We start from the raw sequence: 72,089 nt of genomic DNA, 5'->3' as shown, positions 1-72,089 counted from the left end.
TTTCAGCTAATAGTGTAGCAGGTAGGATTATCTGAAGGCTTACTCGGAGCCAGGCAGGGCCTGGAGAGGCACCAGGTGCAAAATGCAAGGAGGCATTCCTCTCCGGTTTGGGCAGGGGCCGAATCTGCACTTGGGAATGAGCGTCCCCTCCTCCAGCCCTGGATTTTGCCTTCAGGGGCCTTGTTTGCTTCACCCTAGTCCAGCCCTGGGGTGAGGAACGTTACTTGCATTGTCTCTGTTTTTCCTTACTGCACCCCATGATTCCCCCCACTACACAGATAAAGAAACTGAGGCTCAGGGATGCATTCCTCTCACCTCTAGAATGCAAACCCCATGAGGACAGGTGCCTTGCTTGTTTAATGGATGTTGGTGATTAAATACATAATGGATGTTGGTGATTAAGTACGTAAAGAAGAGTAACTTCCGTCCCCCCCAGATCAGAGAGCTCTAAAGAGGCAGAGCTGGGGTCGAACCTGGCTCCAGTGACTCAGGCTGTCACATCCTTAACTATTCCCAGTGCTATGCAGCGGTGAGAGGAGCTGCCAACAGCGCAACAATCAGCAAATGTGTCACTCTAGCAGGACGGATGAGCCCGCGTGGAGCGGAGTCCTCGACCCCCTGCGCCTGTTCCATCTCTCTGTGCGAGCATCTGCTGTCGTGGGAAACCAGCCAGGATGGGTCCAGACGGGCTGCTTGCTCTCCAAAAGCACATGCCTTCTTGGTAGAAAGACAACCAACTGTTCCTGAGTTTCAGAAATCTTGGGAAGAAAGAATCCTCCATGACTGGGGACTTGGGCTTGTTCTCCTCGCTCCCCCTTAAAATAGAAGTAACTTTAGCGCACTCCTCTCTTGGCTTATTTTGCCGGCAAAGCAGGACAGGTACACCCCAGGCCTGAAGCCGGTGGTGTCCCAGCAAGCCCCCCGCAGATGGTGGGGTGAATTGGGCGCTCGCCCCTGGTGCAAAATTAAGGGGATGCCTGAAAACTCAAGCCTTTGAGACGAAGAATGTATTTTAACACGGCATTTAAAAAAAAAAAACACAGTGATGCTGTTACCGACCCTATCTTTACTTAACCTGCTATTTTGTACATCGTGGAAGTTTTGGCATTATTTTTACATTTTTAAATATTGCTTTAAAATATAATTTATCTTGGGGCGCCTGGGTGGCTCAGTCCGTTAAGCATCTATTTATTGATTTCGGCTCAGGTCATGGTCTCAGCGTTGTGAGATGGAGCCCTGTGTCGGGTTTCACGCTGGGCGTGGTACCTGCTAAAGATTGTCTCTCTCCCTCTCCTTTTGCCCCTACCCCCCATATATATATAGTTTATCTTAATTTTACAGAAGAGGAAATGAAGCTCAGAGAGGTGAAGCAACCCACCCAGGGGCCCCCAGCCAGCCCGTGGCCTCTGGCCCCAGGGCACCCACCCTCTAATCACCTTGACGCTTCAAGGCAGTAAGGAGTTTCAGAGGGCAATGCCGACTTCTGGAGTCCTGCAGCTGGGATTTGAACCCAGCACCTACCTCGAAGGATGGTTTTGAATGTTAAATAAGACAATTTATGTAAACAACCAGATTCACACAAGGAATCCTTCTCCCTGTCTCCTCCATGTCCTTAGACCATGCCCCTTGGCACAGACTCAAAGTCAGCTTTCCTATGGGGGATTCTAGTCCTGACAGTGGTCCCCAAATCACTTAGCATACCCCTTTGTCTGGTGATTTTTTACCCCAAGTCTTACACTCGAAATGGCTCTCAATGTTCCCATGCAAATTGGAGCTATTTCTGTTGCTTCGTACCTGACACCGCCTACATGGTCACGTAATCCTTCTATGACCCATTTAGGTAAGGCTATCTTTGGATCCATTTCACAGACGGTGAAACTGAGGCTCACACACACCCAAGGCCACACAGTGAATCAGTGGCAGAGCTGGGGTCGAACTCAATCCTCTGATGCCCAGTGTCTATATTTCACTGCCTGCCACAAACAACAAGCCTAATCTGGAAGTCCTTACCTGTCGAGCCCCTGGTGGGAGTGTCTTCAGTCCCCTGGAGTCACCTGGAGCTGCTCCTGCTCAGGGTGCCTTGTCTCCAGCTGGTGCTGCCCAGTGCTAGGCAGTCAACTGAGCCCGGCTTCCTGCCCTTTGCTTCCTCATCCGGAGCCTGCTGGCTGAATACACAGAGCAGGGCAAACACCAGTCTGGGTGGGGCCCTCCTCTCTGACATCGTCCTATAGAAGCAGGTTCTCTTCCTGGATGTGGGGGCTGTTCTCACCTCTCCAATCAAAACCGAGCACCTGATTTCTCTCGCACTAATGCCTCCCTGGAACTCCAAGCATCTGCTCACCCACTGCATCTGCTCAGGTTGACCTGGGTCACTGATTCCCTTCTCCAGTAACCACGGGCCATGGTCAGAGCCGGGAGAACACGTTCTGTAGGGTTTTGCAGTTCTGCCTGCCTTTCACCTTCATTTATTCTAGAACACCTCCACCACCGCCTAGCCACCTAACTGGAAGGAACTAGCTTGTCACCCACTGCACTGCCCCCAGTCACAGAAACATCACTCCCAAAGGGCTTTGGACCCCAGAAAGCAGGTAATCTAAGGGTGGCTTATTGCTCTGAAGATGGAGGATGGCTTTGGAAGGGCATTCTTTTCCTCTGCAGGCTAGAAATTCAAGACAGCCTGCTGAATTTACTTAATTTCAGCAGGGATATTTATTGAAGTGTCTCACAAGGACAGACGTAATACAAGATGGGAGCGTCCATTAAAAATAGCAAAGGGAGATAGAGAAATAAGAGTGGGTGCATCAGTGTGTGCCTTCAGGATCAGAGATAAATACGCATGTGGATTTACTGGCTTGCTGTGATGGCTTCACAGATACGGCTTTGAGCTCCCTAACAGCCCACGCAAAAAGAGAAACATGGCAAATACTATATTCAGTGTTCTTGAGAAAACATGCCGGAGAAATGCAAACTGCTAATTATTGTGGCTTGATTCATTAATGTGCTCACTCAAGCGCCCATCATGAATACTTGCTGAGCACCAGGCTATATATAGCCCTGGGCTTAGAATGGGGAGGAACAGAAGCCCTGTCCCTGCACCCCCCTCCCCGGGCTCATTGGAATTGAACATAGAGTCCTACAAATAAACATAGAGTTACAGAGTGCGATCCTCGTCATGAAGCAAAGCCAAGGCTGCTCAGAGAGAGAAACAGGGAGAGCCAGAGAAAGCCCCTTTCAGAAAGCAACGTTTCAGGGACAGACATACTATTTAAGCAGATAGTGAATTCACAATCGCACATCCCACAATGTGGGCTGTAAACTCAATTCTAGCAAGGCGCTCTATCTTTAACTCTGGAATGTAATAAAACCAATTATTACATTATTAAGCATCTGCCATGCACACATACTGTGCCAACATAATCACAGAGGCAGTCTGGCCCGGAGGCTCAAGAGCTTGGGCTCCAGGCCTGGGTTCGGATTGCGACTCTGACCGGCGGGCTGTGTGGTGGTTAACTTAGTAACAGTGGATGCAGAGCCCCTTGTTCTAAAAGCGGGGGAAAGTACTATTCGAGGTGCTAAAATGGGGCTCAGTCAGTTGAGCGCCTGCCTTCGGCTCAGGTCATGATCCCCGGGTCCTGGGATCGAGCCCCGTGTCAGGCTCCCTGCTCAGTGGGAAGCCTGCTTCACCCTCTCCTTCTGCTGCTCCCCCCGCTTGTGCTTGCTCTCTGTCAGATAAATAAATAAAATCTAAAAAAATAGAGAGAGAGCATTTCCTTTTCTCCATAGTCTCTCTCTCTCTTGGCTTCTTAGGTATTTCATTTGCTATTCAAAGTTGTTCTAAGTAAGGAAAAAATAAAATGTTTAATTATTCACGTGAATTTTACCATTCATCCACATACCGTGCAGTGCTGGTGTTAAATGCAATGCATTCACAGGCAGAATCCCGGGAATCACACAACTCGTATTTTGTAGCTTGTATGAGCATATGTATTTCGTTCTTACTAAAAGCAAATGGCACACATAGTCAGTGATGTTTATTTCACTTCTAGGTACTCGCACATTTGACCAACACCCTCCACCTTGAGTTTGTTGATGAGTAAGGAAGGGTTAAAAGGAAAAGCCATGGATTGCCCCATCTCTCCCTTTCTGTGACATCATTTTCGGCCCATTGGCTGTTACAGGGAGGTGACATGAGGAAGGAAGGATAGAACAGAGTTCTTTTGTTGTTCATGTTTTCAAGAATGTGTTGCTTTCTTTGTGCATCTGAAATGATCTCCAATTTGGATAGAAAGCATGACTTCTCAGGGCTGTCAGCGTCCTTACACTCACCTATTTTGTACTTGCGTGCGTCGAGGCTGGCTAGTCACCCACCCACCGTGGGTCCTCTAGGATTCTCTGCCTGTGGGGCATCATGAATGCTATGTGTGAATGGGATGCAATGGACAGTGGGCATGTGCATCGCGCATGTCTTCTCTGCTCACAGATATGCCTCAGGGACCGTCAACTTTTTAAAAAGACTTTCCTTTTTTCAGAGCACTCATACCCCTCCCATGCACAGCCTCTGCCATTGTCAACATTCCCCACCAGAGTGGGGCATCTGTTACAACTGATGAACCTACGTGGACACATCATAATCACCCCCAAGTCCGTAGTTTACATTAGAGTTCACTCTGGGTATTATGCATTCTGTGGGACTGGGCAAATATATAATGACACGGATCTTCTCTTGTATCCTACAGAATAACACCACTGCCCGAAAGATCCTCTGTACTCTGCTTATGCATCCCTCCTCTCCCTGACCCCTGGAAACCATTAATTTTTTTTAACGTCCCATCCTTTTGCCTGTTTCAGTGTCATATAATTGGGCCCATACAAGATGGAGCCTTTTCAGACTGGCTTCCCTCACTTAGTAATCTACATTTAAGTTTCCTCCATGGCTTTTCATGGCTTGATAGCTTGTTTCTTCTTAGAGCTGATTAATATAATAATAGTATTCACCTGCTAAGGATGTCTTGATTATTCTCAAGTGTTGGCAATTGTGAACAAAGCTGCTATAAACATCCATGTGCAGGTGTTTTGTAGACATACATTTTCAACTCCTTTGGGCAAACACCAAGGAGCACAAATGCTGCACCCTCTGGTCAGAGCGTGTTTTGTTTTATAAGAAGTCACCAAGTTGTCTTGCAGAGTGTCTGCACCATTTTGCTTTCCCACCAGGAGTGAGCGAGCGAGGGAGTGAGCATTCCTATTACTCCATATCCTTGTCGGCATGGGGCATCACTAGGGTGCTGGGTCTGGCTGTTCTAATAGGTCATCCCATCAGATTTTGTTTCCCCAACACAAGTTCAAAGATAAAATCATTCAGAATTTCAAAATGATGACCCCAGAGCATTCAACCAAGCTCAGGGCCCTGACGGAGGGAGGTAGCAACGAGTCCTCAGAAGTACGAACGTTTTGGTGAAAGAATTCACTTCCTAGTGTCCACCCCACAGGTGCTCACTAAGAAAAGCGTTTTTCTCAGCCATACGTACGTTAGGTGGTGTTCAGAACATCAACATCTCCTGACTCGGTTTGCATCTTAATCTTCTTGCTTTACAATCTCCACCCCTCTTCAAATATTGACAAACTCACCAAGTACTGCTTTCCCAGAATCTGGATTGCAGTCGGTCGCTCTGTCACAAGGGGTCCCCTGGAAATCTGAATCCTCTCCAGCGTCCTTCCTGGGTCTCTCCCCAGCCAGCCTTGCCAAAACTCCCTCCTCCTATGTGCAGCCCTCTCTGTCCTGCTCAGCCAACTTCAGCCATGTTTTTGATCACTGAGCCAGAGGTCCTGCATGCCCACCCTGCTTTGGCTGAGACAGAAAATCTAATAAGCACCTTTGTTTTTTTGCGTCCACCCATCACTGGGTATTTTTCAGATCACTTTCTTATACATTATCCAGTGTGTTTCTTATAATCCTCACACAACCAGTATCTATTTGGGGAAGGAGGAAACAGAGGCTCAGAGAAGAATAATGTCTCAGAGTCTAAGCCATGGGAGGGACAGCACAGCCTGGAGGGGCCACCGAGAAAGTGCATGAATCTTCACAAACTGGCAAGGAAATCAAACCGTGTCAGACCCCCACAATTTCAGGCATTGGGTTCTTTCCTTTCACCATGAAAATGAATGGCTTCCATGCTAAATTGTGTTCTTGGGGGTGGCAAGAGGAGAGGAATCTCTTTTCTGCCATTTTTCTAGCTTGTTCCAAGTCTTCCTTACTGTGAACCTAGGATAAAATAAAACTGCAGATCCTGCAAGGTTGCTGATGTGCTCTGCTGCAGAGAGACTTTGGTCAGAAAGCTGTTTTAAATTAGAAGCATCTGTAAATACTCCTGCAAAGGGAGTTAGAAATATGGGATGATGAGGTGCTAATAATTTTCCCTCATCATGTGGACTCTCAGGAGGTTTTCCTTCTTGCAGTGAATGAAATAAGAGGTGGTAAATACAGACAGGAGGGCAGGCAGGGTCTGTTTTGTTTTCTCTTCCTGCTTTCAGGAAAGTGGGTGGGAATTCCTGAGCAGCCCTGTCAGTAAACATCCTTGGTTTTTCCTCACCACATTAGAGCAAACAGGAGCTACAAGACGGAAGCCGACTGGAGATTTCTTTATGTGGGGCTTCAAGAATGGAGAGAAGAAGGTTCCTGTGCGAGAGAGACCCAGGCAGCTACTGTGCTCACTATGGCTCTGTGGGTGTCAGGGTCATTTGAGACCCCAGGAGCTGTGACCCCCTCCACCCCGGTCTTGAATGATGGGTGTGGATTTCTATGTCAAATATTTTACTTTATTAATATTAACACTACAGATTCAAGATGATCTTCTCAAGGCAGAGTTTCTACATTTTCCTCTCCCCTTCCTGATCCATTAGCTTAGTCCCATCACCAGAGTGAATGGGAGCACATTTTCAGGGAAAGTCCTCCACTAACCCAGAATACACCGCTTGAGAGCCCAGAGCGAACTGCACAGGAGCCTGATTTTCATATTTGCATATGACAGGTGGACGAGATTCTCACAGCGAGGGGAGCAGAGAGCTGAATGCCAGCTATATTCATGCAGGACTGAGTGGGGTGCAGACCCTGTCCTTTGGTCCTGTGGCCGTTCACTTAGGATCAGCCTGGTGTCATCGTCATCGACAGTGTGTGGATGAATAGAGCCCACACCAGATGAAGCAACCTTTCAGAGGGTCTCTTTACAGAGGCTCAGGAGGCAAACAGAGGGACGGGGTTCTAATCCCAACTCTGGCATTGACAAACATGTGGCTGAGGTGCCCTGCCCAGACCACCCCTCCAGGACCAACTGCTCATTCCCAGCTTCTGGAAGAGTTGGCTGTAGATGGCTCTTTCTCCTTCTGGAACTTGCCCTCTCCCCAGACCATGTTCCTCCCTGGGGCAGTCAGCCTCCAAGGCTTGGTATAGAGAGGAAGACCTGGTCCGCCTGCTTCAGTGGGGGGCAGCTGTCAAGGGTTGACTTAGCCGGGAGCTCCCCATCTGATTGAGGGCATGGGGAGACCATACCCCAGTGTCCACCTCCTCCAGTTGCCCAATCCTGCTTCCTTCTCTCCTTCTCGGGGTGACTCACAACAGCACACCTGGATGCACTCCCTGCGGGCAAATCCCCATCTCAGAATCTGCTGCCCGTGGGATCAGTCTATGATGATGGCCCTAGGAAAATTGATTTTTTTTTTACATTGAAATGCACATGGGAAAAATAGAATAATTCAAAAGGTCATCTAAAAAATGCAAACAAACAACAACAAAAGAAATGGAGCTAGCTGTCCTAGGCCACTTCCCTAGAGCGACCCACTTTGCTTGTGTATGATTTAGATGGTGATTCTCAAAGTGTGGTCCAGGAATCCATGGCTATCCTTGACCCTCTCAGGGAGCCCCTGAAGTCATACAATCTTCCTTGTAATACTGACTGGCTATTTGTCTTTTCCACTCTCATCCCCTCACAAGTGTAGAGAGAACAAAAATTTCATTGATAAGATTTCAGGTTTCACACAGCAACTGACTTTCAGAAGCTATCACTTGTCAAGTGTAGGATCATGGCACACTTTATTATTTGAAAAGATTATTAAAATTCTTCTTCCTCTTCCAAGTACAGAACTGTATGGGGCTGGATTTTCTTCATGTACTTGAACCCAAACAACTTATGGAAACATACTGAACGCAGAAACAGATATGAGAATCTAGCTGTCTTCCATTAGGGCAGAAGTTAAAGAGATTTGCAAAAATGTAAAACCATACCATGTTTTTTGCTTTTTTCCCCCCTGTTTTGGAACAAACCAAATAGTTGGAAACTATTGGAAAAAATAGTTATTTTTCATCAAAATGTTATTTTTGTTAACACGGAATGGGTTTATTATTATTTTTAAATGAAATAATATTTTAAAATTCTTAGCTTTAATTTCTTATATGGTTAACATTGATAGCTCTAACCAAAATGAATAAAAGTATATTGGGGTCCTCAAGAATTTTTAACAGTGTGAAGAGTTCTAAAGATCAAAACTTAAAAATCTGCTCCTTCCCCTCCCCTCATTACAGAAGGAATAGATGTTCCTTATTAAAGATACAGGGAGCAATATATAAAAGAAATAATAATCTATAATCCTCTCACTGAGAAATATTCTCTCTTTTAGTATTTCTCTTCTTCCATATCGATATCACACATATATTAGTGATTCTGAAAGACTGTTTTAAAGCCAACATCTTATTTGCTTGTTTACCATCCTATACAATGCCAAATACATCGTTTAAAATAGGGTCAGGTGTCCCTTTGAGTGACTATGCCCTGGATGAATTAATCACCTGGCCATGTTGGACATTTAAGTGTTTGACACATGACATGTTCTGTTGTTATAAACACGGCAGAGAGATGAACAACTTTGCAGCAATATTAATGCAGCTATGTTCTGGAATTTTCTCTTAGAAGCATTTCCCAGACGTTTAAATGTTGGATCAAAGGGTAGTCATGTTTTAAAGGCATCTGATATGTGTGTGTGTGTGTGTGTGTGTGTGTGTGTGTGTGTGTGTGTGTGTGTATCCAAATTCCTCTCCAACTAAATGATCTCCTGTGAGCCGGGGGCTGGGTCTCTATCACTCAAATCTGTATTTCCACAGACAGACAGATGGATGAATGAATACATCAATGTGTAAGCAGGACTGTTTCTTTGTGTACAGCTTAAAATCGGGCATTCGCATTAAAAAAATTATTTTGTATTTGCTTAGTAAAAAGCGATGGTCTTTCATCAGTGTTCTGTCTTGTAAGTTTTCCCCTTGGTTGCACGAAGTTGAAAATGTCATTATGTGCTTACAGGACATTTGTATTTATTCTTTGTCAGCTGCCAACACAACTGAATCCTGACACCCAACTTCTTTCTTCGGCCAGCGCTCAAGCTCTGCACTGATCAGGTTTCATAACTCCTCCAAGTTAGATTACAAATAAATTGGATGAGGGTCATGATCTCAGTGACTAATTCTCCATGATGTTGCAGAGGAAAGAGTGCTTTTTTTTTTTTTTTGATGTAGTGTTCCATGATTCACTGTTTGTGCATAATATCCAGTGCTCCATGCAGAACGTGCCCTCTTTAATACCTACCACCAGGCTAACCCATCCCCCCACACCCCTCCCCTCTAGAACCCTCAGTTTGTTTTTCGGAGTCCATCGTCTCTCATGGTTCGTCTCCCCCTCCGATTTCCCCCCTTTCATTCTTCCCCTCCTGCTATCTTCTTCTTCTTTTTTTTTTCCTAACATATATTGCATTATTTATTTCAGAAGTACAGATCTGTGATTCAACAGTCTTGCACAATTCACAGCGCTCACCATAGCACATACCCTCCTCAATGTCTATCACCCAGCCACCCCATCCCTCCCACCCCCCACCACTCCAGCAACCCTCAGTTTGTTTCCGGGGATTAAGAATTCCTCATATAGTGAGGTCATATGATACATGTCTTTCTCTGATTGACTTATTTCACTCAGCATAACACCCTCCAGATCCATCCACGTCGTTGCAAATGGCAAGATCTCATTCCTTTTGATGGCTGCATAATATTCCATTGTGTATATATATCACATCTTCTTTATCCATTCGTCTGTCGATGGACATCTTGGCTCTTTCCACAGTTTGGCTATTGTGGACATTGCTGCTATAAACATTGGGGTGCACGTACCCCTTCGGATCCCTACATTTGTATCTTTGGGGTAAATACCCAGTAGTGCAATTGCTGGATCGTAGGGTAGCTCTATTTTCAACTGTTTGAGGAAACTCCATACTGTTTTCCAGAGTGGTTGCACCAGCTTGCATTCCCACCAACAGTGTAGGAGGGTTCCCCTTTCTCCACATCCCCGCCAGCATCTGTCATTTCCTGACTTGTTAATTTTAGCCATTCTGACGGGTGTGAGGTGGTATCTCATGGAGGTTTTGATTTGGATTTCCCTGATGCCGAGCGATGTTGAGCACTTTTTCATGCGTCTGTTGGCCATTTGGATGTCTTCTTTGGAAAAATGTCTGTTCATGTTTTCTGCCCATTTCTTGACTGGATTATTTGTTCTTTGGGTGTTGAGTTTAAGAAGTTCTTTATAGATTTTGGATACTAGCCCTTTATCTGAGATGTCATTTGCAAATATTTTCTCCCATTCTGTCGGTTGTCTTTTGGTTTTGTGGACAGTTTCTTTTGCTGTGCAAAAGCTTTTTATCTTGATGGAATCCCAATAGTTCATTTTTGCCCTTGCTTCCCTTGCCTTTGGCGATGTTTCTAGGAAGAAGTTGTTGAGGCTGAGGTCGAAGAGGTTGCTACCTGTGTTCTCCTTTAGGATTTTGATGGACTTCCTGTCTCACATCTAGGTCTTTCAAACATTTGGAGTCTATTTTTGTGTGTGGTGTGAAGAAATGGTCCAGTTTCATTCTTCTGCATGGGGCTGTCCAATTTTCCCAACACCATTTGTTGAAGAGACTGTCTTTTTGCCATTGGACATTCTTTCCTGCTTTGTCAAAGATGAGTTGACCATAGAGTTGGGGGTCCATTTCTGGGCTCTCGATTCTGTTCCACTGATCTATGTGTCTGTTTTTGTGCCAGTACCATACTGTCTTGATGATGACAGCTTTGTAATAGAGCTGGAAGTCCGGAATTGTGATGCCGCCAGCTTTGCTTTTCTTTTTCAACATTCCTCTGGCTATTCGGGGTCTCTTCTGGTTCCATACAAATTTTAGGATTATTTGTTCTATTTCTTTGAAAAAGGTGGATGGTATTTTGATGGGGATTGCATTGAATGTGTAGATGGCTCTAGGTAGCATTGACATCTTCACAATATTTGTTCTTCCAATCCATGAGCATGGAACATTTTTCCATTTCTTTGTGTCTTGAGGAAAGAATGCTTTTTAGTTTTTTAATTTTTTATTTATTTTTATTTTTAAAAAAATATTTATTTATTTATTTGAAGGAGAGAGAGAGAGCACAGTGGGAGGGACAGAGGGAGGGAGAGTCTTATGCAGACTCTGCACTGAGGTGGATGGAGCCTGACGTGGGGCTCTATCTCATGGCCCAAACCAAAACCAAGAGTTAGATGCTTAACTGACTTCACCACCCAGGCACCCCAGGAAAGAGTGTTTTTTAAAATAAATTAACTGCCAACATTTAATAAGCAGGGAGTTGCATATAAAAATTCACAGTTTTAATTTCTTATTGAAAAATACAAGGGCTTGGCAATATTCTGTAATCACAACTGATCGGGACTGAATGTTAGCTGTGCTTTCTAAAGGGACATGTGCTCTCTAGTTTACCTGGGTCCCCACGACTTCCTCTCTCTCTCTCTGTCTGGCCCCGAGTCCCAGCATCATTTGCCATTTATCCTCACCACTGAGCTGCCACAAGTTATGTAATCTAATATATAATACATTATATTTATATGTGTAGAAATATGATTGTATACACTTGACATGCAAAATGTGTCTGTATTTAAAACTGCAAGGATGCTTTTTTTCATGTACTAGTTGTGAGAATTTAGCTAACCTCCCTGAACCTGACTTCGCTTATCTATAAAATGGGAAGTTGTAATGATTGAAAAGTAGTATGAAAGAATAGCTCAAAGTCTTGTGTCGGATTAAAAAAAAAATAGCACAGTGTAGTAATTGTTCAGCCAACAATAGGTTGACATAGTAGCTGGGAGGTGAAAGCAACTGAAATAGTAATACAAATATTCCCACTTCATAACTATTATATTTTTTAAAAACACACAAACTCTGAAAAAATGCCCTGGCATCAAGTTCTTTTTCAGGTGGAAAGTTTATACCAAAGTGTGTATCGTGTGCCCTGGGTCTTTTTGACCCCAGTAGACACTTGAGTCTGTGAGTCCTGACCAGGCAGGCTGTCAAGTGATGTCCATACATTTTCCTGTTGCACTTGAGAAGATCACCTAAGGGGAGTTTTGTGAGTGTTTTTCCTTCCCTTGGAAGAAGGAGATTTCCCAACTGTCCCCACCACGGTGGGGGATGTTTGGGGAGCCATACCATTCAGTACTTGGACAGATTTAAACAGAAACCTAGAAAAAAAGATGGCAAGTTTTTCACAGGTGGGTGGGAATATTCTCAGCATAACCAGATTTGCATTTTCTTCCTCCTTGTTCAGGGTTTTCCACATGTGAGTTATTCACCGCTGGTTCTGCCATAACTCCATGCCACCTAAACTCTTATGTATATATTTTCTTTAAACTGACTCAAATCTTCCTTAATGTGTTTAAAAAGGAACATGGATGTGGCCACCACGAAAGGAAAACCAGTACTATTTCCCACAAATAAAAGGTACCATTAAAAAAATAATGCAACAACCTTAAAGAAAGATCTGACATTCTAGCTAGATTCCTTTGCCTGCCCAAGATCCGCACCCGAGTCCTACTCATGTTATTAAAAGATGTTAAAGAAATTCTGGCATCAAACCAGGACTTTCTCCTTGACGCAATGAGAAGCACTAAATCATAACTGAAATCAAGTTGCACAGGGAATAACGTTCTCACTTTCTTAGTGATTTAATGTTATTTAAAGCTCACTTTATATACCATGTAAGTTTGTCTTCTCTATCATCACTGGCATGTAGTCCGTAACTTGTGAAATGCTCTCCTAGTGAACTAATAATAATTTATTAATTGAAGTGAGAATATTTGTATTACTATTTCAGTTGCTTTCACCTCCCAGCTACTATGTCAACCTATTGTTGGCTGAACAATTACTACAGTGTGTTATTTTTTTTTTTTTAATCCGGACACAAGTCTTTGAGCTATTCTTTCATACCACTTTTCAATCATTACAACTTCCCATTTTATAGATAAGGGAAGTCGGGCTTAGGGAGGTTAAGAGACTTAGCTAAATTCTCACAACTAGTAAGTGAATAGAGTTGAAATTCAAATGCAGACCTGATATTACTTATAATATGTTGATGTTATTTACCCTATAGACCAGCTACCAACTTCACTACGGTTTTGCTCCTCAAGCCCCCACATCCTCCATTAAGAAACCGGTGGTGTTCCAGTAGCTTTCCCCTGCAGAGAACTAGGCTAGTAAACTCCCTCCAAGTGTTATTCTTCTTAGGAACGAGTGCAGGTGAGGTTTCGACTCTTGGGACCAATCACAGATGTGATCCACACTGACCTTTATTTTTATCCAAGTGAAATCTGCTTAAAAAGAGAAAAAACAACCAGACCATCTTGAAAGAGAATAGAAGTCCAAAAATGACACAACGTACATTCTGAGAAAAGGAAAGTATGGCCTGTGCGTTCTTCCGCAGGAATGGATTTACAGAATTTTATGGACCAATTATAGTTGAGAAGACTTCATTTCTTTGAATCCCAGAAGATGGAAAATCCTGTCATTCCTTCCTCAGCTGCCTCTAAGAGGCATCTATGTGTTTGTTCATTCACGGTTCCATTCAACCATCTACTCAATCGTCCATCCACCCACCTACCCGCCCATCCATCCGAGTACCCAACTGTTTATTTATCCACCCATCCACCCATCCATCCAGTCATCATCTATCCAGCTGGCCAGCCATTCATCTCTTCTTCCATCCATTCATCCATCCACCCATCCATCCACCCATCCATCCATCCATCCATCCATCCATCCATCCATCCATCCACCCATTCTTTTTGCTTTCAACATTTATCAAGTACTTAGGTACCAGTGTCTGTACTACATGTTGAGATTATAAAAGGACACAAAGATGAAAATAGTATTGTCACTGTCTGGGCCACAGAATAACAGGGAGAAACATATGTGTATAATCTGGAAAAAAATGTTCAAACAGCAGTCAGCAAAGGGGAAATATGAAGCTGAGGATGAGATGCCCTATCTAAGCCTAGGGTGGGGGAAAAAGCCTTCCTGAAGGGAAAATCCTATACATGAGAGCTGAATAAGAAGTGACATTGGTGACATTCACCCACAGGGGACTGGCAGGGTAGAGAAAGTTGTTTCTAGCGCCGAGAGTTGCATATGCAAAGGCCCTGCACACATAGCACTTCTCGTAGTATAATGTTGGTTTATGAGGGGCGTATGTGGCCCTTGAGGTTTTGAGACTTGCCTCCGCCTTGGTTGATCTTCCTGGATATTCAGATTCTTGCCTGGACTCCCTCTGCTTAAGGACTTGGATTTTCATTTGTGTTTGCCTTCTGATGTTGGCTGAATCTTGGTCAATATTGTCTCAGTTCATTTGGCACCAGGATTAAATGCCACAGTATTACTCAGAGCAATTAACCTTTAGTGTTCAGCCCAGCAAATCCACTGTATCCCTGTCAAAAAAGAGACTGGGCTTTTCTCCAGCTCATTTCTCTTGGCCTAAGAATGCCTGTTGGTAGACATTTGGTGTAGAATTCTTTTGCCTGAAGACAAATGTTGTGGAGGTTCTCCCGGACAACTGAGGTTAAACCAGTACAGGATCTGCTCTTTGGATTGCCTTGGCATCCTCATGAGACTATGATCCACCCCCACTTGTTTTATGGTAAGCCTGAGAATTGAAAACCAATATGTGTCCTTCACTCTTTTGCAAAGGACACAACTTTATAGCATTGAGGTACACATCAATAAGTCGGCAGACAACTCAAACCTAGCACTCTCAAAATACTATAGTGCCTGACATTGACTTCATTTGAAAATTGAGAAAAAGTGGGCTTGGAATTGAAAAGTCTGTGTGATCTTGGGCAAGTTACTTAACTTCTCTGGGCTTCAATTTTCTCCACTTGTAAAAAGGAGATGATACTAGTGCCCACTTCATGAAGTTTTTATGAAAACTAAAAAAGTTAATATTTGTAGTGTTCAGAACAGTTCCTAACATAGAGTAAGCACTGAAAGGTTTGTTAAATGCAATAAAAATAGGTACAGGGTATGAGGTAGAGGTTAAGAGCAAATGTGCAGGAGCTAGGCAGATTTGGGTTCTTATGTGAGCTCTGCCACCTCTTAGCTGGGCAAGTTACTGAATCTCCCTAGTACTCAGTTTATTCACTACCCCACATGGGCAGAAGAACACTTTCTTCCTCTTAGGACTATATGGGGTTGATGGGAGATGGTGCACACAAAGCTCTTAGTAGAATGTTAGAAACATAAAATAAATGGTGGTTGTTTTGTTCAGGGTTATTATTATTCCTCAGTTGAAGTCCCAGCTAAGTTGGCCAAATAACGAGTTATGAGATCAGATGTGCGACAGCAAAGCAAACTCCACACCCTTGCAATTTCGAACTCCTGCCCTTCTGCATGTCCTTGAGGGTCTACTATGCAGGGACCTCTGTAGGGGGTAGAGAGGACCTTGATTCATCTTGACCACAGTCCTGGGACACAAGTAGTATTAGCCTTCTTTTATAAATGTGGATTCTGAGTCTTGGTTGCCAAGAGTCATTTCACTTCCTTCTGCTTCAAATTCTTCATCTGTAAAATACGAAGAATAAAGTAGCTACTCTTAGAGCATGGGTGAAGACCAGGGGAGACAGGGCATAGAAAGCATGCAATGATTGTCCTTCACACACAGTAAGTGCTCAATGTTTGTAATGAGTAATTTACTGCAACTTTTACTTCTCTAATGATTCAGCCCACTTTTAACACTACTCTAAACTCCAGAGAGGGAAGAGGATTTTGAAAACCAGGGGCCACAGCTTCCTCTCCTTTTCGTGCTATCAGGAGGACACATTTATTGCTACCAATTTCCCAGGAATCATACTTTCTTTTGTCTAAGTTATAGTGTGTAAACTTTCATAAAAGGACACTGCCTTGTTTGAAAGCCAAGAACAGCTGTTCATAGACCATGTGTTATGAGGAGTTTCTCAAACAATCCCCCACCCTTGCCGCCAAGTTTGTTTTCCGAAGGGCAGTTCTGCATTCTTGACCATATCTCCTCTAAAAGGAAAGAATTTCAGCGACTGGACCTTCCCCCATTGGTTTTCTCCTCCTGTGACTATGGACTCATGTCAGTGGCCAGAACCCAAGAGAGCCACCCACCAGTGCCACAGTGAGAGTCAAAAGGAAACAGATGACACACTCAAATGAGAACAATTCAAGGAAGATTTGTCTCCTGAGAGACCGATTACGGAGGTGTGGGCATGGCTTGGCAAAGGACAAAGACGGCATGAAAACCCAAAGGGTAGCACTGAAGGACCCAGCAAGAAAGAGAATAGGATAAAGCTGGTTGCTTTAGGAGCAGTGACTTTTCACGGGAAGACACAGCCAGCCTTTCATGGAGGGACACAGAGTCACCTCACTCTCCTTTCTTCCTCTAATTTCCTGCCTGGTATCCTCATTGGCCAAACCCAAACGGAAGCCCAAGGGCACAGCACTACATCAACCGTGTGTTGACATAGTCCATCAGCCTGGCCTGGGGAGGCAGAGAGCTGATGGAGAGGGGTCAGAGGTGGGCAGAGAGGGCCAAATAGAAGAAATGCTCCTGGAGAGGCATGGCTAATGGGCCATGTGGATTTGAAGACATTGGAGAAGCTGGTCCTGTGAGACTAATGGCGTTGTTGATTGACCATTGAGATTGCAACGCAAGATACCAATGAAAGTTGGGCAAATCTTTGAAAAACAAGAATATCACACTGCATTCCAACCCAAGAACTACCCTGTCTTTCTTGGGGGAGCATATTGGAAAGCCCAGATAACAGAACGTTTGACTGAAGGAAAATAGATATTATTATTCGCCTCTGGATTAGCTTTTTCTCCACTTCCTCTGCCAACACATGATTCTTCTGTTTGCACACACAGCCCGTCAAACGCTCTGAGGATGCTTCCAGCAGCCGACAGCATGTGGGAGTTGGTTTTGCTCTGCTCTGGGCACCCTCTGTTCCCACCTGTTGGATTTTATACTCCCCGGGAGCCAGTTGTGTTTGTGCTCATACCCACTTACGCCAGTCATACCTGTTAGTGGTCATTGAAATGAATAATAAACAATTCAGTAAACTATAAGGATCAAAATAAAGGAAATTGTCGATTCAGTAAAAAAAATCAGTTAAGTTCCTTGGGGGCAAAAACTCAGCAAAGGCCAACTTCAAAAAAAAAAAAAAATTGCTGTCAAACCGGCTACGAACAAGGCAACAGTGGATGATGGGGGAAACCGTAAGAATCTAGAAAGACCTATTTATAAGTTATGGTTGTTAGGCACGTATTTTCCCCTCATCCCCAATTCAAGCCAATATCCAGGCTTTAGAAATTCTTGCCTTGAGGGATTTTTTTCAAGAAGGACAGAAAGAAACTTCTACTGAAATCACTTCAGCTAAAACCTTGGTAATTTCCCAGAATCTCTGACATCATTTTCCTCATCCCCAAACTTTTCTCATGCCCCTTCCTCTCTTGTACTTCAGAGACACCTGGAAACATTTCCTCATTGGTCTTCTAACTTTACCAGGGATGGGATGTGCTCTTCACTTCGGACTTTGCTTTATAGCAAAATTCCCCAAGGGAGCTGAGAATGTTTTGAGTAAAAGCGTCCCTTCTTTCTGCTCTCTTGGCATCTTCTTCACTGTCTCTCCACTGGATGGCAAGCCCACAAGGACTGGACATGTGTCTCAGGTGTCTTGGTCCCCTCACTGCCCAGCATCTTCTGGAACATTCTAAGTGGTCAGTAAAGGCTTGTGGAATTATCTGAGAAGTTTTTGAAGAGTATTGTCAGAGACACAAAGGGACCCAAAGATTTTGTATTTATAGGTAATAAAATATTCTGCAAACTCTTTAAACTTGAAGGAGTTTCGGGGGTTCAGCTTGCTAACAATCACTCTGAATAAGTAAGCAAAGGCAGAAATGATCAAGACACTGTTAGGTCAAGGAAATTGGTCCCCCAAGTTTGTTCAGATTTTTCTTTCTAATGACATATTTCTCCTCTTTGCCTGAAAGATCCATGTATCTGTAGGGAGTATACTTGGCTACAAGTAGCAGAATGCCCCCAAAGCTGTGGTTTGAACCATAAGTACATTTATTTATAACTTAACAAGTCCACAGAATTGCAGCCCTAGGGATGATACTATGGCTTAATAATGTCCTTGATAAGGAAAGTAAAACTTACAGTCATTCCACTGAACTCTCCTCAGAACATTGACCTTTGTCCTTGGGTTTATTAGCTTATGGTTGTTCTGATCTAAATATCATACTCTGGCATGGCAGCATCCAAAGCAAGAAGGGGTGTCTTATCTTCTTTGTGTGGCTCTCTCTGATGGGAGGAAAATATTTCCAAGAACTTCTAACAGAGTTTCCCCTCCCTCATTGGTCAGACCTGAGCCAAATGGGCCAGAGGTCCATTTCATCGGCAGACAAATCATCGGCAAATTGTAACATGTTGCCATGAGTGGCTATTGGCTTGAAGCAAGTGTGGCTCATCCCCCAGGGTTGGATGCATCACTGTCTGGAATAATGGACCCGGTTCTGTTTGCAAAGAGATGGAGAATCAACCATGCCTGCTGCAAGGTTTTTGTTCCCATGGCATATCTCAAATATTGAGGTATTTACTTTTAAGGTAGGAGTTTTGAAGTCATGAGCGGTCCCCTAAGAAATGAACCAAACTATCTGTTCAGTGTTTGTACTTCCCTGAGATGTAGCATTTGTGTCTCAAGATCAAAGAGAAAGGTCTTTACACGTTCAAAGGACAGCATTTAGGTTTTTCTTGGGCAATGGAGGTACAGGGAAGGTCAGAGAAGGGAAGCGGGGGCTGGTGGTTAAGAAAGCGGAAGTGTTTCTACCTTGCTGCTCAGTACCAAGAAAGGAACAACACTACTTTGGAGGGGTTGCTGTTTCTGTGAGTGCCAAAGTCCAGCACCACCCTTGCTCTCCTGTTCCCATTGGGGGGCAACTTTGGGATGCCAGTGGAATCCAGCTTATGGAGCGGAGGTTCTAAGAGCGGCAATGAGGGTCTAGACCCTGAACCTGTGGTCAGGGGGAAGACATGCCAAAAGGAGCATCTTTGAGACCACTCGACGCATCTGGGTTCTGCAGGTGGAGGAAGAGCAGGTCAGGAACAGAGGTAATTCACAGAAACTGTGATTGTGACCTCATAGTGAATACTTGGGGACACTGAAGCCCGTTTCCCACCTATAAAATAGGGATTATAATAGTATCTACCTCATAAGTAGGATTAAACAATACAGTATGTTTAAGTGCTTAGCACAGTGCCTGGAACATAATAAAGTTCATAAATAGCAGCTATGATATTATTATTATCATTTTCTAATATTGTATGATTATTAAAAAAAAAAAAGCAGAAACCCCATAACCAGGACTGAGACTGAATTTCTCGGTCATCAAGTTGGTGAAGATTTGCAGCTGGATTCATTTGAGAAAGAAAAAAAGAAGCGATGCGACATTTCTTGACTCTAAATGGAGGAGGAGAGGGGGACAAATTCCCATTCCTTACATCAGGGAATTAACCGAGGGTTCAAGTCCCTTTGGAAATCATGCTCTCTTAGGAATACTGACCTTCCAATTCTACCACTTGTGGTACCACAGTCGAAGTGGTCACACTTTCATCCCACTGTTTCTGTCATCTATACACTGAATTTGGCGTGTTGTGCTTTAGATTGCCTGTCAATCAACCCATCTGTCTACCCATCGACCTACCGAATTTATGTAGTGCTTCATATGTGACATGCCCCACAGCATTATCTCATTTAACCCTCACCAAAACCCTGGAGGTGAGATCAGAAGCTTTCAAACTTTACTGATGGTCACTTACAATCAAGACATACATTTTTGGGGGGGCGTCTGGCTGGCACAGTCCATTGAGCAATGGATTCTTGGTTTCAGCTCAGATTATGATCTCAGGGTTGTGAGATTGAGCCCCAATCGGGCTCTGTGCTCAGCGTGGAGTTGGCTTCAGACTCTCCCTCTGCCCCTCCCCTCTGCACTCCCTCTTTCTCCTTAAAATAAATAAATAAATAAATAAATAAATAAATAAATAAATAAATAAATAAATAAATCTTTTAAAAAAAGACATACATTTTTCATTAGGACCCTGTTCCTAGAAATGTGTGCAGGTGCATACACACACACCTGAAAAAAAATGCTTCTGCTTACTCTGAGTGATACATTTTATTTCAATTATATTCTACTGCATCCGATTCTGGTCTTCTAAAAAAATATTTCTCGTGAGCCACAATATTGATGCTGTAAAACATTAGTAGATTGAGTTCTTGTGCTCGGTTCACAGAACAGAAGTTCGGGGAGAGGTGCAGGCAGTTTCCAGAAGAGGCCTGAAGGCAGGCAGCCAATCAGAGTCGGGCTGGCATTGGACCAAGTCCTGCTCCGATGCCTGATGTTCCCCAGGCAGACCCGCAGCCTCACTCAGCGCATCTCTCTGAGGAGCATGCAAGCTCAGCTTGCTTCATGATGGAGAGCTGCGCTGTCCCTCCCACCTGTCAGCTGGCTCAGGGTTGCTGCACACTGGAGTCACCTGGGCTGCCCTCCCAGGGATTAAGTTTCCAAAGGTCCCAGGCGAACACGGGTGGAGGTACTTTGTATTATTTTAATATGACTCAGCTCATTCAATGTACATCAGGATGAGAATCCCTGTAGGAGGGAGCTGTGTCAGGCTCTCACTTCTTCCTATTTCGGTGGCGGCAGAGAATGCCGCTTTGCCAATTTGCTGGGGCATTTATAACCAGAGATCAATTAATACGTACAAGCAGAAACAGTAAGCATATCATTAAAGCAAACATGTATGCAAAACACAGTGTTCTTTCAATTGCAGTATTGTTCCCCTCTTCCCCCAAGCTGGCTCACAGGCATGTAATTCCACCCCATAACCAGCTGTGGGGAGGAAGAAATGGAGTGTGTTTTTCTGATTTTGTCTGGAACCATTCACTTTCACTCAACCTTCCCTTGAGGAGAGAACAGTACCTCCCATTGAACAGGATTTGTAGCTTGAATCGGAATCTGCTTCAATAATTCTGGCTTTTTCTGTTTGTGTATGATTACTTAAACGCTCTGGGTCATAAGGTCCTCCTCTGCGTTGGAAGCCTGCCTTATTTTTATATCTGTGGCATCAAAAGCCCGAAGAATACAGTCACAATGAATTTTCTCCTCCTGGATAGATTGAAGACTTTCTGAATTCTAAGTGGTTTCTCCATGTGAACAATTTATTCTTGGAGCAGGAGAAGTGTCCTTCATGAATCATGGAGGAAACCGTCCTCACTTAAGTAGAGTCCAGCTCCTTAAGCATTAAGAATTCGTGGTTTGGGGGCACCTGGGTGGCTCAGTCGTTAAGCGTCTGCCTTCGGCTCAGGTCATGATCCCAGGGTCCTGGGATCGAGCCCCATGTCGGGCTCCCTGCTCCGCGGGAAGCCTGCTTCTCCCTCTCCCACTCCCCCTGCTTGTGTTCCCTCTCTCACTGTGTCTCTCTCTGTCAAATAAATAAAATCTAAAAAAAAAAAAAAAAAAGGATTCGTGGTTTGTTTCCTGATACAGAAAAAGTAGGCTCCTCTTTAGTACCATAAACTCCCAACCCAGAAATTTCAAAAATAAATAAGAATGAAGATCTCGTAGTGATTTCAAGACTTGAAAATGCCCATATTCCCACTGAGTTGTACAAAAATTTTAGGGAATTCACAATAAGGACCTTTTCACACCTCTGTGTGTCCAGCTGTTAAATGGGTAACACAGTTCCTTCTTTCAAAATAGATTCTCAAAGAAAATGATGAAGTGCCAGATGTATAGCTAGCCTGGAGATTCATGGATCTTCATTTAAAAAAATACAACGTAACACTTCATAAGAGCAATTATTATTGTTCATTATAATAGCTGACATTGATTGGATCATTGCTATGTCTGGGGCATCTTGTGAAGTTCTGGCTTGGATTATCTCACCTGATCCCAATAATAGCCATATCAGATAGGAAATGATACTAATCCCACTTTTCAGATGATAAAACCAGGGTTCAGTGAGGGTAATGCCCCACTGAGTGTGATGAGTCTTAATGAGTGTGATGTTCCACATCACACGACCTACAGATGTCATTGTCAAGACAGATTCTGGCACATAGCCAGGGCTACCAACGGCCCAGCCGATTCTCCCCAAAACACGGGAGGTTGTCAGTGGTGGAGAGCAAGATGCTTTTAGGCATTACACAAATGAATCCTGTGTGTTTTAAATGAATAAATAAAACAACAAACTTATCAAGTAATGTCATACATATGACTAAGAAATATTATTTAGGACAAGGACACATAAAAACAAAATGAATGGATCACAGGAAAAATATGGAGTAAATAATAATGTAAATATTATGTGTCAAAAATGTTAATAGCTTATTGGAATGACTAGGAAATAATTTTTTAAAAGATTTATTTATTTATTTTGAGAGAGAGCGAGGGAGAGCCTGCGAGCAGGGGGAGGGGAAGAGGGAGAGAGAGAATCTCAAGCAGACTCCCTGCTGAGTGTGGACCCATCCCAAAATCAAAAGTCGGATGCTTAACCAGCTGAGCCACCTCGGTGCCCCTACAGAATAATTTTTTAAATGGTGGAATAGAGACTGTAGTGGGCCCTTGATTATATATTTTTAACGAGTTAAGTCATTATCTCTAGAATCAGAGTATAATATAATCAGAGCCCCTAATTGTCCAGGGGTGGGGCATATTCACAACTCTGCTTTCCCCATGGGGCACAGCCCGGTGCTGGACACCTGGCAATCTACCCTCAGTAAATGCTGCTGAGTGTGTGGGTGGCTCAAGGAGCCCAGTGACCTTGCTGATCTGTCACCATGTTGTTGTGTGATCTTAGGCAAGTTACTTCACCACTCTGTGCCCCATTTTTTTTCTTTATAAAAATAAGGGGATGAAACAGTTTGCATTGAAAGCACATTCTAGTGCTAAATTTCTAGGAGAGGTGAATCAGCTAATCTAAAACATATTTACTAGGCACTTCTTCCAACGATTTTTTGTGAGGGAGCATAGCATGGAGATTCAGAGCCGGTTGGAATTCCGTCTCCATCAATTACTTTAAGCAAGTTCCTTAAGTGCCCTGCACCTCGGTTTTCCATAGGAATCATGAGGGCCGGTAGAGTTCACACCAATTGCCCAAGTGTAGATGCTGGGCATATTGCAAAATTAGTTAATGTTAGCCAACACGTTTACTACCATGGGCCAGGCACCATTTAGGTGAGAATTGGGGGACTATTTTTTAAATACATGAATCATATTTATTTCCTAAAGAAATAAAGGCGAGGAAGGTGGTGGTTCTTGTCTAGTGTCCTATTGCGTTTGCCAAGGTCAATTTACAGAGAGCGATTTTCGCCCAGGACGGCCAGACGCCTGGTGCACGTCCTAAAATGACCAGCAGGTGGTGCGGTTGGATTACATTTCAGGTGGGCGGGGTCTGGCCCTCCCCGCGCTGGGGGTTTTGTGAAACAAGAAATAATTGTCTTTTAAAATTTTCAGCACCTGGAATCATCGCAGCCGGAATAAATAAAGGCTATCTTTATCACTTAATGCTATGAAATAGCAAAGACGAAGTTCTGTTGGATCACGGGTTCTTAAATGGTCAGCATCATTTACATCACCTGGGGCACTTAGAAATGCAAATTATCCAGCCTCACCTCTTCCGGGGCTGAAGGGGCAACTCTGGGGCTGGGCCCAGCGATCAGTGTTTCCCTAAGCCCCGAGGGAGGTTGATGCACTTGGGCCCGAGACCGTCCGTGCGACAGCAGTGCTCAGCAGCAACCGGGTCTCAGTTTTGACTCCAAACGTAAGTAGGTAAAGAAGAGGTGGTTGGTGAGTCCAGGGATCAGCAATTTTGACAGCAATGTGGGGGTTGTTAGAAATGCAGTCTCAGGACCCACCCAGACGCGCTGGACCAGAATTGGCGTTTTAACCAGATCCCAGATTATACAGATTCTGTACAATCTCCTTCTCTCTTCTTTTGCTATCCCCAATTCCCACTTTTCAGCAGCAGTTCTGTGAACCCCAGTAGTGCAGGCTGCTAAAGAGGAAAAGGACCAAAGGAGGGAGGGGGAAAACAAGACCTCTCCAGCTCTTGCCCTGAAATAACTTGCTTGAGAAGGGTGTTCCTCACCTGAAACAACACTAGCTGATTCCACTAGCCAGGAGGGTGCTGGTAATGACGTGAGCAGGCGACCAGCCCTGTCAGCCAGCGCCCAGAGCTGCGCTTCTCTTGCCATGATGCACTCCAGAATCTTCCAGGGAGTTTGTTAAACCCCGTCTTTGCTTCGGCAGGTCTGGAGGGGGCCTGAGCATTTATATTTCTAACAAGTTCCCAGATCCTGGAGTCTGCTGGTCCAGGGACGACACTTCAAAAGCCACTGATACATAGCTTGAGATTCTAAATCATCCTGGCGACGCTGAGTCGGGAGAATAAACTGCCCACAGGTGAAAACGGATGAAGTAAGAAAAGAGGGAGAGGGTGGAGACCCCGGGGTGGGTTTCTAGCTGTTGCTCCACTGCCACTCTCTCTCTGAAGCTTCCGGACAGAGATGGCATACACGGCCGTTCAAGGGGTCATGAAACAACCACAGACTTGCAGCCACAGAACTGTTACCTTCCCGTGGCCAAAGGGATCAGGAAGGTCATCACAGAATTGAGGAGAGTCAGGCAGGGGGAACCCTCTTGAGAGGAGCGAAGTCCACAGCCAGCCTGAGGTCACATTCAAGGAAGATGTCAGGGAAGACGCCCCCTTGCCCCATCACTGTCTCTCTCCCTCCGACCTTCTGCTGGGATCCCCCAGTGGCTGAAACCAGGCGGGGAAGATGGCAACCTTGAAGTCCTTACTGGTAGTCCTTTACTGGTCTACATGGAATGTTTTAGAGCACAGTGTTGATCCGAGGGCTGAATGGAAGCCATCCAGCTCACTGGTCTAGGGATGGGCCGATAACCCATCTGGCCGATGAGATATAAGGGAAAATCTGCTGGGTGTTTCTGAGAAAGATCTTCTTCCCTGACTGCTATGGGAAGAAGGCTCCTCCCCTTCCTTCCTGCTGGGGATGCTGTACTCCTTGAACTTCTGCAACCACCTTGGGACTCTGAGGCAACACCAAGAGAAAGACTTGCAGCAGGTGAGGTGAGCATGGTAGAGAGCAGGTCGGGTAGATGAGGCAAGCCCTTGCTTTCATCCACAAGGGACCGAACTGTCCAGACTCTCTGTTTGCCTGTCCCTGTCTGCCCGACATGGTAGCATTTAGGATGCTGAATCCAATTCACATCTGTCTTCCTCTCTTGATTGTGAATTCCCTCACGATTGTAGAGAAATCTATGTAAAAACCTTGAATTATAATAAAATTATTTTTTTGGTGGCAGATTGTGTTTCTTCTGAGGTGCCTCCTTTCTGGGACTGAACCACATGGGTCACAATTTAACGGGGTTGTACTCTATTGTTTCTTCCTCGCCCTCCTCGTCATCATCATCATCATAGATTGTAGGAACTCAATCCATAATTGACTTTCTCTGATCCTGATTGTGCCACGCGGTCAAAGAGCTTGTGCTTTGTGTCGTGTGGACCTGGGGTTAAATCCTTCCTTACTAGCTGTGTGCTTAGGTACCTTACTTGGCTTTTCTGAGCAAAATTAGGATACTAAGACCCACCCCAATGAACTGTAATACAGCCTAGCCCCAAAACCCATCGATGTCCCCCAGTAAATATTTCCCTTTTCCTCTATGTCATTTCCATTCTCATGAAAGATACAACAAGGCGGAGCAAGGTGGCGGAGGAGTAGGAGACCTGGATTTCTTCTGGTCTCAGGAATTCAGCTGAATTAGGGATCAAACTATTCTGAACACCTACGAACTCAACAGGAGATCGAAGAGGAGAGTAGCAACAACTCTCTGAACAGAGAAGCGACCACTTACTGGAAGGTAGGACGTGCGGAGAAGTGAATCCGAGGCGATATTCGGGAGGAGAGACGGCGGGGGAGGGGGCCTCCGTCGGCCGCTTCTGGCAAGTGCTAGAGCCGCGGAGCACAAAATCGGACCTTTTAGAAGTTGGCTCCGCGGAGGGACGTCGCTCTAGTGGCTAAGTGAGGGGTGGAACCCTCGCGGGACAGTGTGGTCTCAGGATCCTCGGGGTCACAGAAAGACCGGGGGTGCCTGAGTGCAGCAGAGCTCCTGGGTATCAGAGCGGGGAAGCCGGCTGCAGAGACGGAGCCGAGGCGCGGGCCCTCAGCTCGGGGTGGCCATAAACTGTGATCCGCGACCCAGTCGGGCCACTGCTCCTCCAGCAGGGACCCAACAAGCGGCAGAGCCGGGGAGACTCCCCTTCCTCCCCTGGGAGGAGCGGCGCGGGACCGTACCGCAGGGATCGGCTGGGTTTGGAGACTCCACACGGGGTCGGGTGCCAGAGATAGAAACGCTCTGTCACAGGCCGGGTGAGCACGGAGTGCGGCCGGAGACCGGGGACACGGGAGTGACTGCTTTTCTCTGGGGGTGCACTGGGGAGCGGAGCCCTGAGTTCTTGCCTCCTCTGGGGCGGAGATTGGGAGGCCACCATTTTCACCCTGGTCCTCCAAAGCTGTACCGAGAGCTTGCAGGGAACAAAAGCTCCTGAGAGCAAACCGATGCAGCTTCCTTAGCCCGAACTCACAAGGGCGGGGCAATTCCGCCTCCGGCAAAGACATTTAGGAACCACGGCAACAGGCCCCTCCCCCAGAAGATCAGCACGAACAGCCAGCAAGCCAAGACCAAGTTTACCGATCAAGGAGAACGGGAGAACTCCAGCGCTAGGGGAATACTGCACATAGAATTCATGGCTTTTTTTACCATGATTCATTAGATTTTCGAAGTTAATTTTTTTAACTTTTTTTTAATTTCTTTTTCCCTTTTTCAACCAACATCTTAACAATCCCCTTTTTAAAAAAAATTTTTTTTTATTTTTCCTTTTTAGAGTCATACTTTTATCCCTTCATAGTAGTTACCCTTATTTTTGGCATATATATATATAAGTTGTTCTCTCTTTAAAATTTTGAGATACAGTTTCTTCTAACAGATAAAAATATACCCTAAATCACTAGTGTATGGCTTTGTTCTAGTCTCCTGCCTGATCACATTCTCTCCCTTTTTTTTTTAAATCTTCTTCTTTCTTTTTTCAAACAACTTCTTATCGTATCAATTCCTTTTATAAAATCTTTTATAGTTTTCATCTTTACAGTCATCTTCCAGCCCTTCATTGTATCAACCCTTATTTTGTACATATATGTCTTTCTTCCTTTAAAATTTTAGGAGGCACTTTCTTCTAACAGACCAAAATACGCCCAAAATCTAGTGTGTGGCACTGATCTATGCACTAGCCTGATCATATTTGATCATATTCGGGTTTTTTTGTATTGTTCTGTTTTTGTTTTTAATCTTTTTCTTTTTGTTTTTTTTTTCTTCCTTTCTTTTCTCTTTCTTTTTTATTTCTTTCCCTTTCTTTTCCCCTGCTTTCAGGTCTTTTCTGATTTGTATAGAGTATACCTGCTGGGGACATTGTTAACCTGTTAGCATTTTGTTCTCTCATTCATCTATTCTCCTCTGGACAAAATGACAAGATGAAAAAAATCACCTCAGCAAAAAGAACAAGAGGTAGTACCGTCAGCCAGGGACCTACTCAATATGGACATTAGTACGATGTCGGACCTAGAGTTCAGAATCATGACTTTAAAGATACTAGCTGGGCTTGAAAAAAGCGTGGAAGTTATTAGGGAAACCCTTTCTGGAGAAATAAAAGAACTAAAAGCTAACCAAGTCGAAATCAAAAAGGCTATTAATGAGGTGCAATAAAAAATGGGGGCACTAACTGCTAGGATAAATGAGGCAGAAGAGAGAATCAGCGATATAGAAGACCAAATGATGGAAAATAAAGAGGCTGAGAAAAGGAGAGAAACAACTACAGGATCACGAGGGCAGAATTCGAGAGAGAAGCGATACGATAAGACGAAACAACATTAGAATAATTGGGATCTCAGAAGAAGAAGAAAGAGAGAGAGGGGCAGAAGGTATATTGGAGCAAATAATAGCAGAGAACTTCTCTATTGTGAGAAAGAAAACAGGCATCAAAATCCAGGAGGCACAGAGAACCCCTCTCAGAATCAATAAAAATAGGTCAACACCCCGACATCTAATAGTAAAACTTACGAGTCTCAGAGACAAAGAGAAAATCCTGAAAGCAGCTCGGGAGAAGAGATATGTAACCGACAATGGTAGAAATATTAGATTGGCAACAGACCTATCCACAGAGACCTGGCAGGCCAGAAAGGACTGGCATGATATCTTCAGAGCACTAAACGAGAAAAATATGCAGCCAAGAATACTATATCCAGCTAGGCTCTCATTGAAAATTGAAGGAGAGATAAAAAGCTCCCAGGACAAATAAAAACTAAAGGAATTTGCAAACACGAAACCAGCCCTCCAAGAAATATTGAAAGGGGCCTCTAAGCAAAGAGAGAGACAAAAAGCAGCACAGATCAGAAAGGAACAGAGACAATATACAGTAACAGTCACCTTACAGGCAATACAATGGCACTAAATTCATACCTTTCAATAGTTACCCTGAATGTAAATGGGCTCAATGCCCCCATCAAAAGACACAGGCTATCAGATTGGATTAAAACACAAGACCCATCGATATGCTGTCTGCAAGAGACTCATTTTAGACCCAAAGACACCCCCACATTGAAAGTGAGGGGGTGGAAAACCATTTACCGTGCTAATGGACACCAAAAGAAAGCTGGGGTGGCAATCCTTATATCAGACAAATTAGATTTTAAGCCAAAGACTGTAATAAGAGATGAGGAAGGACACTATATCCTACTTAAAGGTTCTATCCAACAAGAAGATCTAACAATTGTAAATATCTATGCCCCGAACATGGGAGGAGCCAATTATATAAGGCAATTAATAACAAAAGCGAAGAAACACATTGACAACAATACAATAATAGTGGGGGACTTGAACACCCCCCTGACTGAAATGGACAGATCACCTAAGCAAAAGAACAACAAGGAAATAAAGACTTTAAATGACACACTGGACCAAATGGACTTCACAGACATATTCAGAACATTCCATCCCAAAGCAATGGAATACACATTCTTCTCTAGTGCCCATGGAACATTCTCCAGAATTGATCACATCCTAGGTCACAAATCAGGTCTCAACCGGTACCAAAAGATTGGGATCATTCCCTGCATATTTTCAGACCACAATGCTTTGAAACTAGAACTCAATCACAAGAGGAAAGTTGGAAAGAACTCAAATACATGGAGGCTAAAGAGCATCCTACTAAAGAATGAATGGGTCAACCAGGAAATTAAAGAAGAATTAAAAAGATTCATGGACACCAATGAAAATGAAAACACAACTGTTCAAAATCTTTGGGATACAGCAAAGGCAGTCCTGAGAGGAAAGTATATAGCAATACAAGCCTTTTTCAAGAAACAAAAAAGGCCTCAAATACACAAGCTAACCCTACACCTAAAGGAGCTGGAGAAAGAACAGCAAATAAAGCCTAAACCCAGCAGGAGAAGAGAAATCATAAAGATCAGAGCAGAAATCAATGAACTAGAAACCAAAAGAACAGTAGAACAGATAAACGAAACTAGGAGCTGGTTCTTTGAAACAATTAACAAGATTGATAAACCCCTGGCCAGACTTATCCAAAAGAAAAGAGAAATGACCCAAATCCACAAAATCATGAATGAAAGAGGAGAGATCACAACCAACACCAAAGAAATACAAACAATTATAAGAACATATTATGAGCAACTCTATGCCAGCAAATTAGATAACCTGGAAGAAATGGGTGCATTCCTAGAGATGTATCAACTACCAAAATTGAACCAGGAAGAAATAGAAAACCTGAACAGACCTATAACCACTAAGGAAATTAAAGCAGTCATCAAAAATCTCCCAACAAACAAAAGCCCAGGGCCAGATGGCTTCCCAGGGGAATTCCATCAGACATTTAAAGAAGAATTAATACCTATTCTCCTGAAACTGTTCCAAAAAATAGAAATGGAAGGAAAACTTCCAAACTCATTTTATGAGGCCACCATTACCTTGATCCCAAAACCAGACAAAGACCCCATCAAAAAGGAGAATTACAGACCAATATCCTTGATGAACATGGATGCAAAAATTCTCACCAAAATACTAGCCAATAGGGTCCAACAGTATATAAAAGGATTATTCACCATGACCAAGTGGGATTTATCCCTGGGCTGCAAGGCTGGTTCAACATCCGCAAATCAATCAACGTGATACAATACATTAACAAAAGAAAGAACAAGAATCATAGGATCCTCTCAATAGATGCAGAAAAAGCATTTGACAAAGGACAGCATCCTTTCTTGATCAAAACTCTTCAGAGTATAGGGATAGAGGGTACATACCTCAATATCATAAAAGCCATCTATGAAAAACCTACAGCCAATATCATTCTCAATGGGGAACAACTGAGAGCTTTCCCCCTAAGGTCAGGAACGCGGCAGGGATGTCCACTCTCACCACTACTATTCAACATAGTATTAGAAGTCCTAGCCACAGCAATCAGACAACAAAAAGAAATCCAAGGCATCCAAATCAGCAAAGAGGAAGTCAAACTCTCACTCTTTGCAGATGATATGATACTGTATGTGGAGAACCCAAAAGACTCCACCCCAAAACTGCTAGAACTCATACAGGAATTCAGTCAAGTAGCAGGCTATAAAATCAATGCACAGAAATCAGTGGCATTCCTATACACCAACAAGACAGAAGAGAGAGAAATCAAGGAGTTGATCCCATTTACAATTGCACCCAAAACCATAAGTTACCTAGGAATAAATTTAACCAAAGAGGCAAAGGATCTGTACTCAGAAATTTATTAAATACTCATGAAAGAAATTGAAGAAGACACCAAGAAATGGAAAAACGTTCCATGCTCTTGGATTGGAAGAACAAACATTGTGAAGATGTCAATGCTACCTAGAGCAATCTACACATTCAATGCAATCCCCATCAAAATACCATCCACTTCTTTCAAAGAAATGGAACAAATAATCCTAAAATTTGTATGGAAACAGAAGAGACCCCGAATAGCCAGAGGAATGTTGAAAAAGAAAAGCAAAGCTGGCGGCATCACAATTCCGGACTTCCAGCTCTATTACAAAGCTGTCATCATCTAGACAGTATGGTACTGGCACAAAAACAGACACATAGATCAGTGGAACAGAATCGAGAGCCCAGAAATGGACCCCCAACTCTATGGTCAACTCATCTTTGACAAAGCAGGGAAGAATGTCCAATGGAAAAAAGACAGTCTCTTCAACAAATGTGTTGGGAAAATTAGACAGCCACGTGCAGAAGAATGAAACTGGACCATTTCCTTACACCACACACAAAAATAGACTCCAAATGGTTGAAAGACCTAAATGTGAGACAGGAGTCCATCAAAATCCTAAAGGAGAACACATGTAGCAACCTCTTCGACCTCAGCCACAGCAACTTCTTCCTAGAAACATCGCCAAAAGCAAGGGAAGCCCGGGCAAAAATGAACTATTGGGATTTCATCAAGATAAAAAGCTTTTGCACAGTGAAAGAAACAGTCCACAAAACCAAAAGACAACCGACAGAATTGGAGAAAATATTTGCAAATGACATCTCAGATAAAGGGCTAGTATCCAAAATCTATAAAGAACTTATCAAACTCGACACCCAAAGAACAAATAATCCAGTCAAGAAATGGGCAGAAGACATGAACAGACATTTTTCCAAAGAAGACATCCAAATGGCCAACAGGCACATGAAAAAGTGCTCAACATCGCTCGGCATCAGGGAAATCCAAATCAAAACCTCCATGAGATACCACCTCACACCCGTCAGAATGGCTAAAATTAACAAGTCAGGAAACGACAGATGTTGGCGGGGATGTGGAGAAACGGGAACCCTCCTACACTGTTGGTGGGAATGCAAGCTGGTGCAGCCACTCTGGAAAATAGTATGGAGGTTCCTCAAACAGTTGAAAATAGAGCTACCATACGATCCAGCAATTGCACTACTGGGTATTTACCCCAAAGATACAAATGTAGGGATCTGAAGGGGTACATGCACCCCAATGTTTATAGCCGCAATGTCCACAATAGCCAAACTGTGGAAAGAGCCAAGATGTCCATTGAGAGATGAATGGATAAAGAAGAAGTGGTATATATACACAATGGAATATTATGCAGCCATCAAAAGGAATGAGATCTTGCCATTTGCAACGACGTGGATGGAACTGGAGGGTGTTATGCTGAGTGAAATAAGTCAATCAGAGAAAGACATGTATCATATGACCTCACTGATATGAGGAATTCTTAATCTCAGGAAACAAACTGAGTGTTGCTGAGTGGTGGGGTGTGGGAGGGATGGAGTGGCTGGGTGAGAGACATTGGGGAGGGTATGTGCTATGGTGAGTGCTGTGAATTGTGCAAGACTGTTGAATCACAGATCTGTACTTCTGAAAGAAATAATGCAAGATATGTTAGGAAAAAAGAAAAAGAAGAAGATAGCAGGAGGGGAAGAATGAAGGGGCGTAATTTGGAGGGGGAGACGAACCATGAGAGACGATGGACTCTGAAAAACAAACTGAGGGTTCTAGAGGGGAGGGGGTGAGGGGATGGGTTAGCCTGGTGATGGGTATTAAGGAGGGCACGTTCTACGTGGAGCACTGGGTGTTATACAGAAACAATGAATCATGGAACACTACACCAAGAACTAATGATGTAATGTATGGTGATTAACATAACAATAAAAAATTAAAAAAAAATAAAGATACAACAAAGCCCCCAGGCAAACCTTGGGGATGACCCAACTAATGAAATGAAAAAACCCGAAGTTGAGTGATGCCTTACCCAAAGACACAGAAGTGACACTCGTGATTGGATTTGTGCCAAGCTTCCAGCTGAGTGAATCAAGAGCAGATGAAACTAGTCAGACATTGTGGCATTCATCTCTTGGATAAGCTTAAAAGATGAGAGCAAGCAGATTTTTTGAAAATTCTGGGCAGGCGACTCACAGAGAAACAGGATCAGCACTTGACAACCGCTGAGCTTTCCTTCGACCTTTGGATGGTAGTTGATAGCCCGTTGTCCTTCTGCAGGTGCAGAGCTGCGGGTCCAGCTAGGATTTTCCGATAACGGATGCCCTCCCGCTGGTGTGGGGCACATCCCCAGGCAGGGTCACTGGAGTTTCTGAGTAATAATGTTTCCCAGGTCACTGGAGTCACTGGGGGCAGAGGTGGTGGAGTGCCCCATACTGGAGTCACTGGGGGCAGAGGTGGTGGAGTGCCCCATCCTGTAGTTGGTCTCATTGACAGTGATGGGGAAACATCCCCATCATCTCACACACACACACACACACACACACACACACACACACACACACGGGGGTACCAGTGGCATCTATGGGGCTGGCAAGCAATAACATGCGGATGATACAATAAGGCAAGAATCACCAGGTATCCAAAAGGAGAAACAACTACCATTTCCTGAAGGCCAACTACATGCCAAGGATTGTGCTAGGTGATCCTCTTGCAGATGTGGAAACTGAGTCTCAAAGAGGTGTCAGAAGTTACCCAAGGGCACGCTGCTAGGACATGGTGGCGACAGGATGCGGGTCTAGACCTAACACCAAACTCAAGGTGCTTCCATTACGTGAGACGAAGGCCTGGCCAAGAGGGTGACAATAATATAGCTTAGATACCCCCTGCCATACTGGAAAAGTAGAATCTTGAACCGGAACCAGATGGTGCCTTTTCCTTTTCTGAAACCGTGGAACTGACTTACTCTCTCTGGACCTTTAGCTCACCTATAAATTTAGATGATGTTCTCTTTGCTTGGCAGAGTAGCTAATAGAAGACTATAAAGTGCTTTGCCTTTTCTGGAGTACGTTGCAAGCCTTCCTAGCCATCACTAATGAACAGGCTCAGTCGGTTTACCACTGTTCATAGAAGGAGCAGGGCTTTCAAAGAGGCAGATGCCAGCTCTGCTAGTTTTCTCATTGAACCTCAATTAGTCCAGCTGTAAAATGGGGACAATAATGTCTAGGTTGTGAGAAAGAAGTGATTTAAGTCATTTAGTTCAGTGCTTAGTAGGTACTCAGTAGATGGTGACTATAATATCACAATGAGGACGAGGAGACAGAAGATAGTTGTCCCCAGTCATGGATGCTGAGTTCTGCAGGAAAATGTGACTTGTTTTCTCTGAGCAGGGGGATGAGGGAGGGTAGGGAGGTAGCTCTTATTTTCCAGAAAGGGCAATCTGTGGGATGATGGAGAAGGCACTAAACTCTGTATCAGAGAACCCTGTCTCCGTCAGGCCCCTTGCCTCTGGGCCTCACTGTTCTCATGGTATGAAGTAGGTTTCTTTAGATCGATGACCCCTCAGGGGAATGAGGTCTGTGGGGTATTGGTTCCCAGGGATGGGCACAGGGGTCTTAATAATTACAGCATGCTTGTGATCTAATTATTCAGGGAAATGAGGTGCTAAGCAAATTAAACAGACGTTTAAATTATGACTATGGGACTTCTCAGAGCCTTTAAGGTGCCTGAGTATGTGGCAGATCTCCAAGAACGGCATGTGGTGGACAGTATTTCCCAAACTTATTTGAAAGACACTTTGGAATCATTTTACTCTACCATCTGTGAAGCTCTTCTAGACCTGAAATTCTGTGATTTTAATATTTGGGCCATGTGGAATATTTGTTTTTTTTGGTTTTTGGGTTTTTTGTTTGTTTATTGAGAAAGAGAGAGAACCTGAATAGGGAGGGGCAGAGGGAGAGAGAGAGTCTCAAGCAGGCCCCACACTCAGAGCAGAGTGGACGCAGGGCTCAATCCCACAACCCTGAGATCATGACCTGAGCTGAAATTGCCCAACCAACTGAGCCACCCAGGCACCCCGAATGGCTGGTTCTTTAGAGGACAGCAACAAAATGTTTCTTGTTATGACTTAAGATTATCGATAAGGCAAAACCTCTTTCTCTTTACCTCTGGAGGCAGATGCAATTATAATTTCAGTTATTTCCCCCTCATTTAAATTGCATAGACACTTCAATTGCATCACTTGCTCCTGTGGATTTCAAAGGATTGAACCTGGTGTTAGAGTCAAGGGGAAAGCGATACTGGTATTTTGAATAACCATGACTATGATGACAAGCCAGCCCCAACATGAGCTCGGTCATGCAGATGAAGAAATATTGAGACGTCAAGCGGTCAGAATTAGCTGAATCAGAGCAGGACAGTTGTGATAACAAATATCTCTCATGTTAGCTTTTCCTTTTAATATTGTCTTGATTTATAATATTCTTAAATGATAGAACTGCTAAGCAGAAACATCATGATGGCTACTAATTACTAAGTGCCTACCGTGTGCTCAGTACTATTCTGTCTACTCGCATCCTAGCAACAGTTCTTTTTTTTTTTTTTTTAAGATTTTATTTATTTATTTGACAGAGAGAGTGAAAGAGCACAAGCAGGGGGAGCAGCAGAGGGAGAGGAAGAAGCAGGCCCCCTTCCAAGCAGGGAGCCTGATGCGGGACTCGATCCCAGGACCCTGGGATCATGACCTGAGCCGAAGGCAGATGCTTAACCATCTGAGCCACCCAGGCACCCCTAGCAACAGTTCTTTATGAGACAGGTCCGATTACTTTCCACCTTTTTGCCAGTGAAGAAATGGAGACAGGGTAACTAAGTCAATTTTCCAAAAGCACACAGCTTATTTGGGAGACAGTCCAAATCCTGAGCTCACCAATTCCTAGCCATGTGGCCCTGGGCAATTAGCTTATCTGCTTTAAGCTCTATTAGCTCCTTTGCAACTTTGGAATCATAATCAGATTTAGATATCAGGGTGATTGCAGAAATTTCCTGACACCATAGTCAATACTCAATATGTTAGTATTTATTTTTAAATCATCATCATTATTATTACTATTTTGACATATGTGTTACAAGGCTGTTATTCTATCTCAGAGGAAGTGCTTTTTATATAAAATGCAAATATAATTAGGTGTACATAGGATAAGGGATAAAAGCTATGCTATTTTAAGTCATAAGTTTATACAGTTTTTTCCCCCATGTATTAAAGTTGTTCATGAAGAGTTTTATGGGGGCTAACAACTTGGAACAAAGTCATATTGAAATGTGCAAGTGTGGGAACACTCAGAGTACCTGTGGGGGCCACAATGTGCAGCAACCACTTTAGAAAGTAAATTTGGCAAGATCTAATAAAGATGAGGATGTGTATCCCTGTGACCCAGAAATCCCACAGTAGCCTGGAGGAGCACCCGCCCCCTCCGCGTGTGCAGGGAGACACCGATGGGAATGTCCACAGCGGGGAGATATGAAATAATAAAATATGGAAACACACAGAAGGTCCAGCAACAAGGTGATGGGTAAATAAATTGGGATAAAGTCATTCCATGAAATATTATAGTGAAGTTAAGATCAATGAATTGGAACTCTAAGTATCAAGGTAAGATCTTAAAAGCATAATGTGGGATAAAAAGCAAATTGCAGAAAGATACGTGCCTAATGAAACCTGCAAACAATGCCATCTATTTATTATGAATATGTTCGTGTATGGCAATCATATGAAAGGTGCTTGGAAATGACGAATGCCAAATTCAGGGATTCAGGGTAGCACTTATTTCTGGGAAAGAAGAGATAAGGCTAGATTTGCTGAAAAGTAATCAGGGCAATTCAGCCAGACCTTTTTCTCTTTGTTTTGTAGTTTCAATGTCTTTAGCACCTAATGCTTTGATGTGCATTTTTTTTTTGGAACAGCCTTTTCTTCCTGCTAGGAGCCTTCTGTAAAAAGGCTTTGGGTTTATAGGTTTCGGTGCCAAGGGTTAGGATTTGTTTTCTGCTGTGTTCTGATGAGAAGTCGTAAGTACAATCGGGGTTGGGGTTGAGTTAATTATTTAGCGCGGCTCTCCCTTGGTGTGTGTGAGCTGGGTGAGCTGTTCTGACAGCCGCCTCCTCCCCCCACCGGGGCTGCGGAGGGGAGAACAAAAGGCTGGCTCCATCACATCCTTGCTGGTCACCTGGCAGTGTCTCTGCTGCTTGCCTCAACCAGTCGACGGTGTGGATCAGACCTACTGAGGGAGCCAGGTGTCTGTGGAGTTCTTACTGACCTCCTAAGGGAGGGTTCAGAGAGGCCAAGGAGGTCTGACCTTCTGGTCAAAGTGTGACTTGGCCCATGAAAGGCGAGGTGGACCGACAGGGCCGGTGAGGCATCGAGTTCACGGATGAGATCAGTGTCAACGGGGACAAATACAACGGGGCAACTCTGTGTGTGTGTGTGTGTGTGTGTGTGTGTGTGTGTGTGTGTGAATAAGTGAAGCAATACATTAAAATACATGCATTTAACCTAATGTAAATAACTTGGTATATAATAGCATATAAATTCCCAACTCAGCCCACTGTGAAATGTGAAATGTCTAACCACGCACTGACAAACACCAAAAGGACTCATCAGAGACAGGAGGGCTTTTGTATCCCTTAAAGAGCTTATATTCCAAGGAAGCCAGGTGGAAACACAAAAGGATTCTCTGTGGGTTGGTTTGTGGTAGGTTGGATGAAGAAAAAAAGAAATTTATTTTTTTTTATGGAGGTCAGAATACTGGGAAATGAGATCTAGCCCCTTAACAGATTTTTAAGCTTGTTAAACGAGATTGTTATCTGTAGGCACGATGCTGTGTGCCGTTTATGTATAGGCCACATGATCTTTATCCATTCGTCCATTTGGTGCTTTCAAAAATGTTTCAACTTTTCCCTTTGAAAATCTTAAGCGACAGAAACATTGGAAGAATAGCACCATAAATGCATTTTTTACCTTTCACCCAGATTCTTCAAATTGTTCAAATTTTGCCATATTTGCTTTCTCCCTCTCTTTATGATATACGCTGTATATCATGTAATAGGGACAATATATAATATAATATAAACATACATTATTTTTTCGCTAAATCATTTGAGAGCAAATTGCAGACATCACACCTTTTTACTCCTAAAAACCTTGGCAAGTATCACCTAAGAGCAAGGGCATTCTCTGTATAGGTACATGCAATTACCACATTCTGAATATTTAATGTTGACACAGTGCTATTATCAGTCTAGTCCACACTCAAATCTCTCAATTGCACCCCACCCCAAATGCTATTTAAAGCACTCAGGTTTCTGATCCCGGATCCATGGTCACATATGGCCCTGTCATGTTCCTTTCGTTCCCTTTATGCTAGAATACTTCTTGGTCCTTCTTTGTCTTCCTGACGTTGACAATTCTGAAGAGAGCAGGCCAGCTGTTGGGCCAAATGACTCTCAGTTTGGGTTTGTTTTTCTGATTGCTTCCTCCTGATTAGATTCGGGCTAAACATTTTGACTGGAACGTTCCGTGAGTGGTGGTGTGTGTGTATCAGGGCATCCGATCAGGAAGCCGTGCTATCAGTTTGTCCCTCAACTGGCGATGTGCATTGTGATCGCTTGGTGAGGTGTGGCTTTGACATTTTTCAGATGTCATTCACTGGAAACAGTCTGTTGCCACGATTTGCTCCCTGGAGCATCCAGGTTGCTGGAGAGGGTGTCTGTCTTCAGGAGGGCCCTTCTTACATCCTACAGAAGAGAGCTGAGTGTTTACCAGCCTCTGCCTAGAACTTAAAAGGCCACCTCCTGCCCCCCGCCGCCCCAGCCCCGGAGCCTAACTTCTGATGGGGAGGGACAGGCAGCAAGCAAATGCCGTGAATAATAAGTCCATTTAAGTTGTGATAAGTGTTGTGAAGTAAATAAAACTAGGCGATGAGACAGAGAGTAAGCCAGGGACAAATTCACTCCAGTTAAAAGAGTCCTTGCCTTCCAGGAGTATCCTTGGCAGTGGGAAGACCAGGGATAAGCAAAGGAGCAGATTCATCGTGAGTCATGAGAAGAATTCAAAAATTCTACTTAGCAGCTGCTAAGTAGAGGGCGTCCTCCTCTTAGCAGCAGAAGCTGCTAAGTAGAGGGCGTCCCGGCAGGGTCTGTATGGGGAACAGAGAGGACCTTGTTCAGGAGGTGACATTTGACAGAGACTGAAATGAGGGGAGGCCCTGGGGGGATGGTCCAGGGCTAGGGGAGGGCGCTTGCGCAGACCTGGAGGTGGGGCCCTGCTGGGTGAGATGGAGGGAAAGCAGGAGGCCCCCCTGGGTGGGGTGTGCGTAGGAGCCCCAGGAAATGGGAACTGAGGGGTGGCCAGGTTGAGACTGGGGAGGGCTTCCAGACGATGGCAAGGATTCAGATGTTATCTTTAGTGCAATGGGAAGCCACTCGGAGGCTGAGAGCCAGGAGTGACGTGATCCGTGTTTTAAAGGTGTCACTTTGGCGATTTTGTAGGGAACCTGATGACGGGTGGTGGGTGGGTGGGGCTGTGCCCAAGGAAGCAGGGAGACCAGTATCCAGATGAAAGAAATGGGCTCCAGGAGAACTATGAGCTCGTTTTCTTCGCCTGTGGCTCCCTGTGCCTAAAGAGGGAAGCTCAATGTTTTCTAAGTGGATGGATGGATGAAACAATACATTTGCTCCTATTATTATTAATTTTCAAATATAGAAACTCATCAGATGGATGGTAGATTTGCATTATGTCAATTAGCTAAGGTAGGACATTCCCCCAAATCTGCTTTCCTGTAGATTTCCAGAAGGGGGTTGCCTGCAAGAGAAATTTGCACATGATTCAGAAGACGGAAATGAAGGAGCAACCATTTCTTTAAGCGCTCTCGTGGTTAGTATGGTGCAGACATTTCTGCAGCCTTTTCAAGCTGTCGCTGATCTATGGGCTCAACTTGTCCATGTGAGGTGGAGTCTCCACCAGCCCCCAGTCTGCCCCTTCTGGCCTGACCAGGCAGGTGTGTAACTCCATAGTGAGAAGGGTCAGCTGCTCCTACAAGTCACACACCTGACGGAGGTCAGAGACAAAGGGAAAAGACAAAGTTCTGGTGTATCTTGGAGGTTCCAGATTGTCTTTGGTGTCCTCTACTTCCTGTCCATCTTCCCAGCTACCAGTTCTGTTGACTTCAGGTCTAGCACCAGAACCAGAGCAATGGCATTTGAGACTCATTTCTTAGTTCCCACAATTGCATAAGGTCTCATCACATAATAAATCCCTTTTCTGTAGCACTCATCATGGCTTTACTCCCCCCAAACAAACACTAAATGACCCAGGTTGATTTTGAGTATTTACCAACCTTGGAGCTTCTTGAACTTTAATGAGTTTTAGAGAAAAAAATATCAAATTTTTTAAGGTCAGTTTATAAATATAAGTGATCAATCTCTTATTTTTTCTGGAATCAACAATGCTTATCTAAGTATACAAAAAAAAAAACCCTTTCACATGGATGAGCATGGTTCTTCTTGGGTTTTATAGATATTTGGTAAGAGAGTTGTTTTTTAATTGTTTGTCTAAGAGGAATGGAAGAACTTGTCTCTGATTCAGTTTTGCAATACGTGAATGGAATGACTCTGCAATGAGTCATGGAGGTGATCAAGTTCAGCTCGCAATCATTGGCAGAACCCTGGCTTCTCTGTTTTGGAGCTGTGACCTTTAAGTTGAGTTCCTGAGATTAAAATTCAGTCCCAATTTCAGGCCAGATCTACGGGATCTTAATTTGCGGGGATTTATGGGGAAAGGAGACACAGAAGAGGAAGAGATGTGTCCACGTGAGATCTGGGCCGTTGGGACAGGGGGAAGAGGTCACTGGGTTTTGTGACAGTTAAGGGCTCAAGCTCTGTGGTCAGCCAGAACCAGATTTGTATCCCAGTGACCCTGTAAAATTGCTGAGTAGCCAAAAGCAATTTACAGTGTGTCTTGGAGGCTCAGTATCTTGTTTTATAAGGTGGGGTGATAATCCCTTTCTCATCGTGTTTGCAAAGGTCAAATGGGACTGTATGTACTCTGTAAGTACTCTGTATGGTGCCTGGCACCCAGGGCAGCAAATAAGAGAATGTCTGACTTAGGTGACCTGGGACAAGTTAATAGACTTTCCTGTGCCTCAGCTTCCTCATCTGTAAAATGGGGCTATTAATAGTGTCCACTTGGTGAAATTTTCATGAACATTAAATGAGTAAATAGCAGTGTGCAGAGGATGGCAAACATTAGATTTAGACTCTGGCTCCCAACACTTAATTACTGTGTGACCTTGGAAAAATTACCTCGCATCTCTGAATCTGTATACTGCCTCTAGTTATTTTTTAAAGAACATATGTGGAGGAATAAGTGAACTGAGCAGCCGATGGCCCCTGGGACCGTTGTTTCTCTCACCGAGTGTATGATGAATGCAGCAGTTTGAGTGCCCGCCCTGTGAGGGTTCAGGTGTTACTCCTAGAACGCATTTGAAAGCCGTAAAAGCCGGAGGTGTGTTGGGGCGGCTGGTTGACCATTCCATCCGCCTCAGGTTTCTCAGGGGAAAAACACAAAACCTGACCCTTTTGTATTCACAAGGCAAGAACTTAATGAATAACTGCTTTTTAATAATAGGGAATAACACAACTGAAGATAGGGGAGCTTCTTCACAGAGGTTTCGATTACAATATACATTGGTGAGGATGCTGGTTGCTAAGAGGTGGGAATATGAACAGGATCTCATGAGGGGAGTGATTTTTCTCTTTGCACTCCTGGTAAGGGAAAGACGAGAAGATGGTGGAGGCAATGGGCTGTGTTGATTCCTGAGGTCAATTATTTCAGGACGTGAAATGTGTTAGATGAGTGGATCCCCTCCAGGAGATATAAATGTCTGCAGACACTTTTGTTTGTCACAGCTGGGGATGTGAGGAGGCACTTCTGGCATCTAAAAGGTAGAGGCCAGGGAGACTCCAAAATGTCCTACACGGCATGGGACAGACCTCCCAGCAGCCGTTAAAATATCCTGATACAAGATGTCAGTAGTGTCCAGGCTGAGAAGCCCCAAGTTAGGTGTCAGGCAGTTGTCACCAAATGCTAACAACAGAGAAGGAGAGAAGCTCTCTCTTGTCTCTTCTTATAGAGCCACTAATCTCATCATGGGGGGCCCACCCTCATGACCTCATTTAATCCTCTTCACTTCTGAAAGGCCCCATCCCCACATACCATCACACCAGGCCTGGGGATGAGGGGTTTCCACTTCAACTTACAAATTTAGTGGGGGCAGCAGGGCAGACACAGACATTCAGTCCATAATGTAAGCAGTAAGATTAAGCACTTACATAGCATTTACTGTTCTAAGTGCTTCACACATAGATGAGCTCGTTTATTCCTCAAATGAGCCTAAAGCGGCAATGATTTTATCCCCACTTCACAGATGAGGAGGGTAAGTAATTTGTCCAAAGTTGAATGGCTTGTAGGTTGCAGAACCTGTCTTCAAACTCGGATGGTTTGGCTCCAGACTCCTGTTCTTAATCTCCATATGAAAAGTTGTCAGCCTATAGCATCCAGGAAACTCAGAAAAACAGTTGCAGCTCTGCTGAACTGGGGGTTGCAAACTGACTTGCTTTCAGCGATCATGATTTTTGCCCACTGTAGGCACTTATGCCTTCATGGGCCACTTCTTCCAATTAAAAAAAATATATATATTTTTTTGGCATAAAGACAAATTCAATCCAGTTTGGATTCATTATCATAGTTATTGTTATTATTGTTATTATTTAAGATTTATTTATTTGAGAGAGAGAGAGCATGAGCAGGGCAAGGGGCAGAGGGAGAGGGAGAAGCAGGCTCCCCGCTGAGCAAGGAGCCCGATTCGGGACTGGATCCCAGGACCCTGCGATCATGACCTGAGCCGAAGGCAGACGCTTAACTGACTGAGCCACCCAGGTGCCCCATCTAACTCCAAATGTTTTTTTGAATCAATTCACTGTTCCTACAAACACTACTCTTGAAGAAAAAAAAAAAGGAAAGAAAGAAAGGGAAAAGAAAAAAAAAGAAAAAAGAATCACAATTTGGTTAAGTAACTGAACTTTGGGGTCAGAGACCTTGGCTGTTCCGCTCACAGGGCACATCCTTTGGACATGGACTCTATTTCTCTGTGCCTCACTTTATCATCTGTAAAATGGAAGTGATGCTAATATCATTCGTGCCTCAGCGGAGTGGGTGTGTAATATAAATTGGATTTGCCTCCTATCCTTAAAGTCCAATGGCATTTGAGATCCAAACAGGAACTTGTAGATCAGATTCCATTGCTTTCTGGGACTGCAAAAGTGGGTAAGTGGGCAAAAGTGCTGGAACGGGCCTCTGGCAGCCTGGAGAGCACAGACCCTTCTCTGGGGCCAGCTGCTGTGCCATCTGGGGGTGTGGGTCCGCATTCCACATACCTTCTGTTTAAAGAGTGGCCAGATATCTGGGTTTTATGCAAAATGTCCCTTTTTGTGTGTGTGAGCAATGGATTACATTTTTTAAAAATACAAAAAGGGGTAAGTGAAACACATCTGCAAAGCTGCCGGGCTTGTAGGTACCCCAGTAGCCTGTGTACAAGGATCCTCGTGCTTTTAGGGATGAGGTCGAGAGATTAATTTGGGGAAGTAGCACATGCCAGCCAAAAAAAGGAGTTTTCAACCAGTTGGTCTGACATCATTGCTGAAACGGTCAGTCTGGGAACCCGAAGCTGTCACTAGGAAGAGAAGGCAGAGCTGTGAGAGGGATCAAGCAGGATCCAGAGGACAGACTGATTTATTTATTTATTTATTTTGGTGGGGGGAAGAATAAAAGAGAATGAAATGAGAGAATAAAGAAAAATCAGACATGCAAATCAAAGCTCTCTAGAGAAATTCCTAAACCCAGAAATCACCAGGAAAATAATGTCGAGTCTCTACCTTCCTCAGTGAGATTTTTCATGAGTGTAGGGGGGTACTTCTCTTACAGAATTTTACAGCTGAACAGAAGTAAAAACTTTACTTTTTTTTTTTTTAAGATTTATTTATTTATTTGTTTTTAGAATGAGAGAATGTGAGGAGGAGCAGAGCGGGAGGGAGAGGGAGAGGGAGACTCTCCAGCAGACGCTTCGCTGAGCACGGAGCCTGACATGGGGCTTGATCTCAGGACCCCAAGATCATGACCTGAGCCAAAATCAAGAATTGGATGCCCATCTGACTGAGCCACCCAGGCACCCCCTAAAAACTTTATTTTTTAGGGCACCTGGGTGGCTCAGTTGGTTAAGCGACTGCCTTCGGCTCAGGTCATGATCCTGAAGTCCCGGGATCGAGTCCCGCATCGGGCTCCCTGCTCAGCGGGGAGTCTGCTTCTCCCTCTGACCCTCCCCCATCTCATGCTCTCTCTCTCTCTATCTCATTCTCTCCCTCAAATAAATAAATAAAATCTTTAAAAATACTTTATTTTTTAAACTTTTCCTTTTTCATTCTGGAGGTAAATAAAATGGAGACTGGAGTGGATAGAGGATTTACCCATGGCCTGTAGCACATGCTAGAAACTCAGATGCATGAGGGAAAGGCAAGAGATTCAAATGAGGGAGACAGACCCAGGGGGAGGCATTAGGGAATGGAGGGGCCTGGGGCAAACTAGAGAGGGCCTACCCTGTCCACAGGGGCTTGTGTTACCCGCTGTGCCAAGCCAGGAGCAGCTCCCCAGCAGATGGTCCTCACTTTTAAAGAGAAGTGCAAATCCCAATTTTGAGGAGGAAATCTGACTTGTAAAAGTTGTCAACTAATTCAAAGTTTAAAACACACCGTGGAAGTCAAACAAAGCATTTCTGAGGTCCACATATGGCTCAAAACCTGGCAGTTTGTGACCTATATTGGAGAATCTTCCAGCACCCCACTTGTTTTCCTGACAATGTACTTCTCACCTCGCTTCCTGTCAGTGTTTTTTCTCCCCCCTCTCAAGAAGGTCAGGAACCCTTGTTTTGATAATTTCCTTAGCTCTCCATTCTGAGTAAGGACCTCAAATAAAGACAATATTTTACTTTTGTTTCCTTCCTACCACCCACTGGGTTGTGCTTGTTCAGCCAGAAATTCAGGACCTGCAAGGAAAAACCAAGAACTGACGAACATTTTAAACTCCCGTCTGAGCTCTATTTTTTATTAAAGAATCGTCTTTTTATAGTAAACTAGAGAGAGGATGTTCAGAGTCCAGGTTCACAAGGTGCAGGGTCGTTTGATCAGCAGAGCCCAAAAATAGAACTGCAAAAATACAATTTGGTCAATCTTTAATGCTCAAATACTACTCCTTCCCTGCACTGAAGCAGTCACTGGAACAAGACACTGACTGAGAGGTGAATTCCACTTTTCATGTACTCCTGATTCTATTCTTTGTTTTATTTTATTTTATTAATTTATTTGAGAGAGAACATGGGCAGGGGGAGGGGCAGGGGTGGAGGGAGGAGGACAAGCAGACTCAATGCTGAACCCACATGGGGCTCCATCCCGGGACCCTGAGATCGTCACCTGAGCCAAAGTCAGACACTTAACCGACGGAGCCACCCAGGTGCCCCTTGATTCTATTTCTTGATTCCTCGTGAGCATCTATAAGACAACAATAAGAAAAACAGCATCTTAACACCTGACTTATTGTAAGTCTTTCTCCTGGATTTCCACGCAACCCCGGAAAATAAGTCAGAGGCGAGTCATAAACCCAAGAACTTCAGTTTCCGGTTATTCCCTTCATTTAACACAAGGAAGTTTCCCCAGGTTATAATTTTTCTTATTTAGTGAGCAAATGTGTTTACTTTAAAATGCCTATCAATAAAGTCACTGAAGAGACATCATCTTTCAAAGAAATGCTAGAATAGTTACCATGCTTCAAACACTTGTATAGAAAAATACATTATAATAAAATAATTGGGGATAGAAATCCACATTTTCACCTATTAAAATGTGGCTTGCAAATTACACACACACACACACACACACACACACGTCCAAGACAGAAGACAGTGAGCAAATATTCGGCGTGACCAGTCACGTCGGCTCATTTCGTGGCTCTGAGCTTCACTATCTGTGAGGTGGGTTCCAATCTTCTTACTCTGTTCCATCCATAAAACATAAGTAGTAATAGCACCTCCCAAAATGTTCAGAAACGCAGATACTGCTAGAGTGTTACTAATATCCACCACTGATGTCCTTACAGGTACCTTGCCTCTAGCCATTAAAAGATGCAGACAGAGCTTTCGAAATCCAGAGCACACACTCCTTTCAGGGCTCATGAGCAGGGTAAACATGACAGAATTTACAACCAGAGACTGCTTACCGCCTCCCAGCAGGAGAGGGAAGCCGAGAATGTTGGGCAATGTTTGTCTCACTGAATGTGAGAGTGTTTGTGCCTATGAACGCCCATTGTAGGGCTCCCTATAAAGCATAGGTTCTCTGTGAAATGACATGATGGCGGGGAGCCCGTCTCTGTCTGGGGACACTGAAGTCCCAAGGGAAGAAACCTAGTTCTGGATGCATCAGATGAGTTTGGCAGGTGGCTGCTACCCATGAGGTCTTACCTAAGCCATGCCTGTAACTCACAGGAAAGTTTGCTAAATAGTGTGATATTTCCTTTTAATTTTTTTTAAGATTTTATTTATTTATTAGAGAGAGAGAGAGAGAGAGAGAGCACAAGCAGGGGGAGGGGCCAGACTCCCCGCTGAGCAGGGAGCCCGATGTGGGACTCGATCCCAGGACCCTGGGATCATGACCTGAGCCGAAGGCAGACGCTCAACTGACTGAGCCACCCAGGTGCCCCAAGAGTGTGGTATTTTAATAAAAAAACCACCCAGATAATTCAGTATTTCTTTGTTAGATCCGGTTTCCCTTCATGGTTTCCCACACAGACCCGGTACAGCTAAAATGGGGATAAATTGGTTTCTTTGACTCGTTTCATTTCCGTGAGGCAGCACGGGTTGGTGGCAAGGGGCAGGAATGCTAGAACCAGGTGCCTACGTCGGATTTCCGGTTGTGCCACTTCTGTTGCTTTGTTAATTTGGGGTTGGTTTGATGAAAATAATGGTGCCAGCTCCTAACCTGGTTGGAGGATTAAATGAAGACTTAGAACAATGCCTGGCCTCATGTACAGATTCAAGAATTATGAGCTCTACCAACTTGGCCATTTCAGAGCACTGACAGATTCTGAACTTTCCAGCCCCCAGCGAGGGACCCCATCCCCAGAAAGGCTCATGCACACACACCCCCAAATTTTGATGGTCTTTCGAGGGTTCACAGATCTCTGCACCCACCTCCTAACTCCCAGGTTCAGGACCTCTGTCTGGAAAACACCTAAAAGACACCTGGAAAAGTGTGTTTCTGTATGTAAGCATCGGGCTAGCTCAATCTTCTCTGAACCATGGCAGCGTAAATAGGAAAACAGGGACTGTTAGAGGGAACGTTTTACTGGCACTTGATAGTTTTATTTTTGTGTTTTAGGAAGGAAAGAACAGGCTCTTTCAAGCTGCTGATTCATCCTCTGGTTCCTTCAAGGGAAGAAGGAGTAACTGAAGAGCATTTGGCCCTGCTGGGGCCTGCTCGGTGCGGCAGGGGGTCAGGAAGGCAGCCCTCTCTGTCCTGAGTAACTCAGCGCCTCTTGTAGGAGCTCCTGAGAGGGACTTTCTGAATCATTTCTGTGTCTAGACACATCAAAAGGCAAACTGCCTGTTTATCGGGTTCGCCAAATCCAGCGAGGAGACATAGCAGGGCAGGTCTCCCGCTGAATCACTCACCAGGTGGAGGGAGTGGAGGTGAACAGGTTCATCGGGCAACATTCCTCACCCTCACTGGGAAGGGAAGTCATGTTGTCTCTTGCCAGAGTCAGGCAAAAAGACCCTGTTGATTCTCTCTCTGTCTCTTGGTGCCAGAGCAGAGCCCAAGAGGGCTTTGAAGGTACAGGTTATGTTAAGTCTTGAAGAGGAATGGACAGTCATTCAGCAGTGTAGGCGCTCCATGAACACCTAGGGCATGAATTCAAGGGAACCACGGCCACCAAACGTGGGCCACTCGATTCAGACAATTAATTAAAAGAAATATTTCAAAAATATGACCAGCAGCAAACAAAATAATCGCTTTGGGTTGCTCTTTGGAAGCCTAATCCAAAATGCAGTTCAGGCTTCAACCCCACGGTGTTTCCACAAATTCCTTTTTCTCGTAAATCTGGATTGTTCTACCACATCTCATGACAGATTTAAACTCACCCACATCCCACACTAAGTCACATGTTTACATATACATACACACGCGTGTATGTACACCCCTGTATGCGTGAGTCTGAGTAACAGTTGATTATTGATGTAGCTTTCTGTTTTGTACATATTTAGCTAAATATCAGTTGCGTGAGATTTTGATGTTTCTTCTTCACACAATTCTTTTCATTTTCGAGGCCCAGCCCTGACCCTAATTCAAACAGTTCTAACATAGCTGAGATGAATGACCTTTAGGGGAATATATGTTTTACGGCCTCATCAATAAATCAACTCATTCCTGAGGTTCCTCTCAGGCTAGACAATGCCCAAGGTTTTCAGTTTATAGACTTGACAAATCCAGGTGGTACCATCCTGGGGCTCGATGATTAGACACCATGCTGTCTTTGACTCATTAAGGGAGGGAATAACTGAATAACCCCCCTTCCCAAAGGGGCAGGAGACACGGAAAGGAGGTCCATGTGTGCACTGAGGTCCTTCATGAAAGAGACATTTTGAACTGAGAGGAATCTGCGCTTTAAACAATTTGAATTTAAGCAAATCAAATGCTCTTAGACATGTCATCTTCAAAAGAAGGCAACATATTGGAGGGTCTCTGTAGGAGAGGTTCTCAATGATCAAAGACCCTCAGCTGTGACTGGAACCACACTACCACGCAAGACACTCGAAGCTCCGTGCACCACCCCCAATTAGGTAATGTCTGATGGAATGTCCTTCTCTTCCCCATTTTGGCCCCATCCCCAACCAGACGGGGAGCTTCATGGCAGCAGGAATGGTGCCTGTTTTTGCTTCCTGTATTATATCCATTGCCAGGCACATAGTAAGTTCTCAATAAATTCTCTTGGACATATTAAAACCCAAAGCAGATGCATGGGTTTCAATTATTGCCAATATCTGCCTTTGGAAAGTCAAAGAATACTCAGAGGAGAAAGGAAAGGAAAAACGCTTCAAAATGGCACCCAACTGAAAGGAATTTAGCAGAGGGTCATGGAGGTAAGTGCTCTGGGGCGCTTTTGGGAAAGGGCTACATCATCCGTGGTTGTTTACAAAGCTGGTAGCTAAGGGGAATGAAGCAATTCAGAGATGTTCATCCCACAGTTCTCATCTTGTGGACCGATCATCTGTAGGTCAAGAATGAATTCCTCTCCCCACACGAATATTACACACTTGCCCAGGTGTGCTGAAGGAGAGAGAGAGAAGGAAAGGGGCAAAGGAATCTTGACGATCTGGGCACCAGACACGATGAACTTATATGGATTTCCTTGGAGGAGCTGGTTTTAGAGGCAGTGCCTTCCTTACTTGAGGTGTTTTGGGGCACTCGCATAATATTCTGTAATTATCCCAATCTGTGTTTAAAAAACAGCACAAGACGCCATGACATTACCCCCACGGTCTCAGTTTACTGCAGTTAATGACTGGCTTTGGCAAGTAGGCCTCAAAGTTTCCTGTGTGCAACAGCGTATCATTAGTCTTTTCTTCAAGAGAAATATTATTACTGTTAAGTCAGAATCTTTGCAAGCCTTTGAATGCTTATTCTGTCTGACACAGAGAAGTCTTCAACCCAGAGAGGTGTGTTTGGTCTTTACAAAGTAGTTACTATATTTCCCTTCACATTTCTCCTGAATTCTTTCCTACTACTTATTTTTGGCCAATTGGCCTTTTTTTTTTTTTTTTTTTTTAAGATTTTACCTATTTATTTGACACACAGAGAGAGACAGTGAGAGAGGGAACACAAGCAGAGGGAGTGGGAGAGGGAGAAGCAGGCTTCCCCCCTGAGCAGGGAGCCCGATGCAGGGCTTGATCCCAGGACCCTGGGATCATGACCTGAGCCAAAGACAGAAAGACAATGACTGAGTCACCCAGGCACCCCCAATTGGCCATTTTTATTGGGTTATTTTTATTAGTCTTCCTCAAAATTACCAGCATAGGATCATAAACTATTTCTAAATCTGGATGCTCTGAACCCCAGCATTCAAATCCAGTATTAGTTGAGGCTGAAGGTAAAGCAGGTAATATATCTATCTTGTGATAAAGCGCTCATAAGAAAGAATTTTGGCCGCATCCCCAAGAGAACATTGTTTTCCTCATTTTGTCTTTTTTTTTTTTTAATGAGTTTCTGATGAGTTCACCTAATAATTTTATCACATCCCTCATGGAGATAGTGATTCTTCTTGGACCATAATTGAACTCAGGGGGTTTGTGGCTGGCCATGGACCACAATGTGTGGGAGGATGTATCTCACAGGGAACCCTAAAGACCCTTGGTTTATGTACATGTCAACAAAATGCTCAGCTGGGGGATTCAAGTCTTTTGGTTTCTCTTTCTAGATTGCTTCTTTTTTTTGGCTTAAGCAATGGGTTAGCATATTGGGCTGCAAATGTGGTTCAGAGGGAGGGACCTAGGGTTCCACATATGCTTCATGGAATAGTGCATCTAGTTGACCCCTTTAAGGTTGGGGTTCTAGTTCACTCCTTCGCTGTGTTTCGAAGTGGGTTTTTTTTTTTCTCATCAAAAATCATTTCTTTTCTCTTAGAGGTCATTTCTAGAAATGGCATTAGGGATTGAAGTCCTTTTGCTTGGAAGAATGCTTTATCTTACTTTAAAAATAAAGGAATTCGTTTGCTGGCATGGCCCTAGTCTGTAAATGATGATGTCATTTACCTTCCACTGTAGAAAAAGGGCATTAATTCTTTTATTTATATATTTTTCCAGTGGGGAATGTGTTCACATTAAGAGTACCTGATGGGATGTACTCTCTGCTGGTTATCAGAAACCAACATTTGTTTCTTTCATTTCTTCCATTCATTTGAGATACTGTTTTGAAACTCTACCTGTGCTGAGGTCTAAGGTTATAGCCTGAAGGGGCAAGTAGAGGAAACACTTCTTGCAGATGCCCAGCGAGAGTTGAATCTGGGGAGGACAGTCCGTCTGGAAGGAGCGATCATCTAGTGGAATGAAGCCAGTGCCGACGTGTGGTCAGAGCGGTGATAGAAGTCATGCCCTGACCTCTCTCACTTCCCATTCTCTGACATCTTGCTCTTGGTTGTCTCCCAGGGGCTAAACCAAATGCAGCAACTGGCAAAGGATCTTGAGTCCAAGTGGTGCATACGATGGAGGTCGGGCTCTCAGGAATAGAGGAGGGCAAAGATGGATCTGAATGGGGAGCCAAACACGTGGACAAGGGGGATATGATCCCAGAGAAGCTCCTCCAACTCAGGCATCCTTTCTCAAAAGCTTTTGCCCCAGCCATAGCTACATGGTTTCTCACCAACAAAGGACTCATGTCCATTGACACATGAAATTCTTTGACTTTGTTTTGCTTCCACCCAGTGAGTCTCCTCTCTGCTTAGCATCTCCTACCCTTCATTTTCTTCTCTACTTTTCTATTCTTCATCTTCTCTCCTGCTCTCTCTCTCCTTCTGCTCAGCATCTCTCTTATTCTTGGAACTTTTCTCAGCCTAACGAAGATCATAAACTTCCACTGAAAACCACCAAGAATCTCTTTTATAAACTCCTTTTTTTCCAGTGAAGCAGGAGGATTCAGTAGGATGGTTCCAATTTTGAAGCTGAAGAAATTGCTCAGGAATTCTCCTTCAGGATATGAGCATTGGTCTTGATTATCAAAAGGAACCAAGACTTTTGGTAGAGTTCTTTCAGATAAATGAGGACTGCTTACATTGTGCAGCAAGAGAATAGAAAATCCCCAAAAGAAAGAAAGGAAATAAACATCATGAACATTGTAAATCTTTTCCCAGAAGAAGACTGTTGCTATTCCCTCATTGCCTTACACAACATTTTTGTGTTTGCTGTTTTCCGTTCCTGTGCCCCTCAGGTGACTCTTGGGACCCATCCCAGAGCTGTGTTTCAGGTTTCGATGAAATGAAGCCACTTCGGTTGCTCCACACAATGTCTGTGGGCTGGTAAAGGTGCCACACAAATCAGCCTCCTAATCAGAATTATTGGTTATTAATCATCCCAGTTCCCAAATAGGAGGATGATTTCATTATTGTTCTGGTAACGGTTTTCAAAACACAAGTTCATGACTTTCCTCAGAATAAGGGAAAACTGTTTCCCTTTCAAAACAGGCATTTATTTTCTGGGTTCAGATATGAAGCCTGTGTTTAACGGTCCTACAATGTGCTGAGGTCTACTCTGAGAGGGTAGTGATTCATGAAGACAAGGAGTTGGATTTCATGCCCTTTGAAGTCTCAAGCTGCCCAACTGTAGACATTGAGCAACAGTGCAGTTGGGCATAAAATCTCAACTATTCCCAGGTTTGTCTTTAAGATTAAAAATGCCCACATGCGATGTGGCAACAGCTTGTAATTTCATAATTAGGGTGAGGCTACCGGGGCTCTAGTTGCCAATAATGTTTAATATCAGGTTCAGGGTGTCCAATTAGGGTGGAACGTCAAACAGTGTGTGGTAGCGAATGAATACAAGATCATTCGTGTTTTGGTGGAATTTTCTTTGAAGCTGCGATGTGTTCTATGAAATTGGAGGAATGGCCTTCCAGATAACACTCAGGTCACCGTGTAGCCATATTCAGAGCACCAAAGAAGTCGTGATGACCTTGGGCACTTCAGAAGCTTCCCAAGATAGGATGAGCCACAGCGTAGGGATGGGGGTTCAACCACACATACGACATTCCTTCCTATCTCTTCCCTGACACATCTGCACCCTTGCTAATGTGGCTAACGTGCCATTTCCACTCAGAAGCTAGGATCTGGTTTCACTGTGCTTGGCTTCGTTCCCCGGGTTGAGTCATGAATAGTGGCTTAGAATCCTCTGAGGCCAAAGTGGTCTTTGTCCAGCTTCTCCATGGCTCCTCTCTCTCAGTTATTGTATAATTGCACTTCCTGGTTGTCTGTACTTTGCACCGTGTGTCTAAGCCAGGATTCAAGCTGTTCTTTCTCTTGGCTTCTTTTTATCCATCCATCCATTCCATAGACTGTTTATTATGATCCCTCTATGGCCAAGGTACTATTCAAGATACCAGGGAACACAGCAGTGAGCAAGACAAAGTCCCTCTTTTCTTATATTCTTGCTGAAGAAATAAATACGTAAACAAGCAAGCAAACAAAGACAAATTTTAGATAAGTGCTAAGAAATCTGAAGGAACTAAAATAAGGTGATGTCATAGAGTAGCTCAGGAGGAGTAGAGGGATGGCAGCATTAGATGAAGTGGTTCTCTCCGAATAAGTGATTTTTATGTGGACACAAAGAATGAGAAGGAGCCAGCCATGTAATGATCTGGAAGAGGAGTGTCCTGGGTAAAAGAATTGTCATTGCAAAAAGTTGTCAGGCAGGAATGAAGTTGGTTCAGTGAAGGAATGATAACAACAGCACTAATGGGTCAGTGTGTGGCTATCCTAGTGAGCTAGAGGCTGAGGGGTAAGAGATTACATCAGAGTGCATCAGGAGCCGGGTTATCTTGACCGGAACGAAGAGCTGGGGTTTTACTGCAAGTATGCATCCATCAACTGTTTTTGCATGCCATATATGCATTTCTTCATTTCCCTACTTATCCATCTCCGGTTCCATGGTTCATCATTATGATCACGCTCTTGAAAACATTTTCCTCTTTTGTATTAGTTATTTATTGCCATGTAACAAATTTCACAAAAAAATTTAGTGGATTAAAAAGAGAGGGATTTTTTTTTTTTAATATTACAGTGTTTATAGATCAAGGGTCCCGGGTGGTTTCCTTGGGCCGTTCCGTCTGAGAGTCTCTCATGAGATTGCCGTCAAGATGTCAGCCAGCACTGTAGTTATCTGAGGGCTTGACTGGGGCATTGGGATCTGCTTCCATGTTGACTCACTCACGTGCCTGGTAAGTTGGTCCTGGATGTTGGCAAGAGGCCATAGTTTCTTGTCACATGGGCGTCTGCATAGGACTTCTTGAGTGTCCTCATGACATGGTGGCCAATGTCCTCACAGAGAGTGACCCAAAAGGGCACAAAGTGAAAGGCGTCCCATCCCTTTTAAATATGAACTCAAATTTATGTGGTATCTACTATTTTGATTTTTTTTTCAGATACTCATTTGAGGACATAAATCATGGTGGTTGTGAACCTATGCTCTGAAGTCATAAAGAATACTAGGTTCAGAAACCAAGTCTACCCCTTATTAGCTCTGTGGCTTGTGGCACATTTCTTAACTTCTCCAAGCTTCTGACCCCTCATCAGTGGAGATAATCCTACCTCACAGCTCATAATCGATAAGAAGGTGAAAGTGAGACAATACTTATAGCACGCAGCCATAATGACTGGCACACGCATTCTCCAGGTATGTTCTCTAGCACTGCCCTGGCTCATATTCCCTTTTTTTATTACTATGGAATGCAGCTACTTTTTGAAGTCTTTCATGAAGTTTGGTAACACATCTGGGAAGCCAAGCATGCAATCAGTTTAGATTGGAGGGATGGTAAATTTGGTGCTCTTGATGAGCCCTGGGGATGCATATTCAGGATGTCAGCAGCTCAGACGTGTAATAAAAAGTTCCCCCTCGATATGGTAGAATTTGGTAGTGTCTCCATTCATCCTCAGCTGTGCTGTGAGTCAAGCATTGGGTCAGTGCCGCGGGAGCATCTAAGTTCAACCCCAATGCAAAAATCTAATCAACTCTCAAAGTTAAAGAATGAGCTGATGATTCAGGTATTTATATCAAAATGTGCTAAAAGATTATTTGGAACATGGCAGAGGATAAAAAACAGAATTTCATACTCATTCCGAATTACATTTTTTGGTGAGTTTTCTAGGAAATGAAGCTGATGAACTTTTTAAAGATCATTCATTTTCTTCGACTAAGGTTTTGAGCACTTACTGTATACCAGATACTCGGCAAGGTTCTGGCAAAGCAGATAAGAATAAACTGCCTGAACCCCAACTTTCATAGTGTTCGAAGATGAAGTCAACAGCCAGACTGAGCACATAACTCTTACTTTATTTGATGGCTTAAGTTTTTACAAGTTGCCAGAAATTGTTAGAAGCTTGAATATACAGGATTACCATCTGTATGTTCAAATGAGTAGCATTAGTGGTAGGCAGGAGGAGGAAAAAAAAAATCCTATTTTTTCCCTATAAAACATTTGTACCCAGTTAATTAGCAGCCTAATTATTCAATAATAGATAAAAATGCATTAACTTGTTGAGACAAAAGTGTTTCCCAAAGCCACTGCCTAGAACTGAATTACCAACAACATGGTTTGAGCAATAATATCATGATTACAAGTCATTTTTCTCAGTTGACTTTGTGAGGGCTGACACAAGATCCATGGGAACTGTTTGTATTGCAAGGCAAATATGTTAGTAATGAATAGATTCCCAAAGCAGTTTCAACACCGGCATGGAACTGTATACATTCCCTAAACTTTCTTCAAAGGCAAATGAAATTCCTTCTGAATTGGGTAAATGGAATGCATTCTGTCAACTGCACCTTTTGTTACAATTAACTCAGTTGCTCCTATGGGTCATACTTTGGTCAGCCTAATCTGGCCCAACAAGCCAATTTTTTGTTCCATTGCTAATCCATAGTGCAGATTGTAATCTCCAACAATTAATACCTCATTCCTACATATCTTGGAAAGTTCACACTGCCAATGTAGGTATTTTTAAAGTTGTGTGTACAGGTCCCGAGGGAAACAATAAATGTTTGTGGAATGAATACATGCTCCTTTTAAAATTCTCATTCTAATGAATGGAATTTGCATCCAACTCTTGAAATTTTGCATTAAAATAGTCTCTTGAGAAAAATTCTAGTGAGAGGGGCGCTGGGGTGGCTCAGTCAGCCGACCATCCCCGACTCTTGATTTCGGCTCAGGTCGTGATCTCAGGATCCTGAGATTGAGCCCCGCTTCAGCCTCCGTATTTGCGGGGAGTCCGCTTGAGGTTCTCTGTCTCCCTCTCTCTCTGCCCCTTCCCTCGCTCACTCTCTCTCAATAAATAAAACCTTTTTAAAAAAAATCTAGTGCGAGAGAGATCTAGAACAGTAGTTCTCAGCCAAGGTGATTTCATGACCACCCCTCACCCCTCAAGGGAATATGTGACAATGTCTGGTGACATCTTTTTGTCACAACTGAGAGAAGGTGCTATTGGCATGCAATAGGTAGGGACCAGGGATACTACTAAATATCCCACAATGCACAGGGCATCACCCCCATGACAGAGTTATTTAGCTGTAAATGTCACTAATGATGAGGCTGAGAAACCCTCATCCACTGGGTTTCTAATTCTGTTTTAAAAAATCATATAAAATGAAGTGATAAAATATAGTTCTTAAGACTTTGGGCTTTCCAATCAAATCTGAGATCCACATCTAGTGTCTCCCTTTCTAGGCAGATGACTGCAGACAAGTTTCTTCATTTACCCAAACCTGTTTATTATTTGTATCCTATTGCTTCTTGGCCTTTTGGCTAAGATCAAGCATAGTATTCATTTGTATCCTGAGGTTAGTGACAGTAATGACTTATTGCTGTATGTTTAACATGAAATAACGTATGCAGATTGCGGAGTAACCTCTTGGCACATAAGAAGCACTTTAATAAAAGATATTATTATTCTTAGCTTTTCTATGTAGACAACAGCGGGAGCAGTCTCCAAGAAGGAATCAGAATCATGTAATTTACAAGGCAGGCTCGATGGACGTCACTTGGTGACTTCCCAGCTTCCTTTTCCTGGTGCTTCCTGTGCAGCTTAGGTCACTCTCCCGAACCAGGGTTTGAATTCCTTAAACTGATCCCCCGAGAAAAAGAAAATCTGAATAAAGCAGTAACCATTAAAGGAATTAATCTCATGGTCAAACATCTCCGTGCCGGGCGCCTGGGTGGCTCAGTTGGTTAAGCGACTGCCTTCGGCTCAGGTCATGATCCTGGAGTCCCGGGATCGAGTCCCGCATTGGGCTCCCTGCTCGGCGGGGAGTCTGCTTCTCCCTCTGACCCTCTTCTCTCTCGTGCTATCTCTCATTCTCTCTCTCTCAAATAAATAAATAAAATCTTTAAAAAAAAACAAAACAAAACATCTCCGTGCCTACATCAGGGCTGGCCCCGAGTGGTTGAGACCTTAGCCAGGCAGGTGCCTGGGATCCCCAACTTACAATGGCCCTGTGCTTGGTTTAATGCTCTGTGAGCCATTATCTTGAAATTCTTATTTTTTTCTTTGACAAGGAGTTCCTCATTTTCATTGTATATTGGACCCTGCAAATTATGTAGCCAGTCCTGTCCATGCCTGCATAGTTTTATAGGTGAGTTTTATAAGAAACCTTTAAGGTACTGATAATACAAAGCTTTTCTGAAGGCAGAAGAAGGCAAGTTATGCAGTTCATTTTAGAAAAGTAGTGTAACTTAGTGAACTTCTGAGATCTCCTGGTCAGTCACTTAGAAATTACAGGATGACATGTGACTTCATCAGATCGGCCAGAACATGAATAACTACCATAGTCATTCATTACCTAAAAAGTTTGATATTGACCTATACAATGGAATTGTCCTTCCCTCAAATGAAGTTGTTTTCTGATTTTTTTTTTTTTTTCTGGTCCCAACAAGGAACATGCAAGACAAGCTTATCCCAAGTTCATTCTGGGCAAGTTGATGAGTTAACTATTTTAAGTTCTTCCGGCACTTGTACACTTTTAAAGCCTTAATATGAATTTTTTTCCAGGTCACTTGCTTGCGAACTTTGGAAAGATTTGGCAAGTTTATTTAATGGTCATCCAAAGTCTGACTCAGCACCTTACTCCAGAAACTCTAACGTAAAAAGATGGAATTAGTCTCAGAAATCCCATTAAGAACAACAATGGCAACATATTTGTTTCTTCTGCTGTTTCTATAGCTCGATTTAGCCAACACCCTAACTTCATAAGGCAGCCATGAAGTAATCTTTGGGGCCTTATGATGTTAGTTGCTTGTTTGAATTAATAATCTGCTTCTGTTTGTTACTTAATGAAAACCAGAACCCATTTCAGGGATGTCTCAAAAACATCAGTGCTTCTTTTCCTACTCACTTTCTCGTGTTTCCTTTCTTGCTTTAATTAATTTATTTCCAATGAAGAGTGAGATAACTCATACGTGGGGCTTTCCCACTTGAAAATTATTTGAGAACAATGATCTCAGACAATTTCCTGCAATGCCGTATTAAAACAGGACTAATAAAGTCAAGCTTGAAAGGTGGGATGCGCTTGTCCCTATGTGAATTACACCGTGGAGAACAGAATTTTAAGGTGGGAATAAGGAACAACTCCTGTAATATGAGAACAGAATTCCATCATCCTTAACAAGTATGCAATTTAGTAGATAAGGATTTAACAGATATTTGTTGGATAAATTAGTGCATGATGCTGGTTCTGATGATTAATTTAGGACTTATTAAGTTCCTTTTTGGATGTTCCTTTTTAATAGGAGGCTGCTTTCAGTTCCTGGCCATGTGGGCCTTCCAACATAGCTGCTTACCTTTCAAAACCATTGAAAGAGAGAGTCTCCTGGGACGAGAGATTATGTTAGAGTCTTCTGTAACACAATCAGGGGAGTGACATCTTGTTGTTGACATATCCCATTGGTTAGAAGCAGGTTACAGGACTCGCCCTTATGTCACAAAGATGTGATTGCCAGGAGGTGGGGAAGCCAGGGCCACCTGAGTTAAACCTCCACAGTCAGATTTCCTGGGTTCAAATCCTGGCCCCATCACACACTAGTTCCGTGGACCTTGAGCATCAGTAATCCCCAGGCCTCAGCTTCCTCAACCATAAAATGAAAAGTCTACTCACTTCTTCATCGCAGGCTTATCAACTTCCAGCAATTCCTAATTTCCAGCTACTCTTATGCCATTTTTGTGATTGTTGCCTGACTCATATGCCTCATGAAATAGTATTTACTATTATCATCTCCTCTTTAAAATTTAAATCAACTCATTTAAAAAGCAAATTTAAAATACTACTAGAAACTTAAAAAGAACTAGTATTACCAGAAGATAATTATAAACATACACATTATTGGTAATGAAAAGTATCTGTCTGCATACCTCCAAAATTCATCCTGCATAACTTGTGAGGGGTATATATGCACCTTTTTTTTTTAAGTTAATTCTTTTGTGAGGCATAAGCATTTTTTTTAAAGATTTTATTTATTTCTTTGAGATAGACAGAGAGAGAGAGCACAAGTGGGAGGAGGGGCAGAGGGAGAAGCAGACTCCCCACTGAGCAGGGAACCTGATGCATGGCTTGATCCCAGGACCTCAAGATCATGACCTGAGCCAAAGGCAAACGCCCAACCCACTGAGCCACCCAGGTGCCCCTAAATGCACCCTTAATAAAAGCACTGGGGGGAAAAAGTCAATGTAATGCACTTAATATAGTGCCAACCACAGAGACAGTGCTTAATAAAGGTTAGCTATTCTTACTACATATCTGTAGGCTTGGTATCCAGAATATATTATATATGGGATGCATAAATATATAGCACAGAGTGTGAATCTCTGTGGGCTAATCACAATTCTCTTCCTGCTGTCTCTGGACTCAACTTTAGAATTGGTGTTGGCACCCCCCCCCCCCGGGGGACATCTACCAGCCTCCAGTGGATGTCCCCTGGTGTCAAGAGGTCTGGGCAAATTATAACTGAAGGAGAATTTGTATATGTGCTGCCAAAATGAGATCATAACTGAAGGAGAATGAACTGGGGGAGGAAATGTCCTTATTTTTAAAAAAGCAAATGGAAATAAAAACAATGACAAGGCATTCATCATTCAAATCGGTGCCGTCAACTCTTGGCTCACTATTAAATTTTGACTGCCAGACTTTTTCTACTCCTTGGCTCACCTTTCTGCTAAACATGTGCAGAAAGTACTTCACACCCCTTTTCGCTAAAGCAAAAACAAATCTGGAGGGAGAGTGTCCACCGTGCAAGTCTTCAGATGAATTCCAAGGCACCGGTTCTTGGGAGTTGATGCTACTTGGAAGGCCCCAGGTGCAAGGCGTCCTGATGATTAAGAGTTCCACAAATATTTTGTTGCTGATAAAGGGAGATTCTGCAGGACAGAACAATCGTGGACGGCGATAAGTGATTATGTCATTTGGATCAACGTCCAAACCAGGAGATTAAGGGAAGTTCAACAAATTAGATTGAACCATAAATGGAGCCTTGACTCTCAACTAATGTTGTTCAACAGGTTTATATTAAATACGTGCTGATTAATTGGCCCATTTACAGGTTCTCTGAGTGTCACCAAATATGGGGGGAATGAGTAAGGCCCATGGAGTCAGAGGGATCAGGGTCTAAGTCCGTTTCCTGCTTACTGTGCTTTCCTGAGCTAGGTATTTGACTTCTGCAAGCCTATTTAAAAAATAGGAAGATTTCCGGCTTCTCGGCGAGGCGTCGGTGAAGAATAAGGTACAGGAAAGGGCCTAAGGATACACTCAGTAAATGTGGTTGTTCTAATCAGGAGTTTGGGCTTTATGGTTTCAGTGAAATCCAGTGATTTTCCCTAAAGACCAAGGGGGAAACGTAGGCGATTCCTAGGACATGCAAAATGGAGTTCCGAAGTGAGGTGTGGCAGGCACTAGGGGTGAGCACAGGCTGGGTGCGGAGAGTGGGGGGGGGGCCCCCGAGACCCACGCCCCGCCTCTGGGGGAGGAGCCATTCTGCTGATTGCCTTTTGCCACTGTAGGCGCTGTGGACCAGGCCTCCTGGGTGTCCATGGAAGCGAGACATCCGAAATCCTTTGTCAAATCTCACAACGGTCCATGTTGGTGCATTTTTTTTTTTAAACAGATTTATTTATTTGCGAGGGAGAGAGAGCTTGAGAATGAGTGGGGGCGGAGGGGGGAGGGGCAGAGGGAGAGGGAGAGAGAATGCCAAGCGGACTCGGGACTGAGCACAGAGCTCGCTGTGAGGCTTGATCCCAGACCCTGAGATCAAAACCTGAGCGGAAATCAAGAGTCCCTCGCCTAACAACTGAGCCACCCAGGCGCCCCTGTTGGTGCATTTTAAAACACCTCCTATTTGTTGAGGACTCAGACGGTGCCAGACATCTTCTAAGAGTTTTAATGTGCGGGTTCAATTTATTGTCTCAGCAGCTCTCCGAGGTACGCTGTGATCATTACCCTTGTTTTATAGATGAGGAAATTAAAGCACAAAGAGGTCAAAATAACTTGCCTAAATATTACACACGTGGCTGGTGGAGGAGCCCAGATTTGAACCAAATCAACTTGCTTCCGGTGCTGGGTTCTGAACCATGCGCTCAACTGCTTCTTGGGTTTTTTTAACTTTTTATTTATTTACTTATTTATTTTTATTTTTTAATATTTTATTTATTTGAGGTAGAGTGAGATAGAGAGAGAGAGCATGAGCAGGGAGGGAGTGGGAGAAGCAGGCTCCGTGCTGAGCAGGGAACCCGACGCGGGACTCTGTGTCTCAGGACCCTGGGATCATGACCTGAGCTGGAGGCAGATACTTAACTCACTGAGCCACCCAGGCTCCCCTAAACTTTGTATTTTGACATAATATCAAATGTAGAAGAGCAGTACAAAGAATTTCCATATACCTTTCACCCAGATCCCTCAAGCATTAGGGTTTCACTACTTCTGCTTTGTTTTTTTTTTTCTCTCTCTCCACACACACACACACACACACTCTCTCTGTCTCCCACACACACAGAGGAACCTATCAGAAAAGGCTCCCACCAGCCAGATCTGGGACAATTTGAACATCAAAATAAATAATGATAGTGAAAAATTACAACTTCTTGAAAAAATTCACAAGCTCACACTTACATACATAAACAAAAAGAAAAATTCTTCTTTATGTTAACTAACTGGAATTTATTTATTTCAAAGATTTTATTTTTTTACTTGACAGAGAGAGAGAGAGAGAGAGCACAGGCAGGGGGAGCAGCAGAGAGAGAGGGGGGAGAAATAGGCTCTCTGCTGAGCAGGGAGCCCAATGTGGGACTCGATCCCAGAACCCTGAGATCATGACCTGAACCAAAGGCAGACCCTTAACCAACTGAGCCACCCTCGTGCTTCTAACTGGAATTTAATAAAAACTTGAAACAAACAAACAAAAATTCTTCCTTGCAGAATGCCAATTAATACAAGTAGAAAGATCAATGGAATTGGAATAATCAATGCTTGGCAGCCGCGTGTGGACCAAATGGAATGTATCAAAGGTAATCTATGGGTTTGTGGTTTCTAGTAGTTAGCACAAAAGCTCCCATGGCTAGACTATTGGTCTGATGGAATAAATGGTATTTTTTTATTTCCCTGGTAATTCTTCATCAGTCTCCTGAAAGCCCTGAACAGAAATAAAAACCATAGACTAATTCCTTCGACTCCCGGTGTCCTGAGTTCTTCTCCCTGAGGAGGCAAAACCGACTGGATTTCTAGATGTTGTTATTATGTCCCATTTTTCCCCAGGTGGGTCCAGAACATTTCACGGGACATGCTCTATAAAGAACACTTATAAGGGAAGCTGTTTCAAGTTTGCCCCTTTGATCCAGAAATATGACTTCGGACACTGCTCCTGCTCTGTGCCGAGCCCTGAGCTAGGCGCACATCAAATTTTCTAACCCTTACAAGAACACTTCTGCATGAGGTATGTTAGCCTCCATTGAATAGCTAAGGCTCAGGGAGGTTAAGTAAATGACCCAAGTCATGCAGCTTGGAGATGGCTCCTCCAGGGTGGAAACCCAAGTGAGGTTAATAACCTTAAGTCCATATTTTTCTTACTGCACCAACATGGAGTTTACAGGACATGGAACTCAGAGGTGTTTCATTAGAGGGGAGGCACATTGGAGATTTAGGTTCTCAGAGCAAGCAAGCAATGCAAAAATTGCCTAGAGTTATCTTCACGTCCCTGCAATCATCTGCAAGCTGCATCGTAGAGACCAAGCGTCCTCTCTTACCCACCTACACAGCTAGCCTCCCCTCTAGTGCCGGAACACGTTTCCACTTCTCCACCTGCGTATAAGGAGTTACTCCATTAATAATTTTCTGCTTTTCTGAGGAGCAGTGCCAGTGTGTGGCATGTCTGCCACAAACGGCGAGGCAGTCTCTCGATCTTTTGATGCTCCCCTTCTTTCCTCCCTGCCTTGGCCTTCTGTCTTTGCTTCCCTCCCACTCTCAAAAAATTACCTGGACACCACAAAGTGAGGGGACTGCCTTCTCCATGTATCATCATGAACTGGTTTCTTATAAATAGCCATTAGACTTTTGCTCAAGTTGAAGAATTGAGTTGGCCTCAAGGGAGACAGAACAGGGACTGGAGAAGACATATGACAAAGGCCACAGGCACTGAATGGCATGTGTTACTGGTGACAAGCATAATAGATCTGAGTAACCTTTACCCTGTGACAAGCACCATACTCCACCCCATCTACCAGGCCTCAGAGAAGAGGTTTTATGACTTGCTAGGAGTCCTATCAACAGGATGAATCTGGGCTTCTGTAAGCCATTCTGTGTGGACCTCACTAAGAGCTAGAGGTACATGGGAGAGTGTGCATCCTCAAGGGGCAGCCTGAAGAGGGTTGTCACAAGGAGAACAAACCAACTCTGCTGTAAGCTACATGCCCAGAGCTCCCCAGGGGATCAGGCTGAGGCTGGAGTGCCCCCCAGATTGCACCTCCTTTGGTTCCTCTCCCTACCCTGATGCCCTCAGTCCCTCAGAGTCTCCTCTGGAATCACTTCCTTAATGAATCCTGATGCCAGGGCCAGCCTCTGGGGCATCTCAGTCATCAAGGAAGACTTCCTCCAGGAAGCTGGAGCTGGGCTCTGACTGGTGCATAGGAGAAGAGCAGGTAAAGAAAGAATGTGCCTCAGCCTGGTGATGGGTATCAAAGAGGGCACATATTGAATGGAGCACTGGGTGTTATATGCAAACAATGAATCATGGAACACTACATCAAAAAAAAAATTAACTAAAAAAATAAAAAAGAAAGAAAATGTGCCAGGAGGGAAGACTGTAGGAGGAAGGACTGCAGGTGCAAAACCTCGTGGGCCGAGAGTGTTGAAGGAATCAAAGAAACTGGCAGAAGCCAGTGTGGCGGGGTCCGAAGGCATCTGGGTGTGGGTGATGTGGGCTGGGGCCTGTGATTCGGTGGGGCCATGTTTTCCAGGACACTGACGTCTGGCTTAAGGAATTGGATCTTTACATAAAAGCAATCTGACCCCACAGAAGCAAGGATGAGACAGTCGGGTTTGGGTTTTGAGAAGGCCAAAATGGCCAGTGTACAAAGAACAGACTGGATGGAGATCATCAGCTGGAAGTTTCTACGCTCATCTAGAGGGAGGTGGTGCTTCAGGACTAAATGGACTTAAAAAATATTGAAGCGGCAAAAAAAAGGAAAATTATTTTGCCACTCAAAGGATCATCTTTCTGTAAAACTGTTAGGGAAGTCTGGCTTTTAGTCAGAGTAGATTTCATGATATGGGGTTTTTAAAATGGCCACCTGAAAAGATTTTCTAGTAAGACGAAGTTTACAATTTTAAATTTTGATGTAACAAATGCAACAAAGAGGAAACAGTTTTTGAATATTTCAAAACTTTTATTTTCAGAGAATTCTAAGAAGATATACAAATGAGATCTGACAACACGTGGATTTATAATTCTAAAAATAATTTCACAGTAGGGAGAGAGCATGCACCTATTTTAGTGATATGTACATATTCATTCAAATAGAATGATATAAATGTATATTCCTGAAATATTCTAAAAGTATAACCTATAAAGGGAAGTCTTTATCAAATATACAGAAATATAAGTATGTTTTTAGGAAAAATAGTAGTAAACATATGTAAAAATAAACTATATAAACACATTTTTTTACAGTTTTAAGTAATGCATGCATACTTTACTACTGTTATATAGAGGGGAAAGCAAAGCATGGGAAATCACTGAATATTTTTACTGTAACTGGACTTTAGAACATTGTCCTAAACCATAGATCCTAAATCAAATACCATATATATTTTGAAAATGACTTGAGCAAATTGTCATTACAGTACACACACACACATACATACACAATTTCAAAGCTGCTGATCTACCTCTTAATGCCAGAGAGGAAATCCATTAGCTAAATAAAGAATTTCAGAATCCTTTGACAAAATGATGCCACAGTGAATCATTAAGGCATTCTTAGATAAGAGATTCTGACTTCATCAAAGTACTTAAAATAGACTTATTCTCTAATTTCCCAATAATGCTGCAATTTCAAAACAGGAAAAATACGGTTCCACAGAAACCTGATAACTTTAACATTTAGCTTTGCTTATGTCATAAACAAGTATTTCCCCAAGTATTACATTAAACAGAGTTACAATGAATGGATTGTCAATATTACCCCAAGCCCCAGACAATTTAGCTAGCGTACCATAGGTCTTCCATTGTGAAATGTAAACTCACTTTTGAGAAGTAAAGAACCAAGCAGTGAATTTGGTAGGGAAGGAACAGAAACATTTAGTGACTTTACCAGACTAACTGACAAGTGCCTGGCCTCCCTGGCACATCATGGAAGATGCAAGAGAAAACAGTATTATGAGTAATTTTGTGTAAGCCAAGATGGTGCTGACATTGGTTCAAGTAAACCTGCAGTATACCTTGTAAAGCACCTCGTAACCCAACAATCTGCTTTCCTGAGTCAGATACAATCTTTTATTAAATACCGTCATCTATATAGACAGTGCAGCTTCTAGAACAATTGTACCAAAGAAAGAGTATAAACACTTGGGCCCAACTGTTCTTTATGTGCCGTTTCATGCTCTGATGTTTGAAGTTTGCTTTCCAGTAACGAAGAAGCCATAAGCACCATTCTTGCAGGAGGGTAAACATGGCTGCTCTTGGTCGTGGTCAAAAAAAATTCTGGAAGATAAATTCCAATTAGATATTAAGAAAGTGTAAGTAAATGATATTTAACACAGGCTAGTAAATATATACACTTACACTCCAGGGGCCAGTAAGCCAAAGCCCTGTGGTCAAATAAGGCCGACCACCTGTATTTATAAATACAGTTTTATTGGAACAGTCTTGGTAGGCAGAATAATGGCCCTGAGAAAATGTCTATGCCCTAATCTCCAGAGCCTGTGAATGCATGGCAAAAGGAACTCTGCAGATGTGATTAAGTTTACGGACCTTGAGATGGAAAGATTATCCTGAACATCAGAAGGAGGAGAGATTCAAAGCTGGGAGAGGAACTCTCGCCCCATAATGGCATCTTGCCTTTACAGAGCATTTAGTGGATGCCAGGATCCAGGCTAAATATTTAGTATCATATCAACTTTCTAGAGAGATATAATTTTGGTCCCCATTTTACAAATGAAAAAAACATATGGAGGCAGAAAGGTTAAGAAACTGCTGAAGGTCACCCAGCCACTCAGTGGTGAGCAGGGATTCAAACCCAAGTCTGGCTGGCTTCTAGGCTCAGCTCACACTTTGGTCATTCACAGCACACCAGATACTCACCTGAGGCTCTTACCGCTGTCGGAAAGCAATGGGGGGCACCCGGCTGGGCACCAGGATGCCCAGGTGCAGCATCTCCACAGGCTCATTGTCCGTGGCCACGATGTCATATTTGCGGACGATCTGAAACACACATGCACCACAAAAAGGGCAGAATTACCCCCTCTTTTCCTGCCTTGTGGAATACAACAGAGCACAACTGCAAAAATCAGAGTTTTACCCAGCAAAGAGCCAAATGGAGCTGGAGCTCGGCTAGTCGGCGACCGATGCACATTCTTTTCCCAATGCCAAATGGAAGATGCGCAAAAGGATTAATCTTTGTCTTCTCCTGAAGCCATCGTTCGGGCCTAAACTGGCTTGAATCTTTAAAATTTTCTTCACTGGATCCCAACACCTGGGTATTTAACATCAACACTGTCTAAAAACATACCAAAACACAAAACGTGTAAAATAACTAGAAGAAAACATTTAAACAGCAAAATTTACAAAAGGGATCCCCTTACAAATGTAAAAACAACCCACAAGTTTATAATATGGTGATTGCCAACATGTATTTAGTACTAGAAATATACCAGGTAATAAATAGGTAAAGAAGTTTAAAATTTAGCATCACATTCTCACGCAACCCTATGTGGTGGGTTCCATTATTATCCCCATTTTGCAGATGAGAAATCTGAGGCTCACAAAGGTTATGTAACTCACTCAAGGCTATGCTTGAATCTAGGTCTCTTTTCCCCCAAACCATTAATCCTAACACCATATGATGCAACATGTTAGCTATATACACTAAAATATACATATTTCCAAAATGAATGCTCTCCCAGGGAAAGTGTTTATGGAGATCTGATGAATACTTGGAAAGCGTATCTTTCAAAGCTCTATAAGGTACAGATTGCACAAATCCTACTTACTCCTTTGGGTAAAGCATATTCACCCAGAACCGTTGCTTTGTCAAGAGTCCTAGTTGTAAATGGCACACTTGGGGTAAGCCTGAAAAAACAAAATTAAAGATGTAAAGGTGAGGACAGACCAGTGTCTAGATCAAATATCAATGGGAATACAGATACTGGTTAAATAAATAATTCCTGCGTATGTTCATACTCAAAAAAGGAACATGATCACAACTCTCATAAGGAAGTTGTCTTTTTTTTTAGAAAGAAAGTTTAATTTAATTTAATTTATTTATTTATTGGGGAAGGGGCAGAGAAAGAATCTTAAGCAGGCTCCACAACCAGTGCTGAGCCCGATATGGGCTTGATCTCACAACCCGGAGATCATGACCTGAGCTGAAATCAAGGGTAGGACACCTAACCGACTGAGCTCCCCAGGCATCCCAAGTTCTGTCTCTCTCTTCCTGAAATTCATATCTCCTGTTTTTCTTCCTTATTGTGTTGGTTAACTTCCCAGTAACTGCTTAGTAGCTGTTAATAGTGGTTTTCTCCTGTTTCTTTCTGGACTTCAAATGTGTATGTTTCCTGTGTCACGCTTAAGTTTGACTTTTGTTCTAGGTTTCTCCTATCTGCCCTTCCTGAAGTGAAAGCTATTTCTTTCCTAATGCTGGAATGTTGTGTTTTGTTTTCCAGAAAGTGTATAAAAAGAATTTTCAGAGAACATTTTATACCCGAGGCTCAAAAACAAAGATGTCTCTTTGTCTTATCAAATAATAATATAGTTTTCTTGCTGAACTTCTTCTCACATCCTTCAATTATGCCCCTAATCTTAATTAGTGCTTACCCAGCATTCATTAGACTATTATTATTACGGATTGAAAGGGAGGACACAGACTTTCCAGAGATTTAATAGAATTTGCCCAAATGATTTAGGAAATGAATAAAAGAATATGGTCCTAAGGCTCTTTTTTTTTGCAGTTTGATAAATGTTTCTGAGTCAACTGTGGGTGCTGTCTGTGGGCGTGGAGACCCCTCATTGTGTCTTTAAGAGAATGGCTTCCCAGCATATTCATGTTGGCTTAGGCACGTGTTCTCACCTCATAGATTCTTTCAGACAGGCTTTTAAATATGGCATATTCCTCAGATCCTCTGCCCGTGGCATCCGATTCTCAGGCAATACCCTCTGAATTTCCTTAAGAAGCTTTTGTTGCACATGGGGATTACGGGATAAATTGTAGAGAACCCACATTAAGCTGTTCGCTGTCTGAAAGGCAAATGGATATAAACCTGAGTTTCTACAAACAAACTGCCTTAAAACCATCATGAGCTGAACAAAAACTGATGCCTACCACCTTGCTCTGCAAATGTATTAGTGAGACTTTTTCACGTGTCCTTATTTGCTGTGCGTTACACAAATACAGCATATGAAAAGTCAGATTTATTTTAGAAAATAATGCCAGTTAAGGATAGCTTAATCAACGTAGACTCTGAAATAATCAGCTGCATTAGGACACTTAAAATTCAGTTTGATAAAAAAATTGTTTGAACACAAAGGAACCATGTAGAGCTGATGAAAGGAAAGCAAGCTGGTTAGGATTGTATCTGTGTCAATTTCCAGGTTATGATAAGGTTTTATTGTTGCAAGTTGTTACCCCATTGGGGGAAGCTGCAGGAAGGATCCAAGCGACTCCTCTCTACTTTTCCTTAGAACTGCCTGTGAATCTATAATTATTTCAAAATAAAAAAGCATTTGATCAAAAATTGTTTAATATAGGAAATGGATAGAATACTTGGGTGGGGAGAGAGGGATTGAGATCCTGGCAGTGCTGCTAATAAGTTTTTTCTTTTTAATTTTATAGTACAAATGCACAAGAAACTGTATTTCTGGAATTTAAAAGAGAGGGTTGTTTGTTTGTTTTGCTACATCCTAAAAAGTTATCTATGAACCCTGGGTTCCAGCCACATGCAAAGAGCCCTTGCAGGAGGGTGCCAACACCGAAATAAGAAATTCTAGCATTGTGTTGAGTATTTCAAGGAACCAGCCACAGTTTCTGACGAAGGCTCATGGTCTTTTTAGTGGCATGCTTTACTTCCTTTCCAAAGGCAGCAAGAAGAGAAAAAAACTGGCTGGAACAGGCGGCGTAGCTTTCACCACTAGTAGTCATAGGTATTAGTTTTTAGGGCTTTTTTTTTTTTTAAGTTAATGTAAGCCAAATATTCCTGTAAAAATGGTCATTGCAGACATGAAGACGCTTTTGCTAAGTGTCACGTGCCACTGACATAGATGAGCAAAGTGCGAGATGATTCGGAGCCAATGTCATTTACTATTTTGGGAAGAAGATGCCTCCAAGGCAGGCTTCTTCATGTCAGAGGACTGGCAGCCTCAGCTGCAAATAAACTGTGGACGGCATTATTACAAGATTCCAATTTACAAAACAGGAAGAGGGTGTAGCCACCAAATTAGATACACTTTCAAATTTCTCTGATTTTCCAAAAGTGACTTCCAGAATTGCCAGGACTAAAAAAGAAACATTTAACCATATCAGCGGGTCCCTTACCGCAAGTACCAAATTGAGTTTCCAAAAGGCAGATAACTGTAGCTTTCGCCGGGGATTTGTAAGACAGCCTGGGCCTTTTAGGGTAACTGCAGGGGCTGAAAATGGCTTGGGAAACCTCACAGGCACTAACTATCCCGGCTTGACCTCCGTGGAGGAGATCCATTTCGCAGCTGGCCTCCCGGCTTTTGCTCTTCCCTCTTCTAGAGCCTTCTTTCACTCCACCAGCCAGAGCCCTCCCTTCAAAACATAAATGTGATCAGGCTACTTCCTTGCTTATAATACCCCAAGGGCTTTCCATCACAGGTGTAATAAAATCCAAATGGCTTACTAAGGCTTCTGGTCAATATGGCCCCTTGACTTCTCCAACGTCAACCTGACCACATTGGCTAGGTCTCCAGCTCCCACCCTCTTTCTGCTCCAGGGCCCTTGCCCATGGTGTTCCCTCCACCTGGAGAGCTCTTCCACCACATCTTTCCTCTGGCTGGCTCTCTCTCATCATTTCAGTCCCAGGAAGAGAGGGAACCCTGCCCCCTCTCCATTCTCCTTCTAACCCATCACTCAGATGGTTTCCTCCATGTCTCCTACCACTAATTGCAAAGATCCCATTTGTTGGTGTGTCTACATGTTTCTGGTTGGTCTTCCCTCCCTGCAGTTAAGTTCCATGAAGGCCAAAACCTTGGTCTCTGGTTCATGGTGGTCGCTCAAGCACCTAGAACAGTGCCAAGCACATAGTAGGCACTCAGTAGTTTCTGAATCCTTTCATTTATTCATCAAGTATTCGTTGAGCACCTGCTTTATGCTAAGTACTATTCTACATCCTAGGAATACAGCAGCGGACAAAACCAAGTCATCTCCCTCATCGAACTCACATTCCAGCTGAAAAAAAAAGATAATGGGTGAAGCTTTACTTTTATCACTCTAGGGAGCCTCTTAGGCTAAGTGACTTGGTATGACAGTGAGCGAAATGAATTCTTCCTTTTAACACCCTTCTGGAGCGCGAGGAGAAGTGATAACTTTGCTGTTCCCCCTGATGTAGAAAACCCTACTTTTTCTTTGGACGAGAAACACGAAAGAAAGGGGAAACATGGGAAAGAAACGAACCGGGACACATTCTTCTAAGAGGTTACAGGTGTATGAACCTTTGGGCCATGAGGAATATTAGTACACGTCCCTCCAGGGATGGCGCAAAGAATGGATCGAAGACGATCAAACCCACCTGAACACCTGTCAGAATTTGTGTTTGGAGTCTGGCTGGATTGTGTACCTACCAGGAGTATCAGGCACACTGGGGACAGAATTTTGGTATTTCAGATTGGTTGTTTCATGTAAGTCGAAATCAAGTTTGCTCCGGACTCATTATGTTTATGCTTTTAATCTCAAAAAAAATAATTGGACTGGCAGAGAGCATGCCGATATTTTTAGAGTAACAACCATAGTCAGGCACTTCGGGGTTAACATGCACAACCTTTTAGAACATATTCAATTTTTAAAAATCTTGCTATGGTGTGGCATTTTACTGCCTCTGAATTCCCATAGCAGCTTGTGTCTTTAATATGGCACTTGATTGTCCCCCCCGCTAGAGCGCATGAATTCACCTCCTATCACCTG

The 72,089-nt window shown here is 43.4% G+C and overlaps 2 protein-coding genes and 1 long non-coding RNA gene across 6 annotated transcripts in view; 1 reads left to right on the top strand and 2 right to left on the bottom strand.

The window, feature by feature from the left end:
- The window catches only part of BCAS1 (brain enriched myelin associated protein 1), a 96,202-nt gene extending 94,084 nt beyond the window's left edge, over nt 1-2,118 (bottom strand). The window contains exon 1 of the mRNA XM_073883919.1: nt 2,011-2,118. The gene's annotated coding sequence lies outside the window, so the exon portion shown is untranslated. The remainder of the gene's footprint in view (nt 1-2,010) is intronic.
- Nucleotides 2,119-24,140: 22,022 nt separating this feature from the next.
- LOC141371006 (uncharacterized) lies at nt 24,141-54,823 on the top strand. Its single transcript, XR_012375593.1, has 3 exons — nt 24,141-24,223; nt 26,170-26,343; nt 54,632-54,823. It is a non-coding gene; the product is annotated as an uncharacterized lncRNA (long non-coding RNA).
- A 10,310-nt stretch (nt 54,824-65,133) lies between these two features.
- The window catches only part of CYP24A1 (cytochrome P450 family 24 subfamily A member 1), a 16,320-nt gene continuing 9,364 nt past the window's right edge, over nt 65,134-72,089 (bottom strand). For all 4 annotated transcript variants that reach the window (XM_073883947.1, XM_025853416.2, XM_073883948.1 and 1 more), the window contains 5 exons: nt 69,021-69,187; nt 67,945-68,023; nt 67,254-67,451; nt 67,037-67,156; nt 65,134-66,436 (listed from right to left, as the gene is read on the bottom strand). In XM_073883947.1, coding sequence (XP_073740048.1) covers nt 67,046-67,156; nt 67,254-67,451; nt 67,945-68,023; nt 69,021-69,187 — 555 coding nt within the window. In that variant the 3' untranslated portion in view covers nt 65,134-66,436; nt 67,037-67,045. The remainder of the gene's footprint in view (nt 66,437-67,036; nt 67,157-67,253; nt 67,452-67,944; nt 68,024-69,020; nt 69,188-72,089) is intronic.

The sequence above is a fragment of the Callorhinus ursinus genome, unplaced genomic scaffold, assembly GCF_003265705.2.
Source record: "Callorhinus ursinus isolate GAN/ISIS: 27379988/994484 unplaced genomic scaffold, GSC_fseal_2.0 scaffold53, whole genome shotgun sequence".
Taxonomy (NCBI): Eukaryota; Metazoa; Chordata; class Mammalia; order Carnivora; family Otariidae; genus Callorhinus; species Callorhinus ursinus.
Note: the sequence above shows the minus strand (reverse complement) of the source record. Positions and strands in the feature narration are given on the sequence as shown.